Source organism: Triticum urartu, chromosome 4A (assembly GCF_056163025.1).
Source record: "Triticum urartu cultivar PI428250 chromosome 4A, HENAU_Tu73, whole genome shotgun sequence".
NCBI classification, from domain to species: domain Eukaryota; kingdom Viridiplantae; phylum Streptophyta; class Magnoliopsida; order Poales; family Poaceae; genus Triticum; species Triticum urartu.
In genome coordinates this window covers 533,510,513-533,582,015 of record NC_141876.1, presented here as the reverse complement: position 1 = coordinate 533,582,015, position 71,503 = coordinate 533,510,513, and the positions used below count along the sequence as shown (strand labels likewise).

Sequence of the window (71,503 nt, the reverse complement as noted above, 5' to 3'; positions counted from 1 at the left end):
AGGGAAGGGGAAGAGGTCATATGCATTCTCAGAAGATTTTGAAGATAAATCAGTTTAGAAGACATTGACCTCATAGTGTGAAGACATTCACTCATATGTAGAGAGTTGGTTCCAGATTTGTACGAATCCATGAATAAGTACAAGTGAGGAATCTAACTACTTTGTGAAGCATAAGTGAACATACTAGGCATGTTATGAGATGCAGAAAAGGATAGATTCAATTTGTTGGGACAAAAACCACTTGTGGTTGAAAGGATGAATCTATCGGGTCAAAAGGACCAAAAAAATCTTTTATTTACCACTCGAGGAACTACTAGACGGAGTAGAAGATGAGGCCGAGCAGTTCGATCTTCCATGCCCTAACTTGGCGACGGAGGACACCTACGGCGACGGCGGAGAAGACGATGTCCGCGGCCGGCGTGAGGATGGCGTCGGTGAGGTCACGACAGCTAAGCGCTTCGTCGCCGGCGTCGTTGAGGGCTAGCGGTGGCGCTAGGGTTTGTGCGAGAAGGAGAAGTGGAAGAAGAGATAATGACTGGGTTGTGGCGTGTATTTATAAGGACACGGACGGCACATCGTTATTACGCAGGTGCCCCTGGAGGTTCACATCTGAAGGACATGTGGTGAACATGCAACACATTGGAGGTTGTTCCACGTTCCCACGCACGCCTGGATTGTCGGGTGGTCGTTCCCTCTTCTCCGGGTTTCAGGCAAAAAGGATAGAGCATTTAAATCAGATTTAATGTTTTTCTCTGTGTCTTCTGCTGACAAGGACGCAGAGAAGACATTCGACAGTTTCAATAGAATGCATATGATTTGGATAGATAGATTTGAGATGGGAGCATAGAAAGGTTAGGGTCTGATCACATTCACTTAGTGCAAAAGATTCAAAACAAGAAGACATAGCTATAAGTGAATGCTGTAGAGGACAGAACGCTAATATATGAATATATCCGAATAAGACCAAATCAATATAGAGAAGATAAACATGAAGTCATGATAATATTGAAGACAAACCAAACGCGAAGATATAGCAAATGTAACGCCAACAGAAAACACTCCAAACAAAAGTTTGGTGGTGGCGTTACCCACCGTATAGGAAGTATTAGACCCAGACACGACGCATAGTTATCGCGGCGCTCCGAAGTCAAATTCCGTGTTAATGTATTCACACTCAGAGTGTAAGTCTTCATTAATTGAAGATATACGTTACTTCATGTGTTGCACATCTAAGTTATCAATCATGCATAAGTGTTAGGATGTGTGCATGATCACAGGACATTTGAGGATTCCAAGATATTTATCTCATACCGCAACTTGCAAAACCTTTTCTCATCCAAGGGCTTTGTGAAGATATCTACCAGTTGCTCTTCAGTGTTGACGTGAATGATATCAATATCTTCCTTCATGACATGATCTCTGAGAAAGTGATGACGGATCTGAATGTGCTTTGTCTTTGGGTGCTGAACTGGGTTGTTGGCAATCTTGATGGTGCTTTCATTGTCGCAGTAGAGTGGCACTTGCTTCAGATGAATGCCATAGTCTTTGAGTGTTTGCTTCATCCATAGAAGCTGAGCGCAGCAAGATCCAACAACAATGTATTCAGATTCAGCAGTGGAGAGAGATACACAGTTCTGCTTCTTTGAAGATCAACACACAAGTGATCGTCCCAGAAAGTGACATGTGCCTGATGTAGACTTGCGATCCACCTTGTCACCAGCATAATCAGCATCCGAGAATCCTACTAGCTCAAACTCTGAGCCCTTTGGATACCATAATCCTAGTGTTGGGGTGTAAGCCAAATATCGAAGAATTCGCTTCACAACTAAGTGATGCGATTCCTTTGGTGCCGCTTGGAATCGGGCACACATGCAAACACTAAGAATGATATCTGGCCTAGATGCACATAAATAAAGCAAAGAACCAATCATGGAGCGGTATACCTTTTGATCGAACTCTTTACCATTGGCGTCAGGACCCAGATGACTTTTGGTTGGCATTAGCGTCGTATAACCTTTGCAGTCTTGCATTCCAAACTTCTTCAGGCAATCTTTGAGGTATTTTTCTTGAGATATGAAGATGTCGTTGCGTTGCTGTCGTATTTGAAGACCAAGGAAGAACTTCAGCTCACCCATCATGGACATCTGATATTGCTCTTGCATCATGCCTCCAAACTCATCACTATATTTCTGATTAGTGCAGCCGAAGATAATGTCATCCACATATATTTGGCACACAAATAGTTCACCATCATATGTCTTCATGAAGAGTGTGGGATCCAGGGAACCATGTTTGAAACCTTTGCTCTTTAGGAAGTCTTTGAGTGTGTCATACCAAGCACGAGGGGCTTCTTTGAGGCCATACAGTGCCTTGTTGAGCTTGTAAACCATGTCAGGATGTTTTGGATCTTCAAAACCAGGCGGTTATGCAACATACACTTCATCTACCATGTACAATTCATCTTTCGGGTACCCTTCAAAGACTAGAGACTTGTCAGATTCCATTAGAACAAGGCAACAATATTTTCCAAATATCACAATCATGTTCAAGTCGCAAAGCATTGAGACAGACATTAAGTTGAAACCAAGGGATTCAACAAGCATCACTTTATCCATGTGCTGATCCTTTGAGATTGCAACTCTACCTAGACCGAATACCTTGCTTTTACCAGTATCAGCAAATGTGATGTGACTTTTGTCAGATGGACGTAAGGTTGAGTCCATGAGAAGACTTCGTTCGCCAGTCATGTGATTAGTACATCCACTATCAATAATCCATTCTAAAGCAGCTGGTGTCATACCCTTGGCACTGCATGCCATGAAGCAATAGGTGGGAGCGGAGTTGTCCTTGTCATTAGCATCGGTGTAGGTGACGAAGTCATTGTGTTCAGTGTTGAAGATGGACTTGGCAACATAGGATGTAGCCAGACTTGCAATGCCAGAGTCGGACTCCTCCTCAAACTCCACCTCCGCCTCCTCAGAAGCAGACTCCTCTGAATCCATTTCCTTGCCAACAAACGCACGAGCCATGCCAGATGAGCTCTTCTTGTGTGATGAAGACTCTGAGGAAGACTTGGAAGAAGGCTTTGAGTACTTTCTTCTTCTTGTCATCAGAATCATATTCCTTGCTCTTCTTCTTCTTGTTGTTCTCATTGTCCCACTGCAGACACTCAGAGATGTAGTGACCAGGTTTCTTGCACTTGTGGCATGTTCTCTTCTTGTAGTCATGAGTAGAAGCTTCATCATTCCTTGAGCTGGATCGTGAAGACTTTCTCAAGCCTTTCTTCTTGGTGAATTTCTGGAACTTGTTTACAAGCATAACAAGCTCCTTTCCAATGTCTTCAGGATCATCAGAACTGTAGTCCGATTCTTCTTCAGATGAGGAAACAACTTTTGCCTTCAAGGCGCGAGTTCGGCCATAGTTGGGACCATAGATATCTCTTTTCTTAGAAAGCTGAAACTCATGTGTGTTGAGCCTTTCAAGTATGTCAGACGGATCGAGTGTCTTGAAGTTAGGGCGTTCTTGAATCATCAGGGCTAGGGTGTCAAACGAGCTGTCAAGTGATCTCAGGAGTGTCTTGACGATTTCATGCTTGGTGATCTCAGCAGCACCAAGAGCTTGAAGCTCATTTGTGATGTCAGTGAGGCGATCAAACGTGAGCTGAACATTCTCATTGTCGTTTCTCTTGAAGCAGTTGAAGAGGTTGCGAAGGACACTGATCCTTTGTTCCCTCTGGGTTGAGACGCCTTCGTTGACCTTGGAGAGCCAGTCCCAGACTAGCTTCGATGTTTCCAAAGCACTCACACGGCCATACTGCCCTTTGGTCAGATGACCATAGATGATGTTCTTGGCAGTGGAATCCAGTTGAACAAACTTCTTGACATCAGCAGCGGTGACACCTTCACCAGCCTTGGGAATGCCATTCTTGACGACATACTGAGGTCGGATTCTGGGTTCCAGCAGACCCTTGAGGTTCGAACACTGGGGTACGCGCGGAGATTTCGCCTTCTACCTACCTGCGCCCCACCACCACGCTAAGATCTAAGCTATGGAAAGAATAGCACAAGAGACACAGGGTTTATACTGGTTCGGGCCACCGTTGTGGTGTAATACCCTACTCCAGTGTGTGGTGTGGTGGATTGCCTCTTGGGATAATGATGATGAGCAATACAAGGAAGAACAGCCTCGCGAGGGTCTGTTCTTGGCTAGGGCGACGAACTGCTAGGAGGAGTTCAGTCACCCTTCTCTCTCTCTCTTCTCGATTCTCTCTCCGATTTTCCCTCCTCCTACCCTGGGGGTGGCTAGTCCTATTTATAGGCAAAGGCCCTGGGCCTCTTCCCAAATATTGAGCGGGAAGGGCGCCAAAAATTGGCCATTTTGAAGGGGGACATCTGGTACACTTATCCTGACTAAAGTTGGTCCTCGCCTGCCAAAGGCTCTGGTGGTGACAATGGCTTGGGCTCCACAATGACTTCCTCCTTGCCGTTGGGCTGGTCTTGGTCTCGTTGCACCGAAACGGGTGCCTTTGCTTGATGCTCTCGCCTGCGCTTGCTCCCTTTGCAACAAAGAGGAAAGGAGGACACTGCGCAGGCTGACGCCCGCCTGGCACCCTTGGTCGTCATGGCTTGCGTCACGGGCACATCGTGAGGTACCCTGCCTTGATCTCTCCGCCTCCTTGCGAGCCAGCCTGATGAGGCCGTGCCTGAGGAAGCTCTGTGTCGTCCGCCCTGCGAGGCTTGACCCCTCGCGAGGGTCTTGGGTCTGTATTGATGAAGATGGGCCGTGCTGGGCCCCTCCTCGAGCCACGCCGCAGGCCGCAGGCAGGCAAGTCTGGGGACCCCCGTTCCCAGAACGCCGACAGTAGCCCCCGGGCCCAAGGCGCGCCCGGACTTGGCCGTGTAGGGAGGTAAAAGGGCAAGTGCGAAGCGCCGCGGGCCCTAACAGCCTGCGGCCTTGGGTGCCGCGTGGCGGTTGATTGGACGTGGGCGTCTCCACTTCCCCACGGCGCCTCGGCAACTTCACAGATTGGACAAGTCCCTGCATGCAAAGCGGGTCATGATTACCTGTGATCGTGGGAGCCAACGGTTGGCCCTCGCCGGTTATAAGTATGGATCGGCGCGCACCCTTCCAGTTCATTCCCCCTTGCTTCTCCTTCTTCTTCATGGCCCCGTCGAGGAGGTTCTCGGCCGCAGAGAAGGGGAAGGCTCGCCAGGTTGAGCCTGCCTCTCCCCCACCCAAGCACGGCCGAGGGCGCCCTTGCAAACATCCTGTGGCCACCACGGCAGCTCCCCGCGGCCGTGGAGACGATTTCCAGCACGGTGACGGGCGGACTGCTGTGGCCAGGGGCGCGCTTCGGTCGCGCGTCCCCCTAGGCCGCACTTTCGCGCTGCAGAGGTGCTGCCGGAGTTCGTTGTGTGGTCGGCGGAGCTGACTAGCACCCAGCTTCAACTTCCTCGCTTCCTCCTCGGTGAGCTCCCGTCCGGTGCCCCGGGCGGCCTTTGGCTTCAGGCAGACGGCTGCTGTAGCCGGGCCTCATGGGCTTCGCTGGAGGTCTCCGCATCCGGGAGCCTGGCCTTGACCCGCGGTTGGTAGACATTTGCCCGCGCGCGTGGCCTGAGCCGTCGGTGCACCCTGCACTTCAAGTTTGACGGCGATGCCACCCTCTATGTGAGGGTGTTTGGGGAAGATGGTCGCCGCGCAGGGTGCTGCCCTGAGGACGACGACCACGGCCGGGAACCCAGCCCCGGCGATGATGGAGAGGACAGCGCTCGCGTGATTGGCGGCGCTCAGGGCTCCCCAAGCTTCACCGGTTCTTCTTCAAGCGGCGACTCTTCTAGCGATGGCCGCGGTCAGCCTCCACGCCGTCGTACCTGCTTGGGAGGTGGTAGCATGTCTGCCCGGCGTCGCGCTTCGGTGAAGCGTGAGAGGGAGTCTGCCTGAGCCCCGGAGGCAGCTCGAGACTTCCCTGCAGGCCGGTGTGAGGCGAGCTGCGCCTGATTTGTTCTTTCTTTTCCTTTTTCCTGTGTAAAAAGACAGTAGCGTGGAGCCCCGCGGGGGGGGGGGTGTTTGGGTTATTGTTGTTAATCATCGCTTTGCTTCCGTTATCGTGCCTTTCGGCTACGTGCCCGCGCGTGGATAATTCCCGGCCCCAGCCGTGGGGGGGCGACCGACCCAGGCCCTGTGTTCGTGTCGCGGTGCCCGTGGGGCACGGACTGGAGGGGTGCTCCTGTAATGGACCCAGGTCGCGAAACCTTTGAACGACTAGGATAGGAACACTCGCGAGGGCGCTCGGCTGCCCCCCTCGCGAGGCCTTGCATAAGAGAAATCGAGGCAGGAGAGTGAAAAGTCGAAGAACCACGAGCCAAAGACGGCAACAGCTTCAATAAAACTTCAAATGAGAATGAACAATCCAACTGCGGAAAGCAAATGAAAAAGCCGCGTCCGGCACCTAATCTAGTCTTCGACGTCTTCTCACCAGCGCGGAGCTAAGTGCTGCCACTGGGCGTGGGAGGGAGCCCCAGGGCCTGAGGCCGGCGCTCCTGAGACTCCGGGGCGTGTACAGCCCCAACTCATTATTACGTGAGAGTGTCACGGGTGGCGAGCTTCACAGGCGTTGGCCTTCTTCACAGGCTCCGGGCCTTTCTTGGGGGAAGCAGGCTTCACGGGCGTTTGCCCTCTTCACAGGCTTCAGGCCCTTTCCAAAATGCGACAGCTTCATAGGCATTCGCCTTCTTCATAGGCTCTGGCCTTTTCCAAAACGCAACAGCTTCACAGGCATTCGCCTTCTTCACAGGCTCTGGGCCTTTTCCAAAACGCGACAACTTCACAGGCATTCGCCTTCTTCACATGCTCTGGGCCTTTTCCAAAACGCGACAGCTTCATAGGCATTCGCCTTCTTCACAGGCTCTAGGCCTTTTCCAAAACGCGACAGCTTCACAGGCATTCGCCTTCTTCACAGGCTCTGGGCCTTTTTAGGGGTAGAACCTCCGGAGGTGCTGGATGTTCCATGCGTTCTGGACCGGCACCCCCTCCTGAGTCTCCAAGCGCGTGGAGCCGGGCCTGGAAACATGAACAACCTTGAACGGGCCCTCCCACATGGGAGAGAGCTTGTGCAGTCCCTCCCTGGAGAGAACCCGCCTGAGCACGAGGTCTCCTACCTCGAGAGTTCTGGGGCGGATGTTGCGGCAGTGATATCGTCGCAGTGCTTGTTGGTACCTCGCCGCCCGCAGCGCGGCTTCTCGGCGTCGTTCCTCCCCCAGCACGAGGTCCATCCCCCGCATGGTGTCCTGCTGCGCCTCGTCGAACGCCAAGACCCACGCGGAGTGACGTCTAACCTCGTGAGGGAGGACCGCTTCGGCTCCGTAGACCAGGAAGAACGGGGTCTCTCCAGTCGGCTTGGTCGTGGTTGTGCGGATGGACCACAACACGGACTGAAGCTCGTCGTACCAACCTCTGCCGTAGGCCTCCAGCTTCTTCATGAACGTCCTGGTCTTGAGGCCCCTCAGGACCTCTGCGTTGGCTCACTCGGCCTGGCCGTTGCTTCGGGGGTGCGCCACCGAAGCGTAGCATATCTGCGTTCCAAGGTTAGCACAGTATGTTTTAAAGAGGTTACTGGTGAACTGCGAACCGTTGTCTGTGATGATGCGGTTCGGCACCCGGAACCGGCTCACGATGCCCCTGATGAACTTGACCATGGAACCTGCGGGGATGGTGCGGACGGCCTCTACTTCAGCCCACTTGGTGAACTTGTCCACGGCGAAGTAGAGGTAGCGGTAGCCCCTTGGCGCCCGAGGAAACGGGCCCAGGATGTCCAGCCCCCAAACTGCGAATGGCCACGAAAGGGGTATAGTATGCAGGCCTCCTGCCGGCTGATGGATTTGCTTGGCGTGGAACTGGCAGGCCTCACAAGCTTTCACCAGTTTGACGGCGTCATTGAGTGCGGTGGGCCAATAAAACCCACTGCGGAACGCCTTGCCGACGAGGGTCCGTGATGATGAATGATGTCCACAGTCTCCGCCGTGTATATCTTCCAGCAGTTCCTTTCCTTTCTCCCTGGAGATGCAGCGCAGGGATACATCGTTTGGTCGCTTCCGGTAGAGCTCTCCATCCTTGATGCAGTATGCCGTGGCCTACCGTGCCACACGCTCCGCTTCCTCCTCCTTCTCCGGTAGGGTCCCTTGTGTTAAGTAACTCCGGAGCTCCGTGATCCAGCACCCCTCCTGAGGTTCCATGGTCAGGAGCAGGCGTGCTCCTGAGGCCGGGCCACAGACCGGAGCTCCTGAGGCAGGTGGCTGGGGGAGCTCCTCCCGAGGCTGAGCCGTGTTTGACAATGACGGCAGGGCTGAGGGCTTGAAGAGCCGCTCCTCGAAGACGCCAGGCTCCTGAGGTAGCCGCCTGGACGCCCGTTTGGCGATGTCGTCGGCCTCCTGATTGGTGCCACGGGGCACATGCTGCAACTCCAACCCCCAGAACTGCTTCTCCATCCTGCGGACCTCCGCAAGGTAGGCTTCCATGTGCTCATCTTTCGGCTCGTACACCTTGTTGGAGAAATTGACAAGGAGCTGCGAATTGCCCTTGATGGTGAGGCATTTCACCCGAGAGCAGCCGCGGCCTTCAAGCCCGCTATTAAACCTTCATACTCCGCTATGTTGTTGGAGACCTTTTCACCTTGCTGGAAGCAGAGCTGTACAGCGTAGAAGAGCTTGTCCTGAGTGGGCGATATAAGCACCGCCCCAGCCCCAGCGCCATGCCTGGAGAATGCCCCATCGAAGTACATGACCCAGCCTTCTGGCGCCTCGCTTCCCGGGGAGAGGGGCCGATCCTCGTCGGCCTTGAGGCCTGGTGCCTCCGTCCATTCTTCCACAAAATCCGCTAATGCTGCTCCCTTGATGACTCTGGTCGTGCTGAATTCGAGCTGAAATGCTTGCAGTTCTATGTTCCACTCAGCGACCCTTCCAGATGAGTTAGGGCTCCTGAGCACTCTCTCTAGGGGGGTATGACGAGACGACCTTGATGGGGTGACCCTGAAAATAGTGCCGCAGCTTGCGCGAGGCCACCAGTAGCGCGAGGAGGAGCTTCTGAGGCATGGGGTACCGTGCCCTCGCGTCCCGCAACACCATGCTGACGAAGTACACTGGGTGCTCAACGAGGTTGGGTGCGTCAGTGCTGGTGGCGTCCTCCGGAGACCATGGCGCCTCCTGAGGCGATGAGGCCTCCTGAGGCTGGCCATCTGGGAGAGGGGCCTCTTCTGCCTCCGGTGCACTCATGTGCGGCGGCTGATCCTCCTCAGCCGTGGTGGCAGTTTCTGTGGGCCTTCCTTGTTCCTGTTTTGCCTTGTCCTGGGCTGCTGCTGTGGTTTTGATTCGACGCTCCTTCCTAACCGCCACCAGGGCTGCGCTGGCGGAGTAGGGAGTGGCAGCGAGGTAAAGCACCAGGGGCTCTTGAGGGCGTGGGGCCACCATGACCAGAGGGCTGGTCAGGTATCTCTTGAGTTCCTGGAACGCCTTGTTGGCCTCTTCAGTCCATTCAAAGGGCCCCTTTTTCTTCATTAGCTGGAAGAAGGGCATCGCTCGCTCCCCCAACTTGGAGATGAAGCGCCCCAGCGCGGTCACGCGCCCAGTGAGCTTCTGCATTTCTCTAAGGGTCTTTGGCGGGCTCATGTCCTTGACCGCCTTGACCTTTTCCGGGTTAGCCTCGATGCCTCGGTGGGACACGAGGAAACCCAAGAGCTTGCCCGAGGGGACTCCGAACACACACTTCTCTGGGTTGAGTCGCAGGTTCACTATGTTGAGGCTCGCGAAGGTTTCCTCCAGGTCTTGTCTCAGGGTCCTGGCCTCTCGAGACTTCACCACAATGTCATCGACGTAAGCCTCAACATTCTTCTCGAGCTGCGGGCCCAAGGTGATGTGCATCAGCCGCTGAAAGGTCGCCCCTGCGTTACGCAGCCCGAATGGCATGCACGTGTAGCAGTACACCCCACACGGGGTTAGGAAGGCTGCCTTTTCGACGTCTTCTACCGCCATCTTGATTTGGTGATACCCAGAGAAGGCATCCAAGAAGCATAGCAGGTCGCATTCTGCGGTGGAATCGACGATCTGGTCGATGCGGGGGAGCGGGAACGGATCTTGCGGGCATGCCTTGTTGAGGTTGGTGAAGTCGACACACATGCGCTCCTTCCCTCCCTTCTTTGGCACGATGACAGGGTTGGCCAACCAATCCGGGTATCGGACCTCGCGAATGACCCCAGCGGCTTCTAGTTTGCGGGTCTTTTAGACGATGAAGGCCTGCTTTTCTGTGGACTGCCGCCTTGCCTTCTGCTTCACAGGGCGCACGTTGGGGCACACGTTGAGGTGATGCTCGATTACGCTCCTTGTGATCCCCGCTAACTGGTCAGGCTCCCAAGTGAATACCCTCTTGTTTGCGCACAGGAACCTAACCAGGGCCTCCTCCTGCCCGGGCTCGAGGTTGGCGCCTATGGTGAAAGTGGCACAGGTGGACCCGTCCTCATCGACGGGTATCTGCTTGGTTTCTGCCTTGTCTTGGGTGAACAACTGTTTCTTCTTGGCGGGTGCAGCCCCCTTGGGCTCGGGGGTCTCCGGGTCGGTGGGCTGTGCCGACGCCGCCGTTTTGAAGGCGAGCTTGAGCACTCGCAGTGCGTCTCCGGTGTCCCCGTGCACGGTGAGGACACCGCTGCTCCCGGGCATCTTCATGAGGTTGTACGCCGGGTGCGTCGCGGCCATGAACTGGGCCAGCGCTGGGTAGCCGAGGATGGCGTTGTAGGGGAGGCCGATGGGGGCGATGTCGAAGTCGACCAGCTCCGTGCGGAAGTTGTTGTATGTGCCGAAGGTTACTGGGAGCCGGATCTATCCCAAGGAGCTGGATGATCCGCCCCCAACGCTTGAGAAGGGCCGGCTGGGTTGCAGCCGTTCCAGGGGTATGCAGAGGAGGTTGAAGGCCTCAACCGAGAGCACGCTGAGGCCCGCACCGCCATCGATGAGAGTTCTGGTGACGGCCACCTGGCAGATGGTGGGGGTGCACAGCATGGGGAGCGCACCCGAGCAGGCCGAGTTGGAGGGGTGGTCCTCCGAGCTAAAGGTCAGGCCGGCCTTGGGCGCCGCCCGGTCCGGGAGAGCCCCCTGCCGCGTGGAAGAGGCGCTGACCCGGCGGATGAACGGCTTGACGTGGTGACTTGTAGGCGGCGCATGCGAGCCGCCCAGGAGGGCCGCGACGACCGGGAGTGTTGGGTGTAGCATGGTGGGCGGGGAAGAGGCTGCGGAGCTCTTCCCAAGAGGCCACGGAGGCTGCCGGCAGGTGGAGCAGCCATGCGCGCGGAGCGCCGGTGAGGGCCATGGGGAGCCAGTTGGCCATGACCCTATCGTCACCTCCAGCTTTGAGGATGGCCTCCTCGTACGCCAGCAAGAAGGCCAGCGGATCAGTCGCGCCGCTGTAGCACGGCGGCGTCGTTGGCTTGAACTTGTCCGGCCACCGTACCCGTTGCAGGGCTGGGGCCAGGGCTTGGAGCCCCCTGGTCCCCGTGCTGGCGCCGGCGGCCGGAGCAGGCGATGCGCTACTCATCGCGAGGCAGGTCGTGGCGGTGGCGGAAGGGAAAACTCCGGTGCACCCCTACCTGGCGCGCCAAATGTCGGATTTTGGGTTCCGGCAGACCCTTGAGGTTCGAACACTGGGGTGCGCGCGGAGATTTCGCCTTCTACCGACCTGCGCCCCACCGCCACGCTAAGATCTAAGCTATGGAAAGAACAGCACAAGAGACACAGGGTTTATACTGGTTCGGGCCACCATTGTGGTGTAATACCCTACTCCAGTGTGTGGTGTGGTGGATTGCCTCTTGGGATAATGATGATGAGCAATACAAGGAAGAACAGCCTCGCGAGGGTCTGTTCTTGGCTGGGGCGACGAACTGCTAGGAGGAGTTCATCACCCTTCTCTCTCTCTCTCTCTTCTCGATTCTCTCTCCGATTTTCCCTCCTCCTACCCTGGGGGTGGCTAGTCCTATTTATAGGCAAAGGCCCTGGGCCTCTTCCCAAATATTGAGCGGGAAGGGCGCCAACAATTGGCCATTTTGAAGGGGGACATCTGGTACACTTATCCTGACTAAAGTTGGTCCTCACCTGCCAAAGGCTCTGGTGGTGACGATGGCTTGGGCTCCACAATGACTTCCTCCCTGCCGTTGGGCTGGTCTTGGTCTCGTTGCACCGAAACGGGTGCCTTTGCTTGATGCTCTCGCCTGCGCTTGCTCCCTTTGCACCAAAGAGGAAAGGAGGACACTGCGTGGGCTGACGCCCGCCTGGCACCCTTGGTCGTCATGGCTTGCGTCATGGGCACATCGTGAGGTACCCCGCCTTGATCTCTCTGCCTCCTTGCGAGCCAGCCTGATGAGGCCGTGCCTCAGGAAGCTCTGTGTCGTCCGCCCCGCGAGGCTTGACCCCTCGCGCGGGTCTTGGGTCTGTGTTGATGAAGATGGGCCGTGCTGGGCCCCTCCTCGAGCCACGCCGTAGGCCGCAGGCAGGCAAGTCTGGGGACCCCCGTTCCCAGAACGCCGACAACTGATAACCCACAAGTATAGGGGATCGCAACAGTTTTCGATAAGTAAGAGTGTCGAACCCAATGAGGAGCTAAATGTAGAACAAATATTCCCTCAAGTTCTATCGACCACCGATACAACTCTACGCACGCTTAACGTTCGCTTTACCTAGAACAAGTATGAAACTAGAAGTACTTTGTAGGTGTTGTTGGATAGGTTTGCAATATAATAAAGAGCAAGTAAATAAAAGGTAGGGGCTGTTTGTAAGTAAAGAAGCAATAAAGTAAATATAGCGAGTGTGGAAAAGTGGTGGTAGGAGTTGCGAAATTGTCCCTAAGCAATTGACTACTTTACTAGACCGATAGCAAGTATTATGTGGGAGAGGCCACTGCTAGCATGTCATCCCTGACTTGGAATTCTATGCACTTATGATTGGAACTATTAGCAAGCATCCGCAGCTACTAATGTTCATTAAGGTAAAACCCAACCATAGCATTAAGATATATTGGCCCCCCTTCAATCCCGTATGCATCAATTTCTATGCTAGGTTGAAGCTTCTGTCACTCTTGCCCTCCAATACATAGTCCTATCAACATACAACTAACCCTAGGGTGTGATCCACACGCGCAATCATATGATGGGCACCAAAGGACGGCAACATAACCACAAGCAAATTAAATCAATCATAGCAATTCATCAACCACCGATAGGACAACGAAAATCTACTCAGACATCATAGGATGGCAACACATCGTTGGATAATAATACGAAGCATAAAGCACCATGTTCAAGTAGAGGGTACAGCGGGTTGCGGGAGAGTGGACCACTGTAGATAGAGGGGGAAGGTGATGGAGATGTTGATGAAGATGGCGGAGGTGTTGGTGTAGATCGCGGTGATGATGATGGCCCCCGGTGGCACTCCGGTGCCACAGGAAGCGAGGGGGAGAGAGCCCCCCTCCTTCTTCTTCTTCCTTGACCTTCTCCCTAGATGGGAGAAGGGTTTCCCCTCTGGTCCATGGTCTCCATGGCGTGGGAGGGGCGAGAGCCCCTCCGAGATTGGATCTGTCTCTCTGTCTCTCTCTATTTCTGGTTCTCAGATTCTTCCCTTTCACCGTTTCTTATATTCCCGGAGATCCGTAACTCCGATTGGGCTGAAATTTTAACATGATCTCTATCCGGATATTAGCTTTCTTGCGGCGAAAGAAGGGCATCAACCGCCTTACGGGTGGCCGACGAGGGTCAGGGGTGCGCCCAGGGGGGCAGGTGCGCCCCCCTGCCTTGTGGCCACCTCGGGCGCCGTCTCGCGTGGATTTTTCTTCCCAAAAATCATATATATTCCAAAAAAAATCTCCGTCAATTTTTATCCCGTTTGGACTCCGTTTGATATGGATATTCTGCGGAACAAAAAACATGCAACAAACAGGAACTGGCACTGGGCACTGGATCAATATGTTAGTCCCAAAAATAGTATAAAAAGTTGCCAAAAGTATATGAAAGTTGTAGAATATTGGCATGGAACAATCAAAAATTATAGATAATATGGAGACGTATCAGCATCCCCAAGATTAATCCCTGCTCGTCCTCGAGTAGGTAAATGATAAAAAAGATAATTTTTGATGTGGAATGCTACCTAGCATAATCTTGATCACATATCTAATCGTGGCATGAATATTAAGATACGAGTGATTCAAAGCAATAGTCTATCATTTGACATAAAAACAATAATACTTCAAGCCTACTAATAAAGCAATCATGTCTTTTCAAAATAACATGGCCAAAGAAAGTTATCCCTACAAAATCATATTCTGGCTATGCTCCATCTTCACCACACAAAATATTCACATCATGCACAACCCCGATGACAAGCCAAGCAATTGTTTCATACTTTTGACGTTCTCAAACCTTTTCAACTTTCACGCAATACATGAGCGTGAGCCATGGACAATATAGCACTATAGGTGGAATATAATATGATGGTGGAGAAGACAAAAAGGAGAAGATAGTCTCACATCAACTAGGCGTATCAACGGGAATGGAGATGCCCATAAATAGATATCAATATGAGTGAGTAGGGATTTCCATGCAACGGATGCACTAGAGCTATAAGTGTATGAAAGCTCAGACTGAAAACTAAGTGGGTGTGCATCCAACTTGCTTGCTCATGAAGACCTCGGGCATTTGAGGAAGCCCATCATCGGAATATACAAGACAAGTTCTATAATGAAAATTCCCACTAGTATATGAAAGTGATAACTCAAGAGACTCTCTATATGAAGAACATGGTGCTACTTTGAAGCACAAGTGTGGAAAAGAATAGTAGCACTGCCCCTTCTCTCTTTTTCTCTCATTTTTTTGTTTTTTTTGTTTTTTTGGTGGGCTTCTTTGGCCTCTTTTTTATTTGGGCTTCTTTGGCCTCTTTTATTTTTTTGTAAAGTCCGGAGTCTCATCCCGACTTATGGGGGAATCATAGTCTCCATCATCCTTTCCTCACTGGGGCAATGCTCTAATAATGATGATCATCACACTTTTATTTACTTACAACTCACTATTACAACTCAATGTCTAGAACAAAGTATGACTCTATATGGATGCCTCCGGCGGTGTACCGGGATGTGCAATGATCTAGCGTAGCAATGACATCAAAAAATGGACAAGCCATGAAAACATCATGCTAGCTATCTTACGATCATGCAAAGCAATATGACAATGAATGCTCAAGTCATGTATATGATGATGATGGAAGTTGCATGGCAATATATCTCGGAATGGCTATGGAAATGCCACGATAGGTAGGTATGGTGGCTGATTTGAGGAAGGTATATGGTGGGTTTATGGTACCGGCGAAAGCTGCTCGGTACTAGAGAGACTAGCAATGGTGGAAGGGTGAGAGTGCATATAATCCATGGACTCAACATTAGTCATAAAGAACTCACATACTTATTGCAAAAATCTATTAGTCATCGAAACAAAGTACTACGCGCATGCTCCTAGGGGGTAGATTGGTAGGAAAAGACCATCGCTCGTCCCCGACCGCCACTCATAAGGAAGACAATCAATAAATAAATCATGCTCTGACTTCGTTACATAACGGTTCACCATACGTGCATGCTACGGGAATCACAAACCTCAACACAAGTATTTCTACAATCCACAACTAACCACTAGCATGACTCTAATATCACCATCTTTATATCGCAAAACTATTGCAAGGAATCAAACATATCATATTCAGTGATCTACAAGTTTTATGTAGGATTTTATGACTAACCATGTGAATGACCAATTCCTGTCATCTCTCTAAATAGATATAAGTGAAGCAAGAGAGTTTAATTCTTTCTAAAAAAGATATGCCCGTGCTCTAACAAATCTAAGTGAAGCAAAAGAGCATTCTACAAATGACGGTTTTCTATGTAAAGAGAAACATGCAATCCAAACTTCAAATGATATAAGTGAAGCACATGAAGCATTCTATAAAGCCATACTCAAAAGATATAAGTGAAGTGCAGAGAGCATTCTACAAATCAACCAAGGACTATCTCATACCAGCATGGTGCATAAAAGAAAAATGAAAACTAAATGAAAAGACGCTCCAAGATTGCACATATCGCATGAACGAAACGAATCCGAAAACATACCGATACTTGCACATATCACCCTTAGACTCTCACCCACACTTAGACACTTGAGTCTCCTTGAATATTTTACTTGGGGTGCCTCGGGCATCCCCAAGCTTGAACTCTTGCCTCTCTTCCTTCTTCTCACATCGAGACCTTCTCGATCATCGAACACTTCATCCACACAAAACTTCAACAGAAAACTCGGTAAGATCCGTTAGTATAATAAAGAAAATCAATACTCTAAGTACTTTTGCAAACCAATTCATATTTTGTTTTTTCATTGTGTCTACTATAATATAACTTTTTCATGGCTTAATCTGCAGATATAAATTGGTAGTTTCATCAAAACAAGCAAACTATGCATCAAAAACAGAATCTGTCTAAAACAGAACAGTCTGTAATAATCTGAACATTCACCATACTTCTGATACTTGAAAAATTCTACCAAAATTAGGAAAAATAAAAAATTTGTATAGGAAGACGGTGCAAAAAGAATTAGAACCATTTGACATTCCAGCAACAAAATGTAAAATCGTGCACTACAGCCAAAGTTTCTGTCCTGCACCATACAAACCATCAAGCAAATGTAAACATCCTAAAGGCAAACCTTGGCACATTATTTTTATAATACAATGGAATTGTACAAGGGGATAATTATTTTTATTGAAAAGTTTCTGTGATAAAGATTCACAAAGTTTCCATGAGCATGAACAAAGTTCAAGGCTAGCTCCCACTTCAACAATGCTTGTCTTTCTCACTTTCGCTTTCCTTTTTGAAAAAGTTTTGGGTTTCCCTATTTATTTTTGTTGTTTTTAAACTATATAAAAGCACTCAACAGAAATAAATGACTCTCTAAAACTTCCAGGTTGTCTCCCTGGCAGCGCTTTCTTTAAAGCCATTAAGCTAGGCATATAGTGCTCAAGTAGTGAATCCACCCAGATCCCAAGGTATATCAAAGCCAATTTTAATTAACAATGATTTGTAATTTAGTAGTGAGCACAAGTAACATATATCATGCAACAAAGAAGTCTAACTCTCTTCCTATGCATCGGCATGTCATAAAAGAACAATTCATGCACACATAGTAAAGGCCAATGCATAGTATAAACAGTTTCTTGCAATTTTATCATATTGGAAACATAGAGAGGTGGAGATATAGTTCCTCTCTCATAATAATTGCAAGTAGGAGCAGCAAGCACATGCATATTATATTCATCAAAATCATCATGTGCAACGGTAAAAGGCAACCCATCAATATATTCCTTAATAAGAGCAAACTTCTCCGATATAGTGTAGTTTGGAGAATTCAAAAAGATAATAGGACTATCATGTGTGGGTGCAATAGCAACAATTTCATGTTTAACATAAGGAACTATAGCAAGTTCATCTCCATAAGCATAATTCATATTGGCATCTTGGCCACAAGCATAGCAAGCATCATCAAAAAGGGATATTTAAAGAGAATCAACAGGATCATAACAATCATCATAGAAATCATCCTTCGGTAAGCACGAGGGGAATTAAACAATGTATGAGTTGAATTAAACAATGTACAAGCCACCGGAAGCGAGGGGGAGAGGCCCCCTCCTTCTTCTTCTTCCTTGACCTTATCCCTAGATGGGAGAAGGGTTTCCCCTCTGGTCTATGGTCTCCATGGCGTGGGAGGGGCGAGAGCCCCTCCGAGATTGGATCTGTCTCTCTCTGTTTCTGCATTCTCAGATTCTTCCCTTTCACCGTTTCTTATATCCCCGGAGATTTGTAACTTCGATTGGGCTGAAATTTTAACACGATCTCTATCCGGATATTAGCTTTCTTGCGGCGAAAGAAGGACATCAACCGCTTTACGGGTGGCCCACGAGGGTCAGGGGCGCGCCCCCTGCCTCGTGGCCACCTCGGGCACCGTCTCGCGTGGATTTTTCTTCCCAAAAATCATATATATTCCAAAAAAATCTCTGTCAATTTTTATCCCGTTTGGACTCCGTTTGATATGGATATTCTGCGAAACAAAAAACATGCAACAACCAGGAACTGGCACTGGGCACTGGATCAATATGTTAGTCCCAAAAATAGTATAAAAAGTTGCCAAAAGTATATGAAAGTTGTAGAATATTGGCATGGAACAATCAAAAATTATATATACGACGGAGACGTATCACATACCAGAGGTCGACATCAATGGCTTCAAGATGCATGCGCATCTTATTCTTCCAGTAGGGATATTCAGTTCCATTGAAGACGGGGCACACATCAGAGACTTTGATTATCCCTGCAGTCGACATAGCTAAAACTTCAGGTGGTTAAACCGAATCACACAGAACAAGGGAGTACCTTGCTCTGATACCAATTGAAAGTGCTAGTTATCGACTAGAGAGGGGGTGAATAGACGATTTTTATGAAAGTCTTCAAAACATGAGAGTTTCGAAGACAAACGATAGAAATGAACCTATAACCATGCAGCGGAAGGTAGACTACACTAGACAAGCCATAGTCAAGTATTCAATGAAGTGAGAGCACGAAGACTAATAGCAGCTAGGAAGTACGGATCAGGATGGAAGATAGTATGAAACCAATCAGAACAAACAGTCACACAGTGAAGACAAATGGATAATGCAAACAGGCAATGACTTCACAAGGACCAACTGTAAACAAAGAGATGGGAAGGATAGAACCATTTGCTTGTAGAAGACAATGATTTGTGGGGCTAGTTCCAGTTGCTGTGACAACTATACGTCTGGTTAGGGAGGCTGAGATTTAACTCAGAAGACTGTGTCTTCACCTTATTCCCCTTGAGCTAAGGACACCCAGTCCTCGCTCAATCACTCTGGTAAGTCTTCAAGGTAGACTTCCAAACCTTCACAGACTTCATTCACCGGCGATCCACAATGACTCTTGGATGCTCAGAACGCGACGCCTAACCGGCTGGAGGATTCACAGTCCTCAAGTGTAACAAGTCATCAGATCACACAGACAGGAAGACTTCAGTGATGCCTAACACTCTTTGGCTCTGGGTGTTTAGGGCTTTGTCCTCGCAAGGATTTCTCTCTCAAAGGCTTCAAGGTGGGTTGCTCTCAAACGACAAAAGCCGTGTACTAACTCTGAGCAGCCACCAATTTATGGTGTAGGGGGTGGGCTATTTATAGCCACTAGGCAACCCGACCTGATTTGTCTGAAATGACCCTGGGTCACTAAGGAACTGACACGTGTTCCAACGGTCAGATTTCAAACACATGCGGCAACTTTACTTGGGCTACAAGTAAAGCTGACTTATCCAGCTCTAGATAAGTTTTGCTCTCATTGTCTTCGCTCGAAGACATAGGATTTTGGTTGAGCATCACTTTAGTCATTCTGACTATGTTCACTTGGACCCCACTTAATAGTACGGTGGTTCCTATGACTCAACAAAGAAGAAAATGAAACTATGAAACAACTCTGTCTTCGCGCTCCAAAGTCTTCATGCGATGTCTTCTCATGTCATAGTCTTCACTGTGAATATCTTCACATACAACCATAGCCTTCAATGTCTTCACACATTTTTAGGGGTCATCTCCGGTAGGTAAACCGAATCAATGAGGGACTACTACCTGTGTTATCCTGCAATTCTCACAAACACATTAGTCCCTCAACCAGGTTTGTCGTAAATACTCCAAAACCAACTAGGGGTGGCACTAGATGCACTTACAAATAGATCTAGAAAGAATTGGTCCAAGAAACTTGATGATGCATTATGGGCCTATAGAACTGCATATAAAAATCCTATGGGTATGTCTCCGTATAAAATGGTTTATGGAAAAGCATGTCACTTACCTCTCGAACTAGAACATAAGGCTTATTGGGCTATTAAAGAGCTCAATTATGATTTCAAACTTGCCGGTGAGAAAAGGTTATTTGACATTAGCTCACTTGATGAATGGAGAACCCAAGCCTATGAGAATGCCAAATTGTTTAAAGAAAAAGCTAAAAGATGGCACGACAAAAGGATACAAAAGCGTGAGTTTAATGTAGGTGATTATGTATTGCTATACAACTCTCGTCTAAGATTTTTTGCAGGAAAACTTCTCTCTAAATGGGAAGGTCCTTACGTTATCGAGGAGGTCTATCGTTCCGGTGCCATAAAAATCACAACTTCGAAGGCACAAATCCGAAGGTGGTGAACGGTCAAAGAATCAAACATTATATCTCAGGTAATCCTATAAATGTTGAAATCAATGTTATTGAAACCGTAACCCTGGAGGAATACATAGGGGACACTTTCCGAAACATTTCAGACTCCGAAAAGGAATAGGTATGTGGTACGGTAAGTAAACCGACTCCAAAACAGTTCAAATGGCAATTTTTCTCTGTTTTGGAATATTTAGAAAAATAGAAAAATAAGAAGCAGTCCGGGAAGGACACGAGGGTGGAGGGCGCGCCCTACCCCTCTAGGCACGCCCCCCTACCTCGTGGGCACCTCGTGTGCTCTCCGGACTCCGTTTTCTTGTATGATATGTATTTTGGTCGGTAAAAATTCATTATATAATCTCCCGGAGGTTTTGACTCCTGTATCACGCAATTTTCATGTGTTCTTGTTTCGAGCTGTTTTCTGTCAGGGTTGTCAAGGCCAGGCATCATGTCGTCCCCCTCCTCCAACAATGATGACAACGATGCTTGGTTAATGAAGATAGAGCTGAAGAGGGAAGAACCCGTGGAGATCAACAAGGATGAAGGGATCAAGAAGGCCACGGAGGACCAAGTTCCGGCAACAGAAGACATCCTTCAACTTGATCACAATCTTCTTACCCCGACTGAGATCGAAGCTTTCAAGATGATTGAGTTAGCTCGTATACAAAACAAGTATCTCACACGTGAAAATATTTTGTTGAAGGAGCATATAGTTGCACTCAAGGGCATTATCCGCAAGTTGGAGGATCTCTTACGCTCGATATGCGACTACCCATCATCACCACCATCTTCTTCACCAACAAAGGAGACATAATCACATGGGTATTGGCACTCCCCTTGGCAACTGCCAAGCTTGGGGGAGGTGCCCCAGTATCGTATCACCATCACATCTCTATCTTTATCATTTTTCTTAGTTCGATCCTTTTAGTAATATATTGATCTAGTAGAATAAAGTTTTTGGTATGATCTAGTTTTGAGTTTTGCTTTATGATCCCTCTATGTAATCGAGTCCGTGAGCTATAGAATAAAGATTAGTGTTGAGTCAAGGGCTTGATTATCTTGCTGTGATCTTGAGTGAATAAAAGAAAAAGAAAGAACAAAAAGAAATAAAGAGATCATATGGATCTTATGAAGAGTAATGAGCTCACATATAAAGAGTATGATGAATAAAAGTTGTTGAGAGTTGACAAACATAGTTTTGGTCATCGTTGCAATTAATAGGAAGAAATAAAGAAAGATAGGTCTTCACATATAAATACACTATCTTGGACATATTTTATGATTGTGAGCACTCATTAAAATATGACATGCTAAAGAGTTGACGTTGGACAAGGAAGACAACGTAATGGGTTATGTTTTCTTACATCTGAGATAAATTATATTGTCATGGATCATCCAACATGATTGAGCTTGCCTTTCCCCTCATGCTAGCCAAATTCTTTGCACCAAGTAGAGATACTACTTGTGCTTCCAAATATCCCTAAACCCAGTTTTGCCATGAGAGTCCACCATATCTACCTATGGATTGAGTAAGATTCTTCAAGTAAGTTGTCATCAGTGCAAGCAATAAAAATTGTTCTCTAAATATGTATGACTTATTAGTGTGGGAGAAAATAAGCTTTATACGATCTTGTGATATGGAAGAAATAAAAGCGACGGACTGCATAATAAAGGTCCATATCACAAGTGGCAATATAAAGTGACGTTCTTTCGCATTAAGATTTTGTGCATCCAACTATAAAAGTGCATGACAACCTCTGCTTCCCTCTGCGAAGGGCCTATATTTTACTTTTATCTTCTACCTTATATAAGAGTCATGGTGATCTTCACCTTTCCTTTTTAAATTTTATATTTTGGCAAACACAATCTGTTGGAAAGATCCTGATATATATAGCTAATTGGATGTGAGTCTTCATGAACAATTATTGTTGACATTGCCCTTGAGGTAAAACGTTGGGAGGCAAAACTATAAGCCCCTATCTTTCTCTGTGTCCGATTAAAACTTCATACCCATAAATATTGCGTGAGTGTTAGCAAATGTGAAAGACTAAAAGATGGTTGAGTATGTGGACTTGCTGAAAAGCTCTTATATTGACTCTTTCCTATGTTATGATAAATTGCAATTGCCTCAATGACTGAGATTAGAGTTTGTTGGTTCTCAATGGAGTTTATGATTCATACTTGAAATTGTGATTGAATTGTTACTTTAGCATAAGAGATCATATGACAATATATATATATATATATATTGTTGTTGTTGTTCTAAGAATGATCATGATGCCCTCATGTCCGTATTTTATTTTTATCGACACCTCTATATCTAAACATGTGGACATATTTTTCGATTTCGGCTTTTGCTTGAGGACAAGCGAGGTCTAAGCTTGGGGGAGTTGATACGTCCATTTTGCATCATGCTTTTGTATCGATATTTATTGCATTATGGGTTGTTACTACACGTTATGTCACAATACTTATGCCTATTCTCTCTTATTTTACAAGGTTTACATAAAGAGGGAGAATGCCGGTAGCTGGAATTCTGGGCTGGAAAAGGAGCAAATATTAGAGACCTATTCTGCACAACTCCAAAAGTCCTGAAACTTCACGGAAGTTATTTCCGAAATATATAAAAAATACTGAGCGCAAGAAGTACCAGAGGGGGGCCACTCACCAGCCACGAGGGTGGGGACGCGCCCCCTGCCTCGTGGGCCCCCTGGTGGCCCTTCGATGCCCATCTTCTGCTATATGAAGTCTTTTGTCCAAGAAAAAATCATAAGCAAGCTTTTGGGACGAGACTCCGCCGCCACGAGGCGGAACCTTGGTGGAACCAATCTAGGGCTCTGGCGGAGCTGTTCTGCCAGGGACACTTCCCTCCGGGAGGGGGAAATCATCGCCATCATCATCACCAACGCTCCTCTCATCGGGAGGGGGCCAATCTCCATCAACATCTTCACCAGCACCATCTCCTCTCAAACCCTAGTTCATCTCTTGTATCCAATTCTTGTCTCTAAGTCTGGGATTGGTACCTGTAGGTTGCTAGTAGTTTTGATTACTCCTTGTAGTTGATGCTAGCCGGTTTATTTGGTGGAAGATCATATGTTCAGATCCTATATGCATATTAATACCCCTCTAATTATGAACATGAATATGCTTTGTGAGTAGTTACGTTTGTTCCTGAGCACATGGGAGAAGTCTTGCTATTAGTAGTCATGTGAATTTGGTATTCGTTCGATATTTTGATGAGATGTATGTTGTCTATCCTCTAGTGGTGTTATGTGAACGTTGACTACATGACACTTCACCATTATTTGGGCCTAGAGGAAGGCATTGGGAAGTAATAAGTAGATGATGGGTTGCTAGAGTGATAGAAGCTTAAACCCTAGTTTATGCATTGCTTCGTAAGGGGCTGATTTGGATCCATATGTTTCATGCTATGGTTAGGTTTACCTTAATACTTCTTTTGTAGTTGCGGATGCTTGCAATAGGAGTTAATCATAAGTGGGATGCTTCTCCAAGTAAGGACAGAACCCAAGCACCGGTCCACCCACATATCAAATTATCAAAGTACCGAACGTGAATCATATGAACGTGATGAAAACTAGCTTGACGATAATTCCCATGTGTCCTCGGGAGCACTTTCTTCTATATAAGAGTTTTTCCAGGCTTGTCCTTTGCTACAAAAGGGATTGGGCCACCTTGTTGCACTTTATTTACTTTTGTTACTTGTTTCTCGTTACAAATTATCTTATCACAAAACTATCTATTACCTATAATTTCAGTGCTTGCATAGAATACCTTGCTGAAAACCGCTTATAATTTCCTTCTAATCCTCGTTGGGTTCGACACTCTTACTTATCGAAAGGACTACGATAGATCCCCTATACTTGTGGGTCATCACCTGGCAGCCCATGAAAAGCCTTGCATATTCTTCTTGTGTTTTTTGCAAAGTTTTTTCTCCTTTGATAAGATTCATAAATATCTTCTGATTAACCGGCATTTATTAAAACCCGGCGTGGCTATCAACATTAAGTTGTCAGTACATGATCAGTTATAATCCGGCACCTATTGATCCGGTCTGGTACTCTGGTTTTGACTACAAGTCACCAGTATTATATGGATAAACTGGTGTTTATCATAACCCGATACGGTTTTATCGTAAACCGGAAAACATGGAAGGAGTCATCAATACTCCAGATTGGTGTTATCACCCTTACTATAACAACAGATTGGTCAACCAACGAGGTGATTCAATGTAACAGGTATCATCTATTTTATATATGATTGTTTTTAAATACAACCTTGGCTCTACACCTAGGCTATATATTTGGGCATCATGACCCGTCCAGCGGTAAACCGCCAGGACACTTTCAATATCTTGTATGCAAGAACAAGTTAAAATACAGCCACTGCGGATTATGCACATAATAGATCCCAAAAGCATGGCGAGTTATCAGTATCAAGCAAAACAAGTATGCTCGATGGCATAACAGACAAGTGTTTGAACTAGCCTATTACAAGGCGCTTTAATGCCCACACAGAATAATTGTTTCAGCAAGAGTGGCAGGCTACAACAGGCTAAACCGGCCTCCGGTTTAGGATTCATCACCAGGACGACTTGAAGATTGGGGATCATCTTGCGTCGGTGCATCTTCATCCTCCCTACCCAGTGGCTGGAAATCAATGGTTGCCCAATCGATTCCAGTTAAGGCTTGGAACACGGCTTCTTCACTTATAAGGTTGGAAGGATCAATGTCAGGGGCATAAGTGTGCTTACGAATTGGCGGAACAAGATCTTCTACATCATGTGTTGGCGCAGGATATCTTTTCTGATCAGCATCATAAACCGGCTGATAATGAGAGAGATCCGTTTCTTCCGCCAATTTGCTTGCTAAAGGTCGCATTTCCCTTGTGAGCCTTCGGAGATCGTCATTGTTAAATTCTGAACCGTCTTCCTTCACGCTAGGATAGCCTTTGCCAATATCTGGCGGTTCAAGATCCGGAATCCATGCCTTGGCCCGGATTAGTGCAGTCAGCAAGCCTGACCTTGCAGCTGATCTTTTAAGTTCATCCAACCGGGCAGGCAACATTGACAGTTTCTCAATAGTTTCTTTTATTAACATTGAAGGAGGCTTGTTATGAGCAGCGGTGCAAATAGCCCGTTGGGCTCCGGAATATAACTGCTCTATCAAAGTATAGGCAACCTTCAGCTTCATCCGCATGTCAGAGCCCAGATGGGTAATGCGGGTCCCTGTGACATTGCAAGCATCAGTAAACCGGTAACTAATGAGATAAAATGAATTGAAAAACATCATATGAGGATACTTACCAAATACAGCAGAGGTCATAGCATTTATCTGCCGCTTTAAACCGGTTAGCTCTTCGACCACCGGTCTAAGGGCTGCTTCTGCGTCCTCGGCTCTTTTTGCTAAAGCGGCTTTCTCTGAGTCCCAATCCGCCCGTTCCTTCTTAAAGGTCTCCTTCAGCTTCTCCATGGCTGCTAAGACATTGGTCAGTTCCTCCTTGGCTTTAGAAGCCTCTGCTTGCTGAGATTTAATGTTCTCTTAAAGATCAGTGGTTTGGGTGTCCTTTTTGCTCAGCTCAGCCTATAAAGGAAAGACATATCATCAGTGGGCCGTATATATTTGAAGTACCAAGCACATAACAAGTTATGCACTTTGCACTTGGGGGCTAGTTCCTATTTGCTTCATTATCAGAAGAAAAAAATTAAGTCCCAAGTGTAATACAAGCATTATTCTTGGCACTTGGGGGCTAATGTACGTCTGCTCAAAGTAACAGTGGTTAAAGTCCCGGTTCACCTTGGAAAGATAAATCGGCCCTTGGGGGCTATTAGAGTTGGTACTTACAATTGGACTTAAGAGAGAAAAGGTTATGTAATTACCTCATAACGCTCCTTCATCAGATTCACTAAACCGGCTTCATAGTCATGGTTTGTGTACAGACGGTTTAAAAAACCAGAATGGAGTTCCTGGGCGTTGAGGTGGGCATAGCTTGATAAATCGGTGCTCCATTTGCCTTTTCCTATAGCAGAACGTTCCTCCTTGGCGCTATGCTTTGATAATGCAACATGATTGCCAGGGGAGGTGTGGCCAACGCCAGTAATGATAACATCATCTTCCTTATCACCGGCAGCCTTCACTGGAGTTGACGGGATATCATCAGTACGGACCGGGCTTGTCGGTTTATCAGCATGGTCTGCTGCTTCAACTTCTACTTGTTCATCAAATCATGATCTTGAGGGGGCGGTTCATCAAACATGGCGTCAGCATTTGGAACTTCCAGTTCTGGAGTTTTCTCCGGTTCAACAACCACATGGTCGTCAGACGGTTTATTCGCCTGAGCCTTCTTGCTGGGTCTATCCTTGGCTCTGAAAGGAAAAATATGCAAGGGTTAATATAGCATGCAAGTATAAAGCGTCAAAAGATTCAGTTAAAATACTTACCCAGCAACTATCTTAAGAGGAGGGAGTTGTGTGGCCGTCGACTCGCCAGATGATGAATGAGGCGCTCCCTGATAATTTGAATCGAACGGATTAAGAGGTTGTCGGAAATAATCTGCCTTGGGATAAGAAGTATCAGAAGTGGGTGAGACCTCAGGTCGATGTTTCCGAACCAGAGTGTTCGGTAAACCGGCCGAAGTGACTACTTGGCCGCTGTGCCGGGTTGTGCAGTGAGCTTCATACTGCTGCTTCTTCAAAAGAAATTTTGGGTCCAAGTGAGCAAGGGGGTGAGAAAAATTTATTTTCCGGATTGTTTGACGGATTTTCTGTGTTGACGGAGTGTCTGAACCGGAGGGAAGAGTAATTACCTCTGCGTCATCAGCCTGGCTGCCTTCAGCGTCATCCTGATAATAATCATTGTCAATGAGGTGTATGAAAAGCGAACCAAGAGAGTCAAGTTCTACCTCTGAGTATGGATTATCGAGGTCTTCGGCGAGGTTCAGCCCGGTGGATTCAGCCGCCTTCTTCTTGGCAGGCCTCTTGACCGCCTTTGTCTTAGGTTGAGGGGTTTTCACGGTTTTTTCTTGAGGTTTCTTCTTCCAAAATGGGTCATCGCCCTGTTAAAAGAATTGACAAAAGTTATAGGAGATTACACAGATTAAGTACAAGCAGGAGTGGGGCAATGCTTACAGCTGGCGGTTTATTCAAAGTGTAGTAGGGGCTTAACCCGGTCTTGCTACAGACAGCCTCCGATTCATTCAGTATCTTCTTCACAGATTCAGTAACTTCAGCTTCTGTCAGCTCAATATCAATATGACGTTGAGGGTCTTTTGAGTCACCAGTATACTCGCACATTAAACCGGGGCGACAGCTTAAAGGCAATATACTCCATGAAATCCAGCAGCGAACAAAATCAACTCATGTTAGACCATTGGCCATAAAGGCTTTGAGCTTGGAGAGTTGTGGAGCATATGTAGCCCGTTCTTTGGTAGTCAACCATTGCGGAAATGGATGTGTGTAGGTAAGCCGGTGAGGATGGTAACCCGGCAGAGGACTCTCATCATCAGGGGAGTTCGATATTGGGCCCGTCTACAAACTCAGTACGGCGGTTCAAAAAGAAAAAGTCCCGGAATAGCTCAATAGTTGGCTCCTCTTGCAGGTATGCTTCACAAAATACTTGAAAGTCGCAAACATTGGACATAGAGTTTGGTCCAATGTCTTGAGCATGGATCTGGAAATTGGCAAGCACATCACAGAAAAACTTGGACCCGGGCGGTTTAAAGCCACGACTCATGTGATCAACAAACACTACTACTTCGCCGTCTGTGGGGGTAGGAGGGTTTTCTGGACCGGAACTCGCCACTGGATTTCACTTCGCTTCGGTAAAGCGCCAGTTCTGACGCATCCATCCAGTTGCTCTTTAGTAACCCGGGAAGGGACCCAGTTACAGGCATAAAATTGTTTGGCCATTGCAAGCGGAGAGCTGGAAAAGATTAATGCCAGTTTATGATTCATGATTGACAAAGCATAAAGCGCAACAGGTTAAGAAAAAGGCATTCAAGCATGCAAAATTGTTAAACCGGAGGCTGATGTTGTTATAAATGGTAAAGCAATGGGCGGTTTACAAGGGGACTAATGGCATATGACGGATTATTTTCTAAAAGGATAAACCGCCTACGCAGATGAGGAAGGTACAGATCTGAGGCAAAAAATGACTAAGTGAGGAAAAACAGGTTCCACAAGTTCACATTAGCATTTTGGATCTACCATAGGTCAGGAAAAGAAAAAGATTTAGACCTAAAAAGTTGGTTCTGGAGCAGTTCGCAAAAGTCCATATCGGTTTTATACATAGAAGGCATGGTTTGATAGCCAAGATAAAAGACTGCTATAGCTACCGCACGGAACGCATCAAAGTTGAGGTCTGCTATGTATGAACTAACGAAGAACAAGAGAAGAACACCATGAACCCGTGTGAACCCTAAGTGGATCTATAGAGGAAAGAGGAAAAGACTTACCGAAGTAGTTAAAGCAGCGGAGGTGCGCCGCATTTTTCTGGTGCGATCAGGTTGATGCAGCGGCCGACGGCGAGGCATAGGCGAAGCTCGACGACGGCGGCGGCGCTCGGTGCAGAGGCATCGTGAGGTGGAAGAAGAGATAAATAAGCAACAGGAGGAAAAAGAAAGGGATCCTCAGCCCTATTTATAAGGCAAAGAGATAAGCAACAGGCACGGGAATCGAGGAGCCAAAAAAATGGATATATAACAAGGTTGTCGCCTCGATTGTTGGATGCTCATTAATAAAGGGTATCTTCGGCTTTAATGAACAGGTGACGTCATGGCGGTTTACTACAAATCTGGAGGATGACGTCACGGCGGTTTACAAGATCTATGCGAAGGTGCAAAAGGAGGAATTTTTCTAAGTGTTGAAGATTGACATGAACAAGTTCAAATCAATCTGGGCCCTAATGTTGGGGATATTACTATTAAGTATAAACCGGCCATGAGGGGCCGGGTTATGTTCACAAGGAGTTAATCATGTTTGAAGTCCATGAAGATAAAAGGGATGGCGCTTTACGGAGGAGATCTAACATGAAGGCCTAGGGCCCAAAGGCGATTAGGGCCCGTAGATGTAAACCGCCATATGATATGTATCTTATGTTGTAAAGCAAGGAAAGGTAGAAACCGAGCCGGGCACGTTTATGAACCGGCCTCGGGATTCTATAAACCGTCGGGCATCAACCTGTGTATATAAAGGGACGACCCGACGGCGGTTTAGGGACAACGGACAACCACTCGAAAGCCAAGCAAAGCGGATTCGCTCCCTGGTCATCGAAACCCTAGCAATTCCATCACAACTGGATTAGGCTTTCACCTTCATCATAAGGGGCCGAACCAGTATAAACTCTTGCGTCCCTTGTCCGCTTTAACCCCTTTAAGCTAACCCGTAGCGATGGCACCACGACTAAGTCCTTTCACGAGGACATCTGCCGTGACAAAACCACGACATAGTGTGTCCAACAAATGTGTCAGTGATGATCAAAGGGGGTTGACCGAACGGAAACATGCTGTGAGGGCATTTTCGTAGGGCCACTTGACGGCGGAGGGGCAAAAGTGAGGAGTTCCAAAAGATAGGGATAATCTAGTGGTACCCAACAAAGGGAAAAAATATTGGGATTTCAATTCATAAATCTTGGTTAGTTAACTAGAAAATCAAACCTGTTCACATTGTAATATTTCAACCGTCTATGTATGTCGAGTCGTTTGACATGTACCAGTTTCCACAAGCACAAAGTTTCTCCTTTCACTTTCAAATTATACTCTATATGCATGGTGAGAATTTATGGCAATAATATACGGTATGTGTTATCATTTGGTATCTTCTCAAAATATAAATGGATTAGTGTCAGTTTATGAATCTTACCTCCCAAGATACCAAATGATAAACGGAGCACACATGCCTCCAGTATTTCAAAGAAATTCAGCATCTTCCCTCAACAATTTCAGGAATTATATTTTCAGAGAGATGGCTAGGGCAGAATACATAGCTCCCAGCTTACATGCAACTGCTGCTACAATCAGTGACAGAATAGAGCTAACCTCATTAATATTGGTACTACTGGACAGGAATAGGTTCAAGAAAACAAAAAAATGGTCCTAGATTACAATCATTAAATAGCACTTGACGGAGAGAAGAACTGCCTCTGCATTGTTTGACAGCATAAAGAGGTGCGACACTCAAAAGCCAAACAAAGACGGTACCAACTACATGGTTAAAGCAGGGAGCTTTGAGTAGGATGCCACACAATGGTAGTATTCGTCTTCCAAACTGCGGAAGCGGTGGTTATCTAGTTGAATCATGTTAAGTTCACCGGTTCTTATATTGTACAAATGAAGCTTACCTGCCTGTTCATCAAATAGGACAAGACCATCGTTCTCCAGGTCAAGAGCGATGACCTCATAGTCACATTTCCAGGAATGTGCGTCATACTGACAAAGGTTGTCCCTTCCGAATGCATGGCTCATACTGAGGCGGTACTTGAGGCTCCACTCATAAGGCTCATCAACATCAAGACTCCAAACAAGAATTGTACGAGCATCCTCCTCTGGCAATGCGTAATGCAAGGCCCCCGAAGATTGGCCGAAACAACATTGGCCAAACCTAGCAATAAAACCAACATCTTCATGCGGCAACTCAATAGTCCGAAGAGAGGGTAGAATGCCAGAACTAGTTTCCTCCAAGCTCTTCAGTACCATAATCTCATGCAAATCTGTCCGCACATACAGTGCTCCATCAATAAACAGGTGTGGTTGAGAAACCATTGTCTCAGAGAGCCATGATGCATCGTCCAGAAACCAAGAGGAAAGATCAGACGAGAACACCTGAAGTTTGACAGGGCCAAATCCCAAACGGAGGGTACTCAGCCGCTGAAAGTTGAAGATGTAGAAGTTTGCCGACCATGATGTGCTGAAGGCCAGAATACTCATATTGTAAAAAGGGTCATAATGGCTAAGAGTGTCAGGGAGTATCTTCCACTCTCGTGTTGCCGGATTGCACACGATAAAGCGGCAAATACCTTGAGGAGTATAGTTGTTCTTGTACTTACAAAGGACTAGGCCATTGCAAGAGTCCAACAGCTCTAATTGCTCATACTGTGGTAGGAAACTAAGAGCTTCATCAAAATCCTTATCATTATGGGGCAGGCTAGCGAGCTTAATAGCAGAGTGATAACGTCGTTGGTAGAGAAGACCTGTTGGAATTTTCAGAAGCTTCTTGCAGTATTGCGGATCAGAGGATAAGGCAAGCCAGGCCTTGCAAACACATTTGAAGCGGCAAAAAGACTTGAAAGGCAGCCGGGAGAGGATCTCCACCACCAGATCATCAGTTAGCTTACCAGCAAGAAAACCATTCCCAGGGTCCATCTCTTTATGGTAGTTTACTGAAAGGAAAAACTGATAATGTCAGGATAGGCAAGGAAGCAGATTTTAATCATGGAGACCAAGATAATGTAACATAATTCAATCATCTTAAACTATGTTTTACTGGGGACAAAGCAGTTGCTACATAAGCGAACCATTTTAATCTATTTCAAGTTCAGCTTTTGGAACAAGGTAATCATAGAAGATTAGTAGTATATACAGAAATAGAAAGAATTAAATGATGGATATCGCCAATTTGTTTTTAAGTTTGATTCAGTACTACAAGAAAAACTAAACAAACAGTGTATACATATGCTGGATTAGACCAAGAATTTGGTTAAAACAAAAGCTCTCTGTAAAGGATCCTTGCTAGCAACCTATCTTCATACCTAGCAGAGTTCGAGCCATTTGGTGTTCTTGCAGATTTTCATGCATTTTAATAATCAATCTGTTCTGACTTGCTTGTTTCAAGAGATCTGCAGGCGCATGTATACACTCACTCCAAATACGAAAATCACAAAGAAGCAAGGAAATCAAGAATTAATTAACTCAATGTGTATCTGATTAATCATGGATCAATTAACAATGTGCAGGGTTAGATGTATAGAGAAACATCACGGGTCATGAAGAATTGGATGGAAGCACGCAAGGCTAATCGAATATCTTACTCTAAAGTGCAGCTATTAGTTAGGGTTTGGATGGATAAAAATGACCTGTGCAGTGTTAGTTGACACGGGGAAGACGGCATCAGAGCAGCACACCGGTCAAGAGAATCTGCTCGGACCGCCGAGGCCGGAGGAGAAGCAGAAGCCTACCTACCACCGGCCTCCCTCTGAGGCTCTGACCTCTGCAAAAGTTATCTAAGTAGGAACGGTGCTCTGCTCAGATCCAATTCATGGCTGACAAATAGTACTAACAAGGGATTGTGTTCTCACGGTTCACCTTGCTGTACCAGATCCAGAGCAGAAGGCCAACCAGCCGCCGCCGCGAGATTTCAGCGAGCGGAGAAGCACGCTCCTCTCCCGCCGGTGTAACGTGAGGGCGGGGAGTGAGGGATTGAGGTTCTTTTTCTCCCCAATGCAAGCTATTACTACTTAGCCTCATCAAAAATACTTCCTCAATTCCTAAATATTTGTCCTTTTAGAGATTTCAAATGGACTACCACATACGGATGTATATAGACATATTTTAGAGTGTAGATTCACTCATTTTGCTTCGTATAGTCACTTGTTGAAATCTCTAGAAAGAAAAATATTTAGAAACGGAGGGAGTAGAAAATAAAGATTCTACTACACATGCATCTCTACTTTTCACTCTTACTTTTTTAGCTTTTTATATCGGACCACATTTTTTCTCTTCAATCACCCGTCTCCTACAGAGGATTCCCGCTTCCTCATCCGAACCTACTTTTCTGGCATCCGATCCTACATGGCATACGAGGCATCACCTTGAGGCTATGCATTGGCCATGCCCTCAGAAGCGAGGACTCGTGTGTGTGTGTGTGTGTGAGAGAGAGAGAGAGAGTTCACATGCTGCCATAATCAAAGCATCAAAATGCCTCTCAAATCCCACAAGTTGGCCTCAAATTGGGGGAGCTCTTGAAAGTTCGGACATCGCCATGTCGGTCTTTGACAGCTCGGACCCAATCAAAAACTATTTCCAGTCGTTTAACTGTAGAACCCTCCGCACATTTACATTGGGTGCAGCCGCCTAACCGCATTTATGTCACCGCGGTGACTGAGAAGCCTACTCCAGTTGCCTGCATTCACATCTTCGTTGCTCCGCTCGTCACAGCTATTTCGCATCCGCGTTCATCGTCCGACGTCGCAATAGTTAGCTCTGCGATTTCATGTTTCAGTCGATGGTGCAGGTCCATGCCACGCAGTGACAGAGCTTCATGGAGTGCAACCTGGGCCACCGCCCATGAAAAAAATCCCTCACTACCACTTGGTATTTGGGCCGTAAGTACAGGAAAACAAGGCCAAACTTCATAATTTCGCCCTCCCCCTCAAACCATTGCCCCTCCAGAAATGTGGCCCAAGCTCCGCCACTAAAAGGCACGGACGCCCGACGCCAGGATCGAATTGAGGCAGCACAATCTTCGAGCTCCCTGGGGACAAACTCGATGGAGGGGAAGGAGGGCGACCCAATGGCCATGATGGAGGTCGCGAAGGAGGAGGCGATTGTTATCCACGACGTGCTAGTGTTCGTTTTCTGGTTGTTTCAGACGGAGCAATAGTACAACATGACAGCCACACCGATTGGTGGAGGCTCATCTGGAGGCGGAGCATGCGTGCAATGTTATCGTCGGGCCATCTATGAGGTGGACCCTGGTATCGTCGACGTGAACTGAGCGGTGCTCGTGTCCATGTATAGAGCGCACATGGTCTACTACAAACGTTGGTAGCTCTGTGCCAATGCACCCAACTTTTTGAGGAGCTGGTGGCCTAGGACGGCGAGGCATCGAAGCAACATGTCGACGATGCCAATGTTGGAATTTTGCTAGTAGGCCTTTGGCCCAAAGCCCAACTAAAATTTTGAAATTCTCTTGGCCCATTCATGCACACATGTGAGTGGAGTGAGTGAGGCTAAAGTTTAGTCCCACCCCGGAAGTTGAGAGAGAGTTGCACCTCTTTATAAGGTGAGCTCTTCTACCACTTGTATGAGCATGAGAAGAGGAGACCTACACGCGCGCTCCTCCTCCTCGCTCGCCTCGCCACGCCACGCCTCGTCACGACGCGACGCGCCGCGGGTTGCGGGATTGAGTCGAGCCGAGGACAGAGCTATGCACGTTGTCTATATTTTTGCTGCATGGGAAAATCAATGAGTCATTAATTAATAATTAACAGACGCGTTAATTACTGAACCGTTTCCGATTCTTTTGGATCGTGACGACTCGGACGTGGGGTTTACTCCCACGACCTACCCGGCATGCACTATATAGTCAGGCAGACGTCTACCCTAGCCGCCGCCGCTTCGTATGGTTTCTCACCACCGTTCCAGATCATTGCGCCGCCAAGCAAGTCTTCTCCATCCCTCCTTCCGGTGTGCACCGCGAGAAGGGACAGCAGGCCTCCGGAACCCCGCCTCTCGTGATCCTGTACGGGAGAGGGGCGATCAGGTTTTTGGGGAGCGCACTCGCGCGACTGCTGGCAGCGACGACTTCGCGAACAACGACTTCTTCCCCGACCTCGGCAACCTCATCCTCGACGACATGGGAGACAACGTCAACGCCGGCGGTGCTGCACCCGTTGCACCGTATGTGATTCTATCCTTCCTGTTCAAGATCGTGGTAGAATTCATGTTTCTAGTATGTGCCCTAGATGTGATATTTTCATCTGCTATGCTAGTTCGCATGATTAGTTTAATCTCTGCTGCTGTGGTCATGATTTATCTTCTGTTTATTCAGATTAAATCTCGTAGTAATTTGCTCATATTTCCAACAATCCGAAAACCTGATTATAGGCAATTTACTCCGAGTGGTTTTGCTGCGCATCTGAAGCCGCCTGCCTTTAAGGGGGCACAATATAAGAGGTGGCGCACGAGAGCAGTCTACTGGTTTCAGACCATGGGCTGCTATGATGCCACCAAGGGCAAGCCTGAGGGTGATCTTAATCCAGCACAGCTGGAAACTTTTGAGAAGATCGATACCCTCTTTAAAGGCGCTCTTCTGAGTGTTCTTGATGACTCCATTGTGGATTCGTATATGTCGTTTGACAACGGCAAGGACATGTGGGTTGCGCTCGAGGCCAAGTTTGGTGCCTCGGACGCCGGTAGCGAGTTGTACATCATGGAGCAATTCTATGACTACAAGATGACTGATGAGCGCCCTGTTGTACAACAGGCTCATGAGATACAGTCGCTCGCAAAAGAACTTGAGTACTTCAAGTGTGTGTTGCCGGACAAATTTGTTGCTGGAGGCATCATTGCCAAGCTTCCACCTTCATGGAACAATTTTGCTACTTCCCTGAAACACAAGAGACAGGAGTTTTCCGTTGCGGATCTCATTGGTACTCTTAATGTTGAAGAGAAGGCGAGAGCAAAGGACACACGTGCTCGAGTTGCTGAGGGAGGTTCTAGTGCCCACATGGTACAGAAGAAGAACTCCCAGCCCAACAAGTTCAAAAACAATAAGAACAAAACTCAGGGCAGAGGCAAGTTTGATACAAAGAACAAGCCATCACATTCTACCAACTTCAAGAAGAATTCTCATAAGAAGGGGAAGGGACTTTGCCATGTCTGCGGTGATCCTAATCACTGGGCTACGAAGTGTCCTAACCGCTTTGAGGAGCGCGAACATGAGAAGAGCGGCAAGTCCGCTAATGTTGTCATCGGTGATACTGATATGAAGGAATCAGGGTACGGTATTTTTCCTACCATCCTTTCAGTATTTCAATCCCCTGATTGGTTAATTGACACCGGTGCCAATGTACATGTTTGTGCTGACACCTCCATGTTTTCTTCTTACCAGGCAACAGGGACTTCACCCGTGCTGATGGGGAACGGGTCACATGCCATCGTTCGAGGTGTTGGTACGGTCGATCTGAAGTTTACTTCGGGGAAGACTGTGCGTCTGAAGAACGTTCATCACGTGTCGTCCATCAATAAAAATCTCGTTAGCGGTTCCCATTTATGTCGAGATGGTTTTAAGTTGGTTTTCAAATCCAATAAAGTTGTAATTTCTAAGTGTGGACAATTTGTTGGAAAAGGCTATGAGTGCGGAGGCTTGTTCCGCCTATCTTTGTCAGATATTTGCACTAAAGTTATTAATAATGTTTGCCACAATAATGAGTCTGATATTTGGCATTCACGACTCTGTCATATTAACTTTGGTTGCATGATGCGGTTACCCAATATGAATTTAATTCCAAAAATCTCTACTGTCAAAGGCTCCAAGTGCCAAGTATGTGTGCAAGCTAAGCAACCTCGCAAGTCCCATAAGACTGCAGAGGCAAGAGACTTGGCGCCACTAGAGCTTATACATTCTGATCTTTGTGAGATGAATGGCGTGTTGACAAAAGGTGGAAAGAGATACTTCATGATGTTGATTGGTGACTCCACTAGATATTGTTATGTGTATCTTCTGAAATCAAAAGATGAGGCTTTGACTTTCTTTAAAAACTATAAAGCTGAGGCAGAGAACCAACTTGATCGAAAAATTAAACGGCTTAGGTCCGATCGTGGTGGAGAGTATTTTTCCAATGAATTTGATCTGTTTTGTGCGGAACATGGTATAATCCATGAGAGGACGCCTCCCTACTCACCCCAGTCAAATGGGGTAGCCGAAAGAAAGAACCAAACTCTAACTGATATGGTTAACAACATGTTAGACACTTTGGGTCTATCCAAGGAATGGTGGGGGGAGGCGCTAATGACTGCGTGTCATGTCCTAAACCGAGTTCCCACAAAGCATAAGACCATGACTCCATTTGAGGAATGGGAAAGGAAAAGGTTGAAACTCTCTTACCTACGTACTTGGGGTTGTTTGGCGAAAGTCAATATACCAATTCCCAAGAAGCGCAAGCTTGGACCAAAAACCGTGGATTGTGTTCTTCTGGGCTATGCTTTTCATAGCATCGGCTATAGATTTTTGATAATAAAATCTAAGGTATCCGACATGCATGTTGGTACGATTATGGAATCAAATGATGCAACTTTCTTTGAGGACATATTTCCTATGAAGGATATGTCGAGTTCATCAAATCAGGAGATACCTACTCCATCTAGTGAGGAATTCACTGTAATTCCTGAAACCACCATTGCGATGGAACACGTTGAGAATCCTGTTGAGGGTAACAATGGAACTCCTGTGAGGAGTAAGAGACAGAGGACTGCAAAGTCTTTTGGTGATGATTTCGTTGTGTACCTCGTGGATGACACACCCAGGACTATTTCAGAAGCCTATGCATCTCCTGATGCTGACTATTGGAAGGAAGTTGTACGTAGCGAGATGGATTCCATCTTAGCTAACGGTACCTGGGAGATCATTCACCGTCCTCATGGGTGCAAACCTATAGGATGTAAGTGGGTGTTCAAGAAGAAGCTTAGACCTGATGGTACGATTGAAAAGTACAAGGCACGGCTTGTGGCCAAGGGTTATACCCAGAAAGAAGGTGAAGACTTCTTTGATACTTACTCACCCGTGGCTAGACTAACCACAATTCGGGTGCTACTATCACTGGCTGCCTCACATGGTCTTCTCGTTCATCAAATGGACGTTAAGACGGCTTTCCTCAATGGAGAGTTGAAGGAGGAAATTTACATGGATCAGCCAGATGGTTTTGTAGTACCTGGTCAGGAAGGAAAGGTGTGCAAGTTATTGAAGTCTTTATATGGCCTTAAACAAGCTCCTAAGGAGTGGCATGATAAGTTCGAAAGAACATTAACTGCTGCCGGCTTTGTAGTAAACAATGGTGACAAGTGCGTGTACTATCGCTATGGTGGGGGCGAAGGAGTTATTCTTTGTCTGTATGTCAACGACATATTGATCTTTGGAACCAAACTTGATTTAATCAAGGAGGTTAAGGATTTCTTATCTCGCTGTTTTGAGATGAAGGATCTAGGAGTAGCTGATGTTATCTTAAACATCAAGCTGTTGAGAGATGAGAATGGTGGGATCACACTGCTTCAGTCTCATTATGTGGAAAAGGTCTTGAGTCGTTTTGGGTATAGCGACTGCACGCCTTCTCCAACTCCATATGATGCTAGTGTGTTGCTTTGAAAGAATCGACGGATTGCTAGAGATCAACTGAGGTATTCTCAGATTATTGGCTCGCTTATGTATTTGGCGAGTGCCACGAGGCCTGATATCTCTTTTGCTGTGAGCAAGCTGAGTCGGTTTGTGTCAAAATCGGGAGATGATCATTGGCATGCGCTTGAGAGAGTTATGCGCTATTTGAAAGGCACCGCGAGCTATGGGATTCACTACCACATGGTCGTCAGACGGTTTATTCGCCCGAGCCTTCTTGCTGGGTCTAGCCTTGGCTCTGAAAGGAAAAATATGCAAGGGTTAATATAGCATGCAAGTATAAAGCGTCAAAAGATTCAGTTAAAATACTTACCCAGCAACTGTCTTAAGAGGAGGGAGTTGTGTGGCCGTCGACTTGCCAGATGATGAATGAGGCGTTCCCTGATAATTTGAATCGAACGGATTAAGAGGTTGTCGGAAATAACCTGCCTTGGGATAAGAAGTATCAGAAGTGGGTGAGACCTCAGGTCGACGTTTCCGAACCGGAGTGTTCGGTAAACCGGCCGAAGTGACTACTTGGCCGCTGTGCCGGGTTGTGCAGTGAGCTTCGTACTGCTGCTTCTTCAAAAGAAATTTTGGGTCCAAGTGAGCAAGGGGGTGACAAAAATTTATTTTCCGGATTGTTTGACGGATTTTCTGTGTTGACGGAGTGTCTGAACCAGAGGGAAGTGTAATTACCTCTGCGTCATCAGCCTGGCTGCCTTCAGCGTCATCCTGATAATAATCATTGTCAATGAGGTGTATGAAAAGCGAACCAAGAGAGTCAAGTTCTACCTCTGAGTATGGATTATCGAGGTCTTCGGCGAGGTTCAGCCCGGTGGATTCAACCGCCTTCTTCTTGGCAGGCCTCTTGACCGCCTTCGTCTTAGGTCGAGGGGTTTTCACGGTTTTTTCTTGAGGTTTCTTCTTCCAAAATGGGTCATCGTCCTATTAGAAGAATTGACAAAAGTTATAGGAGATTACACAGATTAAGTACAAGTAGGAGTGGGGCAATGCTTACAGCTGGCGGTTTATTCAAAGTGTAGTAGGGGCTTAACCCGGTCTTGCAACAGACAGCCTCCGATTCATTCAGTATCTTCTTCACAGATTCAGTAACTTTAGCTTCTGTCAGCTCAGTATCAATATGACGTTGAGGGTCTTTTGAGTCACCAGTATACTCGCACATTAAACCGGGGCGACGGCTTAAAGGCAATATACTCCATGAAATCCAGCAGCAAACAAAATCAACCCATGTTAGACCATTGGCCATAAAGGCTTTGAGCTTGGAGAGTTGTGGAGCATATGTAGCCCATTCTTTGGTAGTCAACCGTTGCGGAAATGGATGTGTGTTGGTAAGCCGGTGAGGATGGTAACCCGGCAGAGGACTCTCATCATCAGGGGAGTTCAATATTGGGCCCGTCTACAAACTCAATACGGCGGTTCAAAAAGAAAAAGTCCTGGAATAGCTCAACAGTTGGCTCCTCTTGCAGGTATGCTTCACAAAATACTTGAAAGTCGCAAACATTGGACACAGAGTTTGGTCCAATGTCTTGAGGATGGATCTGGAAATTGGCAAGCACATCACAGAAAAACTTGGACCCGGGCGGTTTAAAGCCACGACTCATGTGATCAACAAACACTACTACTTCGCCATCCCTGGGGGTAGGAGGGTTTTCTGGACCGGGAACTAGCCACTGGATTTCACTTCGCTTCAGTAAAGCGTCAGTTCTGACGCATCCATCCAGTTGCTCTTCAGTAACCCGGGAAGGGACCCAGTTACAGGCATAAAATTGTTTGGCCATTGCAAGCGAAGAGCTGGAAAAGATTAATGCCGGTTTACGATTCATGATTGACAAAGCATAAAGCGCAACAGGTTAAGAAAAAGGCATTCAAGCATGCAAAATTGTTAAACCGAAGGCTGATGCTGTTATAGATGGTAAAGCGACGGGCGGTTTACAAGGGGACTAATGGCATATGACGGATTATTTTCTAAAAGGATAAACCGCCTACGCAGATGAGGAAGGTACAGATCTGAGGCAAAAAACGACTAAGTGAGGAAAAACAGGTTCCACAAGTTCACATTAGCATTTTGGATCTACCATAGGTCAGGAAAAGAAAAAGATTTAGACCTAAAATGTTGGTTCTGGAGCAGTTCGCAAAAGTCCAAATCGGTTTTATACATAGAAGGCATGGTTTGATAGCCAAGATAAAAGACTGCTATAGCTACCGCACGGAACGCATCAAAGTTGAGGTCTGCTATGTATGAACTGACGAAGAACAAGAGAAGAACACCATGAACCTGTGTGAACCCTAAGTGGATCTATAGAGGAAAGAGGAAAAGACTTACCGAAGTTGTTAAAGCAGCGGAGGTGCGCCGCATTTTTCTGGTGCGATCAGGTTGATGCAGCGGCCGACGGCGAGGCAGAGGCGAAGCTCGATGACGGCGGGGGCGCTCGGGTGCAGAGGCATCGCGAGGTGGAAGAAGAGATAAAGAAGCAACAGGAGGAAAAAGAAAGGGATCCTCAGCCCTATTTATAAGGCAAAGAGATAAGCAACAGGCACGGGAATCGAGGAGCCAAAAAATGGATATATAACAAGGTTGTCGCCTCGATTGTTGGATGCTCATTAATCAAGGGCATCTTCGGCTTTAATGAACAGGTGATGTCATGGCGGTTTACTACAAATCTGGAGGATGACGTCACGGCGGTTTACAAGATCTATGCGAAGGTGCAAAAGGAGGAATTTTTCTAAGTGTTGAAGATTGACATGAACAAGTTCAAATCAATCTGGGGCCTAATGTTGGGGATATTACTATTAAGTATAAACCGGCCATGAGGGGCCGGGTTATGTTCACAAGGAGTTAATCATGTTTGAAGTCCATGAAGATAAAAGGGATGGCGCTTTACGGAGGAGATCTAACATGAAGGCCCAGGGCCCAAAGGCGATTAGGGCTCGTAGATGTAAACCGCCATATGATATGTATCTTATGTTGTAAAGCAAGGAAAGGTAGAAACCGAGCCGGGCACGTTTATGAACCGGCCTCGGGATTCTGTAAACCGCCGGGCGTCAACCTGTGTATATAAAGGGATGACCCGGCGGCGGTTTAGGGACAACGGACAACCACTCGAAAGCCAGGCAAAGCGGATTCGCTCCCTGGTCATCGAAACCCTAGCAATTCCATCACAACTGGATTAGGCTTTCACCTTCACCGTAAGGGGCCGAACCAGTATAAACTCTTGCGTCCCTTGTCCGCTTTAACCCCTTTAAACTAAACCGTAGCGATGGCACCACGACTAAGTCCTTTCACGAGGACATCTGCCGTGACAAAACCACGACATAGTGTGTCCAACAAATTTGTCAGTGATGATCAAAGGGGGTTGACCGAATGGAAACATGCTGTGAGGGCATTTTCGTAGGGCCACTTGACGGCGGAGGGGCAAAAGTGAGGAGTTCCAAAAGATAGGGATAATCTACTGGTACCCAACAAAGGGAAAAAAATATTGGGATTTCGATTCATAAATCTTGGTTAGTTAACTAGAAAATCAAACCTGTTCACATTGTAATATTTCAACCGTTTATGTATGTCGAGTCGTTTGACATGTACCAGTTTCCACAAGCACAAAGTTTCTCCTTTCACTTTCAAATTATACTCTATATGCATGGTGAGAATTTATGGCAATAATATACGGTATGTGTTATCATTTGGTATCTTCTCAAAATATAAATGGATTAGTGTCAGTTTATGAATCTTACCTCCCAAGATACCAAATGATAAACGGAGCACACAGGCCTCCAGTATTTCAAAGAAATTCAGCATCTTCCCTCAACAATTTCAGGAATTATATTTTCAGAGAGATGGCTAGGGCAGAATACATAGCTCCCAGCTTACATGCAGCTGTTGCTACAATCAGTGACAGAATAGAGCTAACCTCATTAATATTGGTACTACTGGACAGGAATAGGTTCAAGAAAACAAAAAATGGTCCTAGATTACAATCCATAAATAGCACTTGACAGAGAGAAGAACTGCCTCTGCATTATTTGACAGCATAAAGAGGTGCGACACTCAAAAGCCAAACAAAGACGGTACCGACTACATGGTTAAAGCAGGGAGCTTTGAGTAGGATGCCACATAATGGTAGTATTCGTCTTCCAAACTGCGGAAGCGGTGGTTATCTGGTTGAATCACGTTAAGTTCACCGGTTCTTATATTGTACAAACGAAGCTTACCTGCCCGTTCATCAAATAGGACAAGACCATCGTTCTCCAGGTCAAGAGTGATGACCTCATAGTCACATTTCCAGGAATGTGCGTCATACTGACAAAGGTTGTCCCTTCCGAATGCATGGCTCATACTGAGGCGGTACTTGAGGCTCCACTCATAAGGCTCATGAACATCAAGACTCCAAACAAGAATTGTACGAGCATCCTCCTCTGGCAATGCGTAATGCAAGGCCCCCGAAGATTGGCCGAAGCAACATTGGCCAAACCTAGCAATAAAACCAACATCTTCATGCGGCAACTCAATAGTCCGAAGAGAGGGTAGAATGCCAGAACTAGTTTCCTCCAAGCTCTTCAGTACCATAATCTCATGCAAATCTGTCCGCACATACAGTGCTCCATCAATAAACAGGTGTGGTTGAGAAACCATTGTCTCAGAGAGCCATGATGCATCGTCTAGAAACCAAGAGGAAAGATCAGACGAGAACACCTGAAGTTTGACAGGGCCAAATCCCAAACAGAGGGTACTCAGCCGCTGAAAGTTGAAGACGTAGAAGTTTGCCGACCATGATGTGCTGAAGGCCAGAATACTCATATTGTAAAAAGGGTCATAATGGCTAAGAGGAGTGTCAGGGAGTATCTTCCACTCTCGTGTTGCCGGATTGCACACGATAAAGCGGCAAATACCTTGAGGAGTATAGCTGTTCTTGTACTTACAAAGGACTAGGCCATTGCAAGAGTCCAACAGCTCTAATTGCTCATATACTGTGGTAGGAAACTAAGAGCTTCATCAAAATCCTTATCATTGCGGGGCAGGCTAGCGAGCTTAATAGCAGAGTGATAATAGCAGAGTGATAACGTCGTTGGTAGAGAAGACCTGTTGGAATTTTCAGAAGCTTCTTGCAGTATTGCGGATCAGAGGATAAGGCAAGCCAGGCCTTGCAAACACATTTGAAGCGGCAAAAAGATTTGAAAGGCAGCCGGGAGAGGATCTCCACCACCAGATCATCAGTTAGCTTAGCAGCAAGAAAACCATTCCCAGGGTCCATCTCTTTATGGTAGTTTACTGAAAGGAAAAACTGATAATGTCAGGATAGGCAAGGAAGCAGTTTTTTAATCATGGAGACCAAGATACTGTAACATAATTCAATCATCTGAAACTATGTTTTACTGGGGACAAAGCAGTTGCTACATAAGCGAACCATTTTAATCTATTTCAAGTTCAGCTTTTGGAACAAGGTAATCATAAAAGATTAGTAGTATATACAGAAATAGAAAGAATTAAATGATGGATATCGCCAATTTGTTTTCAAGTTTGATTTAGTACTACAAGCAAAACTGAACAAACAGTGTATACATATGCTGGATTAGACCAAGAATTTGGTTAAAACAAAAGCTCTCTGTAAAGGATCCTTGCAAGTAACCTATCTTCATACCTAGCAGAGTTCGAGCCATTTGGTGTTCTTGCAGATTTTCATGCATTTTAATAATCAATCTGTTCTGACTTGCTTGTTTCAAGAGCTCTGCAGGCGCATGTATACACTCACTCCAAATACGAAAATCACAAAGAAGCAAGGAAATCAAGAATTAATTAACTCAATGTGTATCTGATTAATCATGGATCAATTAACAATGTGCAAGGTTAGATGTATAGAGAAACATCACGGGTCATGAAGAATTGGATGGAAGCACGCAAGGCTAATCGAATATCTTACTCTAAAGTGCAGCTATTAGTTAGGGTTTGGATGGATAAAAATGACCTGTGCAGTGTTAGTTGACACGGGGAAGACGGCATCAGAGCAGCACACCGGTCAAGAGAATCTGCTCGGACCGCCGAGGCCGGAGTAGAAGCAGAAGCCTACCTACCACCGGCCTCCCTCTGAGGCTTTGACCTCTGCAAAAGTTATCTAAGTAGGAACGGTGCTCTGCTCAGATCCAATTCATGGCTGACAAATAGTACTAACAAGGGATTGTGTTCTCACGGTTCACCTTGCTGTACCAGATCCAGAGCAGAAGGCCAACCAGCCGCCGCCACGAGATTTCAGCGAGCGGAGAAGCACGCTCCTCTCCCGCCGGTGTAACGTGAGGGCGGGGAGTGAGGGATTGAGGTTCTTTTTCTCCCCAATGCAAGCTATTACTACTTAGCCTCATCAAAAATACTTCCTCCGTTCCTAAATATTTGTCTTTTTAGAGATTTCAAATGGACTACCACATACGGATGTATATAGACATATTTTAGAGTGTAGATTCACTCATTTTGCTTCGTATAGTCACTTGTTGAAATCTCTAGAAAGAAAAATATTTAGAAACGGAGGGAGTAGAAAATAAAGATTCTACTACACATGCATCTCTACTTTTCACTCTTACTTTTTTAGCTTTTTATATCGGACCACATTTTTTCTCTTCAATCACCCGTCTCCTGCAGAGGATCCCGCTTCCTAATCCGAACCTACTTTTCTGGCATCCGATCCTACATGGCATACGAGGCATCACCCTGAGGCTATGCATTGGCCATGCCCTCAGAAGCGAGGACTCATGTGTGTGTGTGTGTGTGAGAGAGAGAGAGTTCACATGCTGCCATAATCAAAGCATCAAAATGCCTCTCAAATCCCACAAGTTGGCCTCAAATTGGGGGAGCTCTTGAAAGTTCGGACATCGCCATGTCGGTCTTTGACAGCTCGGACCCAATCAAAAACTATTTCCAGTCGTTTAACTGTAGAACCCTCCGCATATTTACATTGGGTGCAGCCGCCTAACCGCATTCATGTCACCGCGGGGACTGAGAAGCCTACTCCAGTTGCCTGCATTCACATCTTCGTTGCTCCGCTCGTCACAGCTATTTCGCATCCGCGTTCATCGTCCGACGTCGCAATAGTTAGCTCTGCGATTTCATGTTTCAGTCGATGGTGCAGGTCCATGCCACGCAGTGACACAACTTCATGGAGTGCAACCTGGGCCACCGCCCATGAAAAAAATCCCTCACTACCACTTGGTATTTGGGCCATAAGTACAGGAAAACAAGGCCAAACTTCATAATTTCGCCCTCCCCCTCAACCCATTGCCCCTCCAGAAATGTGGCCCAAGCTCCGCCACTAATGGCACGGATGCCCGACGCCAGGATCGAATTGAGGCAGCACAATCTTCGAGCTCCCTGGGGACAAACTCGATGGAGGGGAAGGAGGGCGACCCAGTGGCCATGATGGAGGTCGCGGAGGAGGAGGCGATTGTTGTCCACGACGTGCTAGTGTTCGTTTTCTGGTTGTTTCAGACGGAGCAATAGTACAACATGACAGCCACACTGATTGGTGGAGGCTCATCTGGAGGCGGAGCATGCATGCAATGTTATCATCGGGCCATCTATGAGGTGGACCCTGGTATCGTCGACGTGAACTGAGCGGTGCTCGTGTCCATGTATAGAGCGCACATGGTCTACTACAAACGTTGGTAGCTCTGTGCCAATGCACCCAACTTTTTGAGGAGCTGGTGGCCTAGGACGGCGAGGCACCGAAGTAACATGTCGACGATGCCAGCAAGGCAACATCAGTAGCTCCCTCTCGTTCGCGCTGACCCCCAACGACGATGAGGCCGAATGGTCGACCTCGGGGTCATTGACCTCAACTCGGATGGTGACGAGAAGTTGATTAGGCTTTTTTTTCTCCTTTTTAGGATTTCTTGTTGCGTAAATAGTAATCCAGAAACAAATGAAACCTCTGACATCCACGGTATTTTGAGGGACACGGTTGGATGACCACCGTGGCCCAGTCGTCCAGCGACACATCTAGATGTTTCCATGAACATTTGATAATGTCTGTTTGATGACCCGTGTTTAGTATGCCCTTAGCCATCAAACCAAAGACCAAAGTAAATAAATGACCCCTGTTCAGTATGCCCTTAGCTTATGGTTGTGACATCGTGGTAGGTTCGGCGATGACCTTCGTCCTGGCGGTCTTGGTCTTGTAGCACGGAAATGGAAACATTTGGTTGATTCCTCGGGACTCCGCGCCCGCGCTTGCCTCTTTAGCACCAAAGAGAAATCATGTTGTACTGCGCCCACTGGTGCCCGCCTGGCCTTGGTCGTCATGACTTGCGTCATCTGAACCTCACGAGGATGGGGCTTGCATAGGAATCTCCGCTCCTCAGGAGCCAGCCTAGGGAGGCCACTTCTTCTGGAGGTCTTGGCGTCGTCCGCCTCACGAGGCTTGGCCCCTCGCGAGGGTCTTGGGTTGTTAATGCCGAGGATGGGTCGTACCAGGCCATTGATGAAGCCACGCCGTGGGCCGCAGGCAGGCAAGTTTGGGTACCCCGGTTTCCAGAATGCCGACAACGACTGACATTAGACGGTGGGCATCAAATCGACCTCCCGACCGACGACAAAGCTCGTCGGTCGCCTACAAAGATCGTTGGTCTTGTCATCATAACAATGCCACAAAGCTCCTTGGCAAGTGTTCTACGTCATCTTCGTCGTCCACCGGTTTCGTTTTGGAACAAACTAAGCAACTTCTGTGTTTTTTCGGCATGGGATCGAGGCAATAGTGGCTGAGGTATGGGGCAAAGGTAGTTGGATGTCGATGGGCCGGCGACGGAGGCTGTGGGTGGACGCCGAAGGCAACACCAATGAAGATTCGGTGCGAGCGGGGGAAGGGCCGGCGCTAGGGGAGGGGGAGGCCAAAATTTATCATGATAAGTGGCGCCGCTTGAGTATATTCGAGGGACAGAGAAGCCGAGGCTTCAAAAATTTACTCCTCTAAGGCCGATAAGGGATTGGCTAGGTCCGATTCAACCCCTCAAAAGTGGATTTTTAGTCCTCTAACCACTTTTAATCATCGGTTAGAGATGCTCTTACATGAACACCAACGGTTGACACAAACGCTGCAAGGTGTAACAACATCACATCTCCCACTCAATAGCCCCCTCTACCACGAACACCACATACGGCCTGCACCAACTAAGAATATACGGACAAGTTTAACACAACCATAATCAACAACACAGCCATATTAAATGTCAGACCAGCCCAGGTGAAACACACACTGAGTCAGCGTTATAAACTGCAACAAAATAAAAATATAAGTTAACTCATGATTAAAGAATGGCGCAGCAAGTCGCACCTCACACTCTAGTTAGTTTGCAAGTTCATGATTTTGCCTGACGGACAGTATACCATCAACCTTCCATTGTCAGTTTGTCACAGGAAAGTTCTTATCAACAACAACATATACAGATGAGGGTACATAACTCGCTGGGAAAAACAGCACCAGTAATCCAATATATTGAAAAATTAAATTGAATAGTAGTGCATGTCTGGGAAAATAACTGTTGAAGAAGACCATACAAAATTAATTTTCCGCAAGTAATATGTCTATTGAGTTTCAGTAAGTACAATTGTCTACCAAATAGCACGACAACATTATATAACAATATCTAAGAAATCTAGACGCACAATTTGCAGGAGTCCCGGCTATTTATTTATTTATTTGAGGTGCTTGACTGCACATCAAAAGGTTTCACATCTGCTCCTGGTTGCAGCACCTTGACAAAAAAAAACTCTCTTTCAAAGAAAAAATATGGCAAGAGAGCAACAGGGCTGGTTTATTAGCAACAGGAGGCACCCGTGGATAATCAGGAGCTAGAGATGCCAGCTACAAACCAGTTTATGGCTTTTTATGGGTGGTAAAACTTCTCAAAGATGCAACTCTGCAGAATTATCAAAAGCCTATTAGCACCTGTGAAATTTGAACTTCAGATTATAAATTCAGCCACAGACCAAACAGGATCGCCGAGCCTCTAACTCTGTTGTTTAGGTATTATTACAGTTCAAGCAGATCCCGGTACAACTATTCCAGCCTCTTCTACAGCACTTGAGAACAAATCTCTATTTGTATCTGGAACCAATTATCACAGGTTCAATAAAATAACCAAAGGGAAGCCTTCTCAAGTCTCAAGTAAGGCCCCATAGGCGATAGCACAATCACCAGTCGGCACTCCCAGTTGCATTTCTGTTGGTAGCTGCACCTGACCTGCATGACCACTAGTGCAGCATGACCCCAGTTTGAAGTTCAGGGCATACCATTAAGCACAAGTCAACTGGTCACTGTGAGAACTGATATCTTGAGATACATCATGCGCGCACACACCGTCCAGTGCATATCCAATGGCAAAGCCACTGAGTTACAGACGTAGCGTGGTGAATTGCTCCACGATCATTCTTCATTTGTTTCAATGCGGATTACCAGAAACAGTCTGCCATGGTTCGCACCTTCCCATATGTGCATGGTCACTCCTGTCCACATGCAGTTTATGCTGATCTGGTGGGGCTTTTCTAACCCCAATAACGAGCCCATGCAAATTTCTCACCATATTGTCTTGAATACAAACACAACTGGAAAGGAAGTACAAGAAACAGTAAGGTATGAGTATACAACATTGAATAATAAGTGGCGACCCTAAGAAAATTATGATTGGATCAAGTCATCACTTATCACAATATCAAACGCAAGTTTTCTACTCAAAATTCAGCTGAAACTCCGTTGAACGTAAAATCAACCTTAAAAGACAGTAAACATTAAACTGGTATTGTGATGTGTGGTGGAATGTGGAATAGAAGACCAACTTAGGGCGCAATGGATAAGTTACAGAATAATTATGATTATGGACAGTATACCTAATATATACATTTAGGCTGCAACTGACATTTCTAGCCTTTATTTCTAGTTGCTTGAGCAAGGAATAGAACAAAACAAAGAACATATAAAATGAGCGAACTTACATATTATGAGAACAGCAAGTGCAAACAGAATCAATTGAGCAGGCCGCCCATATCGAATTTGATATTGTGATCTCTGAAGTTTCTTACGCAGTGCTCCAAGCCAACCATAGAGTTTCTTATTGTATGTAACCCCATCGCAAGTATTTAAGTAACCGATGCTTCTTTCAGAGTATCCATCTAAGCCCTACAACAAAGAATGGCAATATAAGGATATAAAACTAAGCTTCAAACTGAATCGTATTGAACAATGGATGTTAGCACCATTCAAGTAAGATCTCAATACCTGACCCAACTGAGGATTTGTGAGAGGGATTGCCGCTTCAAGATCCTGTTTGTCTGCATGTGCCCACCTCACAGCTCCTTTTTTGTACTTAATTGCAGGCTTAGGTTTCAAGGCACTTGGCAATCCGCACGCTTTAACAATATTCAGCAAAGGTGCTCTGTGTGGGCCAAGAGATGATTGTTCAGCAGCACCCTCCCGTTCATTTGGAAATGACATAGGCGACGATCCAATATCAGCACTGGCACTGACTGACCTCCTGTGCCCACGATGTGCATCTTCTTTTGCTCTCGCTGAACTCAAGTCTGCAGAGCCAGATGAATCATTGGAGCTGTCAGCTGAGATATTTTTCCTCACCCTTGTGGGGTTGCTGCCCACCTGAATATCGCCAGCAGACGGGATTGTAACAACTTTATCCTGATGTTGAGGAGGGGTTGCAGATAGGAAAGCCGCGAGGTCGTCCCGCTCGCTCTCATCCAAATGAATCCAGCTCAGTGTGCCCCTCCCCTCCGCGACATTGGATGCATTCAGGTTGTTCTCAACTTCTAATATGCGATAGCCAATCGCCGCAACAAAGTTACTATGCAGTGCTCTCGTATCCTTTCCTGCCGAGACAACCTCGTCGTTTGATCTAATTGCTCGCTCCAATTCATCAAGCTAAAAGCACAAATAAACAAGCAGTTAGGTTCTGAGTTGAAGGCACCTGTACCAACTTCTTCAGTATTTCGGGGCAATTTTTCATGACTCGATACATCCTAATCACACCCACATCTACATAAATGCAGTCTTAAGCAGTATTTCAGCACAATGACTTGTAAGCAGAAGAAAGGAAAGAAAACGCCGATCCAGGCGAGCGGATCAATCCACAGCTGCGACACGAACGGTAAGGTAAGGGGAGAGTAGCAGCGAGGAGCCAAATTCACCTGCCACTTGGCGGTGCCGAGCGCGGTGTGCAGCTCGCGGCGCAGCTCGACGGCGCCGACCTCCCCGCCGAGGGCCGAATCGCCGCCGCTCCTCTCCTGCACCCATATCTTGTACACCGATTCCATCCTGCGAGGTCGCGAACAGGAAAAAAACAAAAATGAGATCCATAAGAACCGGAACCGAAGAAGAAGAAGAAAAAAGAAAGGCGAAACGGCAGCGCGCGCACCGATCGGCAGACTCCTGGACCTCCTCGGCGGCGAGGAAGAAGGGGTCCTTCTCCCAGCGGTCGAACGACGTCGCCATGGCGGGGTCGAGGGCGGGACGGGAAACCTCCTCCCTGGCTGGCGAGAGAAGAGAAGAGAAGAAAACCTTTGCGGTTGCGGAGGGTGGGAAAGAGAAGGGCGAGCGGCCTCCCTGTGCTCTCCTCTGCCTTGGGTTTGTTTGTTGCTTTGCTTTGGGTTGCCGCTATTTCGCGGTGGGGGCAGCCTGGCCCGGCGGGCTGGCGGCTATTTATTGATTATATTAACTCGGGGGAAACGGCGCTCGTACGGAACGGAACAGGATGTTCCTCTCCTCTGTTGAAAGTTGAAACCCAGCGAAGCACGCCAGGTAGGGGAGGTGTTCACATCTGAACATCCAACATTATTTTTATTTTATCACCAAAAAAATTATTTATCGCCCCTCAGAAAAGAAAAAGAAAAACTTTGCTGGCAGCTGAGCTACACGCTGTGCTGTGCCCCTCTCTGTCAAGCAGGTGCTGATCTGGATGGCTGGCTGGCTCCGGGCTCGCCGACGGCGACCTCAAGGAGGCATGCGGGTGCGGCTGCTCGCCCAATGGCGCTGCTTAGTGCGTTCCGCGTCCTCTGCTGCTTATCTCTTGCTCCAGCTTTCTGGTACTACTGGTCATTATGCGTTCAGATATTCTTATCGCGAACTGCAGCTCCAGTCATCCGCTCCTGATGCGCGTGACGGTTTACACACCCGTGGATGCCAAAATCTGGTTATAACGACTAAAGGTTAGGTAGATGTTCTGGTACCGGACAGCACGGCAGACGCCACTGATGAATGATACCCTGACAGGCTGACACTACCAGCACGGCACACAGCAAGATCAAATATCCACATCGCATTATACATATATATACATCAACTGTAATAAATGATCAAAAAGAAGCAGGCGGAAATCTGAACCACTTTTTACCTTTTCCTCGTTATTAAAAGCATAGAGCATCTGAAACAGTTCTTGGGACAGCACCATCCCAACAACAGGAAGACCCCACAAAACTGGGACCTGATTTCTCTTCCTCTACATTGTCTGGCCACCTCGCCGTATTGCCCTCATAGTAGCATCTCTGTTAACCACCATGGATTGAAAAAAAGAACTGTTCATGACTTGCAGGGCCACCCAGATCAAATTGTCTACCCTGGCAAGTTCAAGGAAGATGATGGTCTAAGATCACATCCGCCACTAACAAGAATCTCCCACGTTTACATGATATTATCAGATTATTATGTCTCAAACAAACAAAAAATGAAACTGTAACTACTGACAAAAGGTAGGTCTAATAGCAGCACAGAGTTCTTGCCATAGATCTCAAACAGTTCAACAGGAACACTGCAACAGCCTCTCTCGGAACTTTGATTCACATCTTCAGTTCCGTCGTCCATGTCCCCTGGACACTTGGCCGTTTCGTAACGTGTCTGGTTCTCAGCTTCACCACTTTCCTGCCCAGAGAACACCTTAGCCTACTAGCTTGCAACATGATGTCCTCGGGTGCTAGATTTCTGACACAAACCACTCTCTCGTTATGGTTTTCTGCACAAGAATAATGTTGCATAAATATTAAATAATAATCACAAAGCAAGCACATGTAGCCATGAGTTCATCAAAACTAACATGGATGGTCTTTTGATATGAATCATGTCTCACTGACATGTGAGTGGGCCCTGTCAGTGAGTTAGGGAGTGGTAATTCCTGACATGCAGCTTTGAAACTTGACATGAGTAAGGCGTATGACCGGGTGGAGTGGGCTTTCATGGAGAAAATTATGATCCAGCTGGGTTTTGCACCGGAGTTTGTGGCCCTGATCTGCAAGTGCATGAGTACGGTTCGGTACCGTTTCAAAATCAATGAGGGCTGTACTGATACGGTGGTTCCCGGCCGCGGTTTACGGCAGGGCGACCCCGCCTCCCCGTACCTATTCCTATTATGTGCAGAAGGGCTATCTTCACTGATCAACCGCGCGGAGGAGATGGGACGCATTCGGGGTATACGGATCGCACCTACTGCCCCGTCGATAACTCACCTCCTTTTTGCGGACGATTCGCTGCTGCTTCTGGAGGCCACGGAAGAGAGTATGACCACTGTCGACGAGATTTTGGAGGTTTATGAAAGGGGGTCGGGCCAAACAATCAATAGGGACAAGTCTGCGATACATTTCAGCAAGAACACACCAGGACAAAAGAAACAAGCATTGCTCCATGTTCTGGGTCTTAGAGGTGAAGGATCCATAGGAAAATACCTGGGCCTTCCTAGCTATGTGGGCAGATCACGCCAGATTTGTTTTGAATACATCCGAGACAGAATTTGGGAGCTGCTCCAAGGTTACAAGATCAAGTTGCTGTCGAAGAAGGGAAAGGAGATCCTGATTAAAACGGTGGCCCAAGCGATTCCCACCTATGCAATGGCTTGTTTTGACTTGATGAAGGGGCTATGCAATGGCATCTGCTCTATGATATGCCGCTTCTGGTGGGCAAATCAGGATGATGATCAAAGGCACCACTGGGTGGGTTGGGAGAGAATGACCTTGCCAAAAGAGCAAGGTGGTCTTGGATTTAGGGATCTTCACGCGTTCAATATCGCCATGCTAGCTCGTCAAGTCTGGCGCCTTCTGCAAGCGCCTGACTCCCTCTGCGCCCGTGTCTTGCGCGCCAAGTACTACCCTAGTGGAGATCTCCTATCGGCTGTGCCAACACCGGGAATTAGCTATGTTTGGCGTAGTATCTTGCAAGGGGTCCAAGTGGTCAAGGAGGGAATGGTGTGGAGAGTGGGGGACGGGCAGCAGATACACATTTGGCATGATCCGTGGCTGCCGGCGGGGCCTGTACGTTTCCCGCGTTCCTTTCGGGGGGCTACCCTGCTGACAAAAGTCTCCGAACTCATTGACCCGGAGTCTCACACATGGGATGAGAAGCTTGTGCAACAAACTTTCAGCGCGATGGATACAGAAATAATCCTAAAGATCCCTATCTTTGAGCACCATGAGGACTTTGTGGCCTGGCAATTTGACAACAAGGGGCTGTTCTCAGTAAGATCGGCATACAGGGTGTATACTGACATGCTCCAGAGACAACGACCGCGCCCGCGTGGGGAAAGCTCAGCTGGGGGAGAGGAGGACAGAAGAATGTGGCAACAGCTCTGGAAGATACGATGCCCCGGCAAGATCCATCACTTTATGTGGAGACTGGCCCATAACAGTCATCCTCTTCTGCGGAATGTGGAGCGAATTGGCGTGCAACTGGAGACGGACTGTGTGGTATGCCACCGGCTACAGGAGGACGGAGGCCACCTGTTCCTTCGCTGCAAGGAAGTGAAGAAGATGTGGAAGGCGTGCGGGTTAGAACAGACACGTTAGATGCTATTACCATGCCAATCACTACGCCAACTCCTGAAACTTATTGTTTCCTTGCCGGAGGACGAGAAACTACATACTATCTGCCTGTTGTGGATGTGGTGGACGGAGCGAAACAAGGCAAACCACAACGACCAGAGGGCTACGATCCAGGAATTCGCCTTCACGTTGTCAAAGCACATTGCGGAATGGCGCCTATATTGTGGAGAGCAGGGTCAGAGCAATCCTAAACCAAAACCCAGCTGGACCTGCCCGACCACCAACGTAGTCAAGATCAATTTGGATGGATCTTTTGATCCGGGGACTGGACTCGCGGGTTGGGGATGCATCGCTTGGGATCACACTGGAGAGGTGATCCTAGCCGCGGCAGGAAGCCTTTCACATATGGGCGAGGCCCTACATGCGGAGGCATGTGCCCTGCTTCATGCAATTAAGCTAGATGAAAGTCAGGGCATCTCCAGCCGTTGGCCCCCCAGGAGGGGCAAAAAATCGCCCCCTGGGGGCGCACCGGCGCTAAACCGCGCACTGGGGGCGTGATGCCCCCCAGTCGCGGCCCCCCACGGGTTTTTAAAATGTTTAAATTCGGCGCAAACACAACGCAAACACGTTCGAGTTCGTTCAAATTTAAACATATTTTACAAAAAAAGGAAAAACTACCGCGGGCTACCCCCGCCGTCTCCCTCGCCGCCCGCCTCGCCACCCGCCCACGCGGTTCTACATGCTGAGGAGGCTGTAGAACCGCGTGTAGTCACCGCCGTCGTCGTCGCCGCCGTCGTCGTCGTCGCCCCCGCCGACGCCTCCGCCGTCCCTGCTGCATCCCTCCCCCGGTTGGCGCGGCGGGTTGGACGGTCCGGGGGCGTCGTCGTCGTCGTCGCTGTCGAGGACCACGACGCCGTGCTCGTCCTCGCGCCCACGCTTGCGGGCGGCGATCTCCTCCAGGGCCCGGCGCTGCCGGACCATCTCGTCGCGGAGGTAGTCGTCCCGCGCCCACCGTAGGGCGTCCTCGTCGGAGAAGCCACGCCGGGCTATCTCCTCGTACTCTGCGGGGAGGCCGGGCTCCGGCTTGGGCTCGACGAGGACGAAGCGGCCGATGGGGGAGGCGTTGTCGCCGATGCGGACGCCGAAGCTGCGGGTGCGCGCGCTGACAGGCGTGCCCTGGGGCTCCGGCTTGACGGGGCGGAGGTGGAGGCAGGGGGAGCCGCCGGACGAGGAGGAGGACCCCCCGGTCTCCATGCGCCTCGGGGTCCAGGAGCTTCCCCGGCGGCGTGGGAAGGACGGGGGAGCGGGGTACTCGAGGCGCGGCGTGTTGCCGCCCTCGATGTACTCGAGGACGGCCTCCAACGTGCGCCCGGGCACGCCCCACCACCGACGCCGGCCGACGGCGTTGAGCCTGCCGGAGGGCTCGACGCCGTTGGTGGCCTCGAGCTGCTCGGCGTGACGGCGGCGGAAATAAGGCTCCCAGAGCGGGCTGTCGGAGACGTACCGTGGCCCCTCCCTCGCCGCACGCGGCAGGGACGAGCGGATGCGTGCGATCTCCGCACGCCGCGCCGTGCCGGTGGGTACCGGGGGCACCGGCACGCCGCCGGCGCTGATCCTCCACGCCCCGGGCACCCGCATGTCCGGCGGGACCGGGTACTCGGCCTCGAAAAGGAGGCGAGCCTCGTTCTCGTGAAGATGGCGGCGGCCGAAGCCGTTCGCCGCCGCGTCGTCGCCTGGAAAGCGCTCGGCCATGGGTGTGATGAACTAGAGACGGCGAGAGAGAGGAGAGGGAGGAACGACGACGGCGAGAGAGTGCGAGTCGCCGAGTGCGCTAGGGCGCGTCTTATATAGGCCGAGGCGCCGCCCGTGCGCGAGCCGCCGTGATACGCGTGGCGGGCGAGGGAGGGCGAGGGACGCGCGTCATCCGGTCTTCACTGCGTCGCCCGTGAGGCATCAATGGCGCAGGCTGACCGGCGCGGCAGCTTTGGCATTGATTCGCCGCGGGAAACGAGGCGATGAGGACGACGAAGGGGTGAGAAGAGAGCCGTGCCCCTGACGCGGCGGGCCCGCGGCTGTTTCGCGCCAAAACAGTTCGCCCCGGCGCCCCCGGGCGCCCCCCAGCGCGCCGGGTTCGGCCTGGGTCCGCCGGCGCTGTTTTCGGCCCAAGCCGGCGAAAATCGGGCTCCTGAGGGCGCGACTGGGCCGATTTTTCGGCGCCGGCGCAAAAAAAAACGCCTGGGGAGGCCTTCCTGGGGGCGCGGCTGGAGATGCCCTCAGGGTATGGGACGTGTCGTTTTTGAGACGGACTGCATCGGGATCCAGCAAGCTGCAACGACGAATGCTCTCGACCGATCTAACCTGGGCACCCTGTTCCGTGAGATCAAATACCTTCTCCAGATTGGTTTTATTGATTGGAATGTTTCCTACTGTCCTCGTGTGTGTAATGCTCCTACCCATGAGCTTGCGGCTATTGGTAGGCGGAATGTCAATGCCGACTACCAAGTGTGGTCGGTAGACCTCCCTAGAGTTGTATCCGATGCGGTGACCGCCGATTTGGCTGGTCCACGGTGATTTATGGAATGCACGGTGTTCCATTTCAAAAAAAAATTGGGTGGGCATTTTATGAAAAATATCCTAATAAGTAATCTCCTCCTACAACAGAGGAACAGAATCTATATGGTTGTTTGGCCTGCGTAATGCCGTAACTCCTACAACCATGGAATGTTTTTGGCCTGCATAATGCCCTAACTCCTCGTACAACATCAGATTTGGTTTGGCTAGTACAGTCGAATGCAATTATCGTTGGGCTAAACATTACAAAAGTGAAAGAAGTTGCTACAATATGCGAAATGCATTCCACATAATTTGTTGAATGAACCTGTCCCCTCACCACCACAAAATATGTGGCACGTCTCTATTCCATCCGAGATGGATGTACTTGACGCAGAACAAGCGCATCCCTCAAACAAAACAAGCTAACATTCTCTAAAGAAGATGTATTCATATGAAGGACACAAAGTTAACCATGTCATGCTTGAACCATGTGAGTTTTCACCTTTGGGCTGTTGAGCAAGTCAAATTCATCACAAGTACGTACATGGAAGAAACAGCTACAAATATCCCAGTGCTGCAATTTAAAACTAAATATGGCTAGTGTAAACTGCAGTACTTGACTGCAAGAGACTGCAAGAAAAATAACTGACTCTATGCATTTTGTCAGTACCAACAGAAAGATCTAAACCACTATCAGAAAGTAACACCATTATAAGTAATACAGTTGCCAGCCATATAACTCTTGATATAACACTATGATGGTCAAAAGAAATGGAAGATCTTACTGTAAATGCCCTTCAAGTTAGGATGCTGACCACGGACAAGCTGTGTCACTACCTCTAACTGGGGATTCTTTTCCTTCAAAGCTGGAAGATGTGACTCCATAAAAGCCCTGCAATTCCAAGGAGTATTAGATATGAAGGAGCAGGCAAGTTGAAAGATTCAAGTGTTCAGGTACTGAATCCTGACGACAAAGATATTGATACAAGCAATATTTAAGCTGCAAAGTCATACAACTAATGCTTAAAGTATAGCCTACCAATCCACAGGGAAAGAGGATAATATGTGAAATTGGGAATAAACTTATGTTCAAGAATCCAAAATCCCCAGCTTCATTTACAGCACAACCAGCAAATAACTATTGGCCTAAACTGTAACTGAACTGTTTCTTCTAAACAAAATTTCTCCATTTCCAGTAATTCAGTGAGCTATTTTTCAATGGCATCATGTGGAACACATAATACAAACGCGATGCTCAACATGCACAATTGTGTCCACGAGGAAAGATAGCCCATCCCTACCTAGAACCATTTGATACCACAACTGGGCTGGCATGTTGGATGTTGTTATCAGTTTCCATCGGAAAAAAAGAGGTCAAAGCCCTCCAAGTCATGCACTGGATTTTCATGTTCATAAGGGAGTTCAAATTAAATCATGGAAACAGCCTCTTGCAGAAATGTAGGGAAAGGCTGCGTACAAAAGACCCAAAGTGGTCGGACCCTTGCCCGGACCCTGCGCAAGCGGGAGCTGCGTGCACCGGGCTGCCCTTTTTTTAATCAAACTGCTATCGATCAGAGAGAAGTTAAGCAGGCTAGTAAGTGTTGTGCCTCGTCCAATTTACATCAACATGTGCAGTTCCACTTCAGTATCATGAGAGTGCCTCTAGTACTTACTTCCATCCTTGAGCCATACTCCCTCAGTTTATATTTCACTTATGAAATGGCATTGTCTTCTATAGATAGAACTTTCGCAATGACAGTCAAAGTCCAATAATATGCTAGCAGACACATTCAAACATATAACACGGAAGTTTTCTGCTTACAATTTTGTCGAAATCAGTTCCATGTTGCCAATCAACACACACAACTCTATATTGGTCAAGTTTGACTGTACGCAAACCATAACGGCCTACATCAGTAAACAGAGGGGTTCTTTCACAGCCTATGTACTGTTTATGACATGGCCCAAAGTATCCAAGAACACTCAGACTTGATAGTTAGTTCTTCGCCGGAAACACACTACTGGCACCTTTCAGAAAAACCAGATAACAGGGCATATACTAAGCATAACACATTTGAGGAAGATCTTTACAACTAATTTTTCCATGCAGAAACTGACTTTGTACAAAGTGTCAGACAGCAAGTACCTTACGCACGGTCTGCACAATCAACAGACCAATCCAACTCGATTAACAGAGCGAGTAATTCGGATCCCCCCTCCCGAATCTAAACTTGTTACCGCATCAAAGCAGAACAGATCAAATCGCTAGGGTCTGCCTAGTGGTGAAATCGGCTCTTATCGGCATGATGAAAGGTACCTGATTCCTCTGCTGCTCCCTCCCCAGTCGCAGTAGTTCACCACAAGCTTCTGCAGCTGCCAAACGCCCCTCAGCGCCATCACGCCGCCCTCAGGATCAAAAAGTGTGTGGGTGGGGAGGAGGAAAGGGGGAGAGTGCCAGAGTGGGGACGCCTGGGGAAGAAACCTAGCTGAAGGGGAGACCGAGATGGGCCGGCCCAGGAGAGCGGGAGGCCACAGCCTCCTTTTTATGTTTGTTTTTACATTTTCTGTTTTCGTTTTTTGCTTTATTTTTGTACTTTTGTTTATACTTTAAAATATTATAAATATACAAAGTAAAAACAAACACACTACAAAAACATTTTAGAAATGTTTAAAAAGTACTTGAAAATAACTGAAAAAGTATTTAAAAATATTAATCAAACATTCGGAAAAATGTTGAATGTGTATAGAAAATTTGTTGATCATGTATTAAAAAAATCATGAATTTTTTATCATGTATATAAAAATTTTAATCAATAATTTGAAAAAAATATTGACTAAGTATTAATAAACATTAATATTGAGTTTGAAAAATCTTAATCAAGCATTTAAAAAAGGTTACATGTGCATAGAAAATGTTGATCATGTATTAAAAAATGTTAAACATGTTTTTGAAAAATGTTCTTGACGTATACAAAAAATGTATAACAGAAAATAAAAGAAAGAAAAGAAAAAAATCAATGAAAACTGAAAAAAACATAGAAAAAATAAAATAAAAAATAAAACTAAAGAAACAAATGCAAAAAGAATGAAAAAACAGTGAAAATCAATAAAGAGACAAAGAATAACATAAAATGTTGAAAATCAAGAAAGGAGAAAGATGAAGAAAAAAAGAAGGAAATAAAATTGATAAAAACAATAAAAACACAAAAAATGGATAAGAGATAAGAAAACCAAACCAAAAACAAAAGAAGACAGGAAAAGGAGAGAAAAGACCTGGAGAAAACCAAATAAAATGAAGCAAAAAATAGAAAAAAAACCAATAAAACTGTTAGAGTTGTGTCGAATATTGTGTACAAGTTAGGTTACAGTTGGACTCTGAGTTGTATTGTGTTTAGATATGATATGGAGTCGTGTCCTAGTAGGACACTTGTATCCTAGGCCTCTCATATATAGCGGGGCTAGACACACGATGTAACCTATGCCAACATAATAGCACTGGAACGCAGGGGAAGCCGGCGGCATGTGCCGGTGTTCAGGGCGACCAGGTGCGGTATTGTAGCGGTGTCATGTGGAGGAGCGCCCATAGTCAGGCCCCGGGGATGTAGCCATATCGGTGAACCTCGTTAATAAATCTCGGTGTCGTGCTCGTGTGATTGCTTGGTCCTCGAATGATCGACGGTATGCCTCAGATTTATTCTAACAAGTGGTATCATAAGCAAGGTTGAGATGAGGTTATTTGAGTTGATCTAAAGGAAGGTTTGATGTGTTAATCGGTATCGTCTGCACTGGAAGTCGCCGTAGAGCAATTGGTGCGCGCGGTTGGGACCGATTGGAAAATATATCAGACGAGGCAATCTCGACGAGTTGTACAGATCGTATTCTGAGCTGTCAGTGGACGTAGGAGGCAACCCTAGACGGCGTGTGCGGCTCGATCGCAAGGTGATGCGTCGCGTGGCAAGCAACGCTCGGCGGGCCAAGCGGAGCCGAGGCGCGCGCGGTGTGTGCTGGCCCAGCGGGGCTAGCAGGTGCGCATGTTGTGCTGGAGGTCGCGCGGAAGGCTGCCTAGGTGCGCTACGCGGCAGGGCTGCGGTGCAAGTCGGATCGACTCAGGAGATTTGTTATGAAAAAAAGATGGGGACCGAGTCCCTGGAGACAACGGCCTCTCCTGTGCGACATGGAGGCGGGCAGATCAGAGGCAAAGGCAAATATCCATCATTGTGTATCCATCAGGAGCATATTTGACACAAAGGACGTCACTAGCATCAGGTGTTGAGTCAGGCTTTGTACAATGAAAGATGCTTAGGGGAGATGCTTAGAGAAATAAATCAGACTTTCCTTAAGCATCGGTGCTTATTTGTACAGGGTAGACGCTTAACTAAGCGTCATTTCTGTGAAAATAGGCACCGGTGCTTCAGAAAAAACTCGGTTTATTTTTGCAAGCATCTCCCATTGTAAAAGACCTCAGGAGCAATGACGCGAAGATCAAAAGCTTTTTGGTTGGAGTTGCTAGTAGTACACAGATGTTCTGTCATGTACTTGTGCATCATAGGGAGATTGCTCATGTATTTTTTTTCACAAGGTCAGTCGTACAAAGAACTATGACGTCAATGGGTGTCAGGTTTGAGGTGGAGAAGTTCGTGGAACTGAAAACCTTGGGTTATGGCAGACAAAAGTGAAAGATTTGTTGGCACAACATGGATGCTTGAAGGTGTTGCGGGAAATCATGTCAGCTAAGATGGGGTTATCATGTGATGGATGGAGATTCGCGGAAGACGATTTGGGAGCCACGAGTGTGCCGTACAGTCGAGCGAGTTCGGCTGGGTCAGACTAGGCAGTTTGACGGATCGACGCAAGTCGGTTGGTACAGAAGAAGGTGTTGGATCGACGACGACGACAAAGGAGCGTGATGCGGATGGTGACCGACTTCTGGGTGTGGAAACACGTGGCGCAGGCCCCGATGGCTTGTGTGGCTTCAGCAAGACTATGGCGCGGGGTTGATTCAAGGTGTTGTCTACACGAAGCTTGAAGTCGATGAGGCGCGGGGGTGGACTGATCATCTACCATGGAGTCATGTTGAAGGTGAGGCTGGGTTGAGGGGCTACGGCGTTGAAAGGACATGCGGTGCCCCCATGTGTGTTTTTGGTAATTGATGACAATCTCTATGGACTAACGGTTGCCTTGAGTTATATTTGAAGGATTTGTCCATAGGATTGTCTTGAAGTCCATGTGTTGGTTTCAAGGAGTTTATGAGATGGGCAAAGTGCTTTTCAAGGAATTATCCAAAGATTGGTCATGTGTGAGTTGAGCTTATTGCAAGCATGTCTTGAAGAAGAAGGTTGTGTGATCATTCATGTTTACCTTCAAGACATCATCCAAATGAAGAGAGTTGGAAAGATTCAAGGTTGATCAAGACTAAGTCAAGAGTGAATCAAGTTGATCAACTCACAAAGCGTAGAAGAAGTACCGAGAGGGATCAAGTGATCCCATGGTATAATAAGCATTGTCCATTACGCTTTGTGTACTAACCCATGGTCTATGTGAGAGTTCTTTGTAGGGTTAGGTATGTTTCCATGGTCTTGCGTCAAGTGGAAGATCTCATACAACCCATGGAGGATGACATCAAGTGGTGATCGTCATCAAGTTTGTAGTGTGCAAGTTCAAGTGAAGCAACATGAAGAGTGGCTCACCCATAATGGAGTATGGGGGAGCAATCAAGCTTGAAGCTTGCCGTCCATTGTGGTGTCAATGGAATTGTGAAGATGTGCCGAAGAGTGGCTCACCCATAGTGGAGTATGGGGGAGCAATCAACTAATCTTTATTGAGCCAACACAATCAAGAAAGGTGGTCCAACTTGAGGAAGTCAAGATCGTCATCATATAGCTCAAGTGGACTATGTGCAAGGCAAAGGTTTGCCCTTGATAGGTTTTCTATTCTACCGGCCTCATAGTGGTAGTTGGGAGACCGGGTTGTAGGATCGATTGCCGTACTATCAAGGGGGGCTCTCTAGTGAGTAGCTTGATCGTATCGTTCGTCGAGAGCTCAAACCATTGCATCCTTGCATCATCTCTCCTAGTTCTTGTTTGTTTCTTCTCCTTGTGAGATTTGGATCTCATGGTCTTCTTCTTAACAAGCTCGAGTTCATCGAAAACCGATTTCATTTGCTTCTTCTATGTTATTTTCGGTGTTGGAGGTTTTACCGGTCTTATCCGATGAAGGGTTCTCGCCATTTTCTTATGGACCTTTTCTAATTTGCTTTTTATTGATATTTCTATCAATATTGTGTTAGCCCTTGTCACTAGCTTCCCAACAAACTTGATTTCGTCGAATTTGGAGCTCGTATGCGAAAGTTGTGGCTGTTTTGATATTGCCTGTTTTACATAGAGAGGTTGTACCGGTTGAGCGGTACAACCGGTGTTTGGAGCGGTTGTACCGCTCCAGAATTGGTTTGGAGGTTATACCGGTCATGTACCGCTCTACCACCGGACTGGTCTCTGTTGTGGTGCGGTTGTTGGACGGTTGTGGGTCGGTTGTACCGCTTATTGCATGTTACCGGTTGTACTGGTGCTCATAGCGGTTGTACCGCTCCTATGTTTTTTCTGCACATAACGGGCAGATTCGTGGGGACCTATTTAAGGGTGTCTTTTTCCCTAATGGTTCCCCATCTCTTGAGCTCATTTTTGCCCCCATTATTGACCTTCTTTGAGCTTGCTAACTATCAATCCCTCCATGGATTCTTGCTAGTTTTTGAGGGAAAAGAGAGAGGAGATATAGATCCACATTTCCACCAATCACTTTCTCCTCTTTGTGAGGGGAACCCCTTGGATCTAGATCTTGGAGTTCTTGGTGTTCTCCTTCTTGTTCTTCCTCTCATTTTCCTCCCTAGCATTAGTTGCTTTGGTGGGATTTGGGAGAGAAGGACTTGGGCACTCCGTGTGCCCTTGCCATTGCATTTGTGCATCGGTTTGAGTTCTCCACGGTGATACGTGGAAGTTAAAAGTTGGGAATCTTATTACTCTTGGGTGCTTGGTACCCTTGAGCTTGTTCCTCTTGGGTGCTTGGACGCCCTAGACGGTTGGTGGTGTTCGGAGCTCAATCATTGTGGTGTAAAACTCCGGGCAAGCATCGGGGTCTCCAATTAGGTTGTGGAGATCGCCCCGAGCAATTTGACGGGTACCGGTGACCGCCCCCAAGGGTTGCCAAAGTGTACGGGTTCGGTGGCCGCCCCCAAGGGTTGCCATTTGTACGGGTTCGGTGACCGCCCTCAAGGGTCCCTTAGTGGAATCACGGCATCTTGCATTGTGCGAGGGCGTGAGGAGATTACGGTGGCCCTAGTGGCTTCTTGGGGAGCATTGTGCCTCCACACCGCTCCAAACGGAGATTAGCATCCGGAAGGGTGTGAACTTCGGGATACATCGTCGTCTCCACGTGCCCCAGTTATCTCTTACTCGAGCCCTTTACTTATGCACTTTTACTTTGTGATAGCCATATTGTTCTTTGTCATATATCTTGCTATCACATAGTTGCTTATCTTGCTTAGCATAAGTTGTTGGTGCACATAGGTGAGCCTAGTTGTTTTAGGTTTTGTGCTTGGCAAATTCACTGCTAGGTTTATTCCGCATTTGTTCAAGGCTAAACCGTAATTATTTTAAAGCGCCTATTCACCCCCCTCTAGGCGACATCCTCGATCTTTCAATTGGTATCAGAGCCTCGCCTCTCTTTATTAGGATTTATCTCCTAGAGAGTTAAGATGTCGACTAGGGGATTAGGATTCTCTGACACTCTTAGTTTCAATGGCACAAATTTTGATGTTTGGGTAATTCGCATGCTTAATCTCTTTAGGGTCATGGACCCAAATTTAGAGTGAATTGTAGATATGGGTTTTTCTCCTCCAAAGGATCCCAAAGATTATCTTTAGAGGATGAGAAAAACTCTTATCTCAATGCTCAAGCTTCTAATGTGCTTTTTAATGCTTTGAGCAATGTAGTTATATTTCAACTCATGCCGTTCCGGGATGCCCATGATTTGTGGACAAAGCTTCAAGATAAATATGGTGTGTCCAAGATTTGTGGGGATGATTGTTCTCCCTCCACCTCTGGCCATGTTTCCTTCTCAACTTCTTCTACTTCACCTACATGTGGGTTGCCACAAGGTAATGACATGGTGAGTAGTGGTGTACATTGCAATGATGATAGTGGGCTTATTGTTAATAATACTTCATCACTTTCTTATTGCAATGCTTCATCTTTGGACTTTAGCACTCCGAGCACTCCAAATGTTTCACATGCTTGTGTTGATAGTCCTTTCATATCATGTAGAAATTGCTTGACTAAATCTCATGATGATATGTTTACCATGTCTTGTTGCCATGATAAAAATGCATATATTTCCTCGAATTGTTATGCTAACAATGTAGAGGAAACCCAACACTCCATGGAACAAGATGTGGTCTTGAATGGTGCTTCAAGGGATCCTACATCATCATCTATTGCATTTTGCCTTATGGCCAAGGCTTCAAAGGTATCTCCCACTTTGAATCCCAATATATCTTGTGATGATATTGATGATGGCAAGAGTGATGATGATGTTGATTATGATGAAGAGAATGATGATGTTGCCTCCTTAAAAATTAAGGGGGAAATGATTTTTGAAGCTCTTCTTAAGAATAAAATTGCTCGTTCCAACTTCATGGAAATCATGTCTATTGCTATTGAGGGCAAGAAATATATTAATGAGTTGTAATCTCGTCTTGAGGAGCATGAGGTCACCATTGATAAAATGGAAGGTCATGAGCGTGATTACGCTAATGAGAATGCGGACCTCTCTCAAGCTCTTGAACTTGAACAAACCACCAAGGAATCTCTTGAGGAGACTTTTGCTCTAGAATTATCTAGAGTGAAGGAATCTCATGATAGAGCTCTTGAGGTGGCCAATGTTTTTGAAACTAAAAATGCTAAGCTTGAAGTTGCTCATGCTAGACTCCTTGAGGATTTTGAGCACCTCGAAAATGGCTCAAGGGTCATCAAGGGTGAGCTCATCAAACTCACCGAGTCTCATGATCAACTTGAAGCTTCTTATTTAAAAGAGCTTGCCAAGTTATCCTCTCCTATTGTTGTTAATGATGATGCTTGTGCTACTAACTCTATTACTTGTGAAGCACCCATTTTGAAGGAGAACGTTGAGCTACGGGCTCAACTTGAGTTGTTATCTAGCAATTATGGGAAATTGGAAGAAAGCCATGAAAAGCTCTCAAGCTCTCATGATGATCTTCTAGTATCCCATAATGTGCTAAAGATAGCTCATGAGGCCATGCTTGCTAAGGTAACATCTAGTGAGCCTCATGTGGATACTAGCACTACTTCTAGTCAAAATGCTATATTGCCATGTGCTGGTCCTTGTAATTCATCTACTCACAATATTGGTACATCTTGTGATGAATTGCTTTCCTTGCCTTGTTGCTCTAACGATGAAGCTTATACTTCCTCTATTACTTGTGTTGAGACTAACCTTGTAGAGGAAATCAAAGAGCTCAAGGCCCAAGTCACTTCTTTGAAGAAAGACTTGGAAAAGAGTCATGAAGGGAAATCCACACTCAACAATATCTTGAGTGTGCAAAAATACCCCAATGACAAAGGTGGACTTGGATTAAACTCGAACAAGAAGAAGAAGTCCAAGGTGAACAAAAAGAAGGGCCAAGAACAAGTCAAGAATTCGGCCAAGATTGTTTGCTTCAAGTGCAAAGTAGAAGGGCATCATGTTAGATCTTGCCCATTGAAGAAGAAGCCAATTAGTGACAAGCAACAAGGGAAGCAGCCACAAGTACACTCTCATTCTCAACCTCAAGTTGAAGAAAGGCCTCTTCCCAAGAAAACTCAAGCAAATGCTTCTCAAGTTGAGAAATCAAGTGAGAAGAAAGTAAAGAGTATACGTTGCTACCTATGTCGTGAAAAAGGTCACGTTGCTTCTTCATGCACAAATGGTACCTTATCCACCCCTATTCTAATTGATGATATATATTCTTTTGGGAAGGATAAGGTTGGCAATGTGTTTGCCAAATTTGTTGGTGCTCAAAGTGGTGTCAAGAAAAGAACCATTTGGGTAGCCAAGCCTATTGTGACTAACCTCTTAGGACCCAACTTGGTTGGGGACCAACTAGCTCATACTTGATCAATAAGTGTTGTTGGAGGTCATTGGAGACTTGGCTACATTATGAAGAATTAAGGGGACTTCATCATTCTTATTGTCTCAAGCCAAGTCAATTGAATCATCAAGTTTATTTTAACATCCCAAATTTTCAATTTGGAATGTTATACACTAGATCATCATTGCATATCATATTTTTATTGTGTTTTGGTTGATCCTAGAAATTCTACGCAACTCAAGAACCCTCGGAGAGAGTTGGGGATTTCGTTATTTTCATATTCGAGTTTTCTCAAATTTTGTAAATAGGATCATTTGGTTTTATTTATTTTATCTTCAATTATTTCTATTACAAAAATATGAGAGAGGGAATAAAATGAATTTCCCAAAATAAAAAAATATTGAGGATTTAATTATAAAATCAAATAAGATTTTATTTTGGATTTATTTGCTATTTTATTGGCTTTAGGAAAAATGCGTGTTTTTCAAAATTGCATTTAGGCCCCAAATAAATGTTCATCCTGTGCGGCATGATTTTAGAAGCCGGGGAAATTTATTTTGGGATTTTTAGAGTCCGTTTAGTATTATTTTTGTTTTTTTCTGAGCGTAATTATTTAAAAAACAAAAAAGCCCGAACCAACTTTGGGCCGTAACCGGCCAGGACTCCGCCTGGCCGGGGCTTTATATAGCCGCGCCCCGGGCCGCCCCAGCCCAAGCCCAGCCGCGCCGCGTCCCGCTCCCCAAACCCTAGCCGCCGCCGCCGGAGTTCGCCGCCGTCGAGGTCGAGCCGCCCGCCGGTTTTTTAGAAAACCGTTAGGTTTTGACCGTTTTTTTCGGTTTTTTTAGTTTCGTTTTTTGATAGATCGGTTTTTCCGGTTTATTTATTTAGCGAGCGTTCGCTCGTTCGTTCGTTTTAACGAACGCGTTCATCGTTTAGATCCAGATAGCGAACGTTCGTTCGTTAATCTGTTCGTCGTTTTCTTTTTCTCGGATTAAATCCGCGATTTTTCTGATCGCGATTCCTGATCCGATTTTCGTTCTAGTATAACTTTTCGCTCGTTTATCGGAATCAGGCGATTCAAGCGCCAGGAGTTTCGTCTCAAAACCCTCTTTCCGTTTAACCAACTCAAACAAGTTTTTCCCTCTGTAAAAATTGCCCTAGATCTAGAATAGTAAACGAAGCCTATTTCTTTTGCTGTTTGTCTTTCGTTGCTTCGTTCGATTTGGTTCTTTTTGCCAACCGGAGTTCTTAAGTTGAACTTCCTGGTTAGATCTCTTATTTGAGCTTTACCTGTGCATCAGATGAGTACTTATTGTATGCTTGTTTGTTTGTGATAGAGTACCCGGAGTGCGCCGCTTGCTACTTCGAATCGCTAGGTTTCCCGGATCATCAGCAAGGCAAGTAACACTTTGATCATACCTCCTACTACCCAGTTTTTATTGCATTAGATCAATCCTCACACATTGCATGATTAGGATCTAATTAAATTGTGGGTTTGGGAAGTAGTTGAGGTAGTACCTATTACATGTTTATTATCAAACCTTTGGGAGTTACTTCTATGTTTGCTTATTATGCCATGCCATGCTAATAGATGTGGATTGGGTGAGTGAAATCCATGACAGATATGAGATTGTTAAATTAATGGTTTATCTAAGGTGGCAACTTAAATACACATCTGGGTGGATTGAGGCACATGGGTATTCCAGCGATTGCCTGTTTTCTTTTGGACCGCCACCCAGGCTCAAAGGGATCATGAGATTGTTCATGCTAGAAACCTCCGTGTGCAGCCACAAGCTACTATGGGCTCTAGCATAGTTGACTAAGTTGTGCGAACTCTTACAGTGGTAGACTAGCAGATGTAGGGGAAAGTAGGTGTAACGGTCTACCCGTTCGTAAGGTGTGAGCGGTTCCGAAAGACTATGTCTCGGTCATCCGTTTCTCAAACACCATGTAGTGCGAGAATAACAACGGAGGAGATCGAGTCTTGTGGGGAAAAGTGCGCAAACCTCTGCAGAGTGTATAAACTAATCATGGTTAGCCGTGTCCCCGGTTATGGACAACTTGAGTATCTAGTACTTGGATTATCATGTGAATCTCATCATGTTACTCTAAATTAATATTGTTGGGTTTTTAATGATGATTCTTAATTGGGATTGAGAGTGTGTCTACACTCTCAATGTTTAACAACCACCTTGATAGTTAAATAAAATTTATTCCTTTGCAGTAGGGAAAAATTGGCTTTACGCAAAACTATAACCATAGAGCTTTCCACCAGCCAAATATGCATGTAGTATAGACATTCTTTCATTGCTCTCTATGTGTTACATTGCCAGCATATTCCATGTGCTGACCCGTTTCGGGCTGCAACGTTCATATTGCAGACTTTTTAGACGACGAGTAAGGAGCCTTTTAGGTCGTGGTTCTATACTCAGTGATGCCATTGGAGTTGATGGACTCACTTATCTTTCAAGCCTTCCGCTGTTATCGATATTAGATGGCCTTAAGCCATATTTATTGTTATAAGTTCTCTTTGAGATACTCGACATAATAAGTGTGTGATTGCTACTCTATTATAAATCCTTCAAGTACTGTGTGGTGTCAGCATTATTGATCCAGGGATGACACCTGAGCACAGAGATTGGACCGTTTGAGGTCTGGTCACTACAAGATGGTATCAGAGCACACGCTGACTGTAGGACACGACCATTAAGCTAAAGCCCTAGATCACTACTCTCTTCTCATTCTGACTCCTCATCTTTTCTACTCTTTTAGGATGGCAGATGCAAGGAACAAGTTCACCCAGCCGGATGAAGATACACCCTTTGGACGTCATTTGAAGGAAGTCACTAGATATCTGAACATAGGAGTATCAAGCTTCACCAGGACCTACAACGCCACTTTACCTGAAGAAGAGCGCTGGATGATTCAAGTTCAAGTTCCAGGAAGGACGTTCATGCCAGTCACTGAGCCCATAGAGTTTTCTTTTGATTCACCAACTTGGAATCTAGGAAAGAGCATGGCAGCTCACATCGCCATGGGACGCATTGGAGAAGTTTACCGCAATGATCTCAAGGATACTATCTACCAGATTTGTGGGCGCCGAGATGAGCACTGGGAGATGATCAGCACCAGGAAGGATAGGTCAATTGCAGCTTTTATCCAGGAGTTAAACCAGCACATTCGACGTTAGGAGAACCAGATGTGCGCTGACATGATAGATCTGAAGAAGGCGATGACAAGAATAAAGGAAATAGAGGAAGAACTCAAGGCTACACGTGAAGATTATGAAGAGGAAATCGAAGTATTATTGGAGAAGAATGACGATCTGATCAAGAAGATTGGAATATTTATGGGAGGCCCTACACCAGTAGAAGAAGACGAAGAACCCAAGGAGATTCGCCCGGAAGACTACATCATCATCGACGACACCGACTCGGATCCAGATGATAGCGATGATGACTATGTGGATGAAGCTGGAGCAGATATCATGGAGTCTGCAACCGAAGAATATTTCTAGTAGACCACCCCGTCAGTAGTAGTAGTCCACCATGTAAATATAGTAGTCCGAGCACTTTTGCGATAGTTAGATCGATTGTATGCCCTTGTTTGATTGAATGAAGTGAATTGTTTGCTTTTGCCTCATGTGCATATGGGTAGTGTTTTCTCTCTAGACCCCTCTCTATTCTTAAATCTCATCTTTTCTAAACCCTCAGATGCCTTCGAGACGTGACCCCGGATTTACCTTCCCACCGGAGCTCACCCAGTTGATCCAGCAGCAGAACACATTGATGCAGTTGCTAGTCCAGAATCAGAATCAGGGGAACAACAACAAAAAACCACCACCACCACCACCACCTGTTGACCACTTAGTCCGTTTTCTTAGGCTGAATCCGCCGATGTTTTCAAGTAGCGTCGAGCCGATAGTAGCAGATGATTGGCTCCGCAAGACAGCAAGGGAGTTGACCATGGCAGGATGCACAGATGCGGAAAAGGTGAAGTTTGCCGCACATCAGCTTGAAGGACCCGCAGCATCATGGTGGGAGAATTTCACCACCACTTTCCCTATCGACACTGTCACATGGGACCAGTTTCAGCAGGCTTTCCGTACTGCCAATGTTTCAGCAAGAGCTATGGCCATGAAGAAGCGTGAGTTTCGCAACTTGCGCCAAGGAGGACGGACAGTTGGCCAGTATGTGGAGGACTTTAGTAAGTTAGCACATTATGCCCCGAATGACGTTGCTACGGATGCAGCTAAGCAGGAGAAGTTTCTGGAAGGACTGAATGATGAGCTGAGCATGCAGTTGATGGTAGCAACCTTCAACAACTACCAGGAGTTGGTAGATCGTGCTCTGATGATTGAAGGGAAGTAGTAGCAGATTGAGAACCGCAAGAGGAAGTATGGACAAGGGAAGTACAATTCAGGAGCTCAGCAGAAGCCACGTTTTACCCCTAGACCGGGAGGACATTTTCAGCATACCCATGGAGGAGGTAGCTCGCACAATGACAATGGCATCAAGAATGGTAATGGGAATGGAGGAAGCAATGGCCAGAACCGTACCAACCCATCAACCCCAGTCAAGAGAGACCTGGGCCAAGT

General features: G+C 46.8%; 3 protein-coding genes and 1 pseudogene across 3 annotated transcripts; all 4 read right to left on the bottom strand.

Moving 5' to 3' along the window:
* Nucleotides 1-30,531: 30,531 nt before the first annotated feature.
* On the bottom strand, nt 30,532-32,276 carry LOC147976455 (F-box only protein 8-like). Its single transcript, XM_087519784.1, has 3 exons — nt 32,242-32,276; nt 31,811-31,823; nt 30,532-31,719 (listed from the first exon to the last, which is right to left on the bottom strand). Exons 1-3 carry the CDS (start codon nt 32,256-32,258, stop codon nt 30,532-30,534), a joined length of 1,218 nt encoding a protein of 405 aa, XP_087375910.1. The 5' UTR covers nt 32,259-32,276.
* A 10,230-nt stretch (nt 32,277-42,506) lies between these two features.
* LOC147976454 (F-box protein At5g49610-like) lies at nt 42,507-43,683 on the bottom strand (annotated as a pseudogene).
* A 4,521-nt stretch (nt 43,684-48,204) lies between these two features.
* Nucleotides 48,205-51,107, bottom strand: LOC125552556 (Syntaxin/t-SNARE family protein). Its single transcript, XM_048716157.2, has 5 exons — nt 50,831-51,107; nt 50,604-50,730; nt 49,684-50,337; nt 49,401-49,584; nt 48,205-49,013 (listed from the first exon to the last, which is right to left on the bottom strand). Exons 1-5 carry the CDS (start codon nt 50,905-50,907, stop codon nt 48,985-48,987), a joined length of 1,071 nt encoding a protein of 356 aa, XP_048572114.2. The 5' UTR covers nt 50,908-51,107; the 3' UTR covers nt 48,205-48,984.
* Nucleotides 51,108-52,050: 943 nt separating this feature from the next.
* LOC125552557 (large ribosomal subunit protein mL43-like) lies at nt 52,051-59,244 on the bottom strand. Its single transcript, XM_048716158.2, has 3 exons — nt 59,086-59,244; nt 57,554-57,660; nt 52,051-52,420 (listed from the first exon to the last, which is right to left on the bottom strand). Exons 1-3 carry the CDS (start codon nt 59,163-59,165, stop codon nt 52,248-52,250), a joined length of 360 nt encoding a protein of 119 aa, XP_048572115.1. The 5' UTR covers nt 59,166-59,244; the 3' UTR covers nt 52,051-52,247.
* Between the last annotated feature and the right edge of the window lie 12,259 nt (nt 59,245-71,503).

Coding starts and splice junctions, on each gene's coding strand:
- LOC125552557 (XM_048716158.2), bottom strand. CDS start 59,165: ATGGCGCTGAGGGGCGTTTGGCAGCTGCAGAAGCTTGTGGTGAACTAC. Junction 57,661..59,085: donor GGGAGCAGCAGAGGAATCAG/GTACCTTTCATC, acceptor TTGGAATTGCAG/GGCTTTTATGGAGTCACATC. Junction 52,421..57,553: donor TAACTTGAAGGGCATTTACA/GTAAGATCTTCC, acceptor ATTCTTGTGCAG/AAAACCATAACGAGAGAGTG.
- LOC125552556 (XM_048716157.2), bottom strand. CDS start 50,907: ATGGCGACGTCGTTCGACCGCTGGGAGAAGGACCCCTTCTTCCTCGCC. Junction 50,338..50,603: donor TCGGCACCGCCAAGTGGCAG/GTGAATTTGGCT, acceptor TTGTGCTTTTAG/CTTGATGAATTGGAGCGAGC. Junction 49,014..49,400: donor ACTTGCTGTTCTCATAATAT/GTAAGTTCGCTC, acceptor CTTCCTTTCCAG/TTGTGTTTGTATTCAAGACA.